Source organism: Crocuta crocuta, unplaced genomic scaffold (genome assembly GCF_008692635.1).
Source record: "Crocuta crocuta isolate KB4526 unplaced genomic scaffold, BGI_CrCroc_1.0 scaffold18, whole genome shotgun sequence".
Lineage (NCBI taxonomy): Eukaryota > Metazoa > Chordata > Mammalia > Carnivora > Hyaenidae > Crocuta > Crocuta crocuta.
In genome coordinates, this window is record NW_027532589.1 from 1,148,557 (window position 1) to 1,220,645 (window position 72,089).

A 72,089-nucleotide genomic window follows, 5' to 3' on the forward strand; every position below is an offset into this window, starting at 1 on the left:
GATGGACACCTAACCTTGAGTGTTATGACTTAATAGACCATACCATCAAGACTATGCCAAACCCTTTTCTCATAAAAGTTAAGAATATGGTTCTTAACTAACTGAGAAGTACCAATATGTCTTCCAAACAAAACAAACAACCATGAAAATATCCAATTAGTTTCATTATCAGTAAATACATAAAATATCATTACAGTGCTGCTAATATATTGGATTTTCACTCCAATATCAAAGACACTCAGTGAGTAAGTCTAAGCAAGTTGACTCTTAAGCCTAATCGATCAACAATATTAACTCAGAAACACATGGAAACATGTGCCAGGTAAGGTCGAGTAAATAAGTGAGCAAACTGATTTGTCCAGGTTCTGGGATTGACCAGAACCTGGGTGACTCTGAGTGACTTTGTTCAGGCTATAGTCTGGGAGGCTGGATAGTCCTCACTAAGCAAGGTGTCTGATTTGAATGACTCTTATTTTTCCTAATGTAGGCTCTTCCACAAAATAGCTAAGTAATTGTGGGTAATTTTCCTAAGGGCTATCTCTCTGTGATTATATTTTTATCATCTATAACGTACAGTATTTGAACTAGATATCTGTAGTTTGTTTTGAAGAAACTGGAAAGTTTACTCTCTAGTATTTAAATATAGTGCTTAGGAAAAATTCTAGAGATGGGTTTCCTTTACCTGATAGTAAATTACCATGAAAAGAGAAAGATTGCATCTACACTCACACACACACACACACACACACACGCACGCACGCACACATGTCAAAACAACTAATTGATAATTTTTAAAACCAATCAATTCAAAAAGTTTTATGTGCATGTAGCACAAAACCAAAGGTTTGATTCATATGTTCATTTCAGGCCCAGTGACCTTTGTTGTTGTAGTTTTTTAATAAAAAAAAGTCTACAAATCCACAGACAATCAAATCCAGAATTTTATTACTTTTTCAAAAGTCCTCTTCTCAATATAGCATTATTATAGACAACAGCACCACAAATAGATTGTAAAGTCCAAGAGAACAAAGGCAAAACCAAATAGACTTTTAAAACTCTGCAGCTATAACTCCATCTGGACAGCTATCACGTACAACTGTCCAAGTGGAAAAAAACAAAAAGAAGGACTAAGAACTCACAGCTCATGTAAGATAAAAAGAATTTCTTTCTCCATCATAAGATGCTGCAATTGCATTTTGCTCCCCCTCCCCACAATGTCAGAACAGTGTGATACAATATTGGCAATGTGTATGCTAGCAGAGTGGAAAAAAAACTAAATCTCACACCCGGGAACCAGATGCTGACAACTCTTTTTGGCAGATGGACTGTGATTCTCTCTCCTGTGAAATCAAACATTCCAATTAAAATCGTTCTTTGATTTTAGGGCAATAATAAAAGGAAGAAGAAGCTACATGAGGAGAAGACAGAAAAGTTAAAACAAACAAACAGAAAAAAAGAGCAAAGGGGAAAGGAGATAAAGACACATGAGAAAAATATATCAGAGATAAATGTTAGAGATGGGCAAGTAAAAAAGGAGAAATGTAGGCTGAAGTTTATTTGAACAGGAGCCATGCAGAAGCGCCAATGATATTTGACAAAAGTCAGGCTATGATGTGTGAAGTTTATTTACTCTTTGTAATAAACAAATTTCTCATTTTACTATCTGCTCTAAGCCCAGTTGGTTGGTATTATACATCACGAGTTTTTACTTTAGGACCCCAAAGCCCGTTTTATTTTATATTGGTTATTCATTCAATAAACACGATTTAAGTACTCACATGTGTCGAAGACCGTGGTAGGATTTGTAGCAGGTTGGTTTACCAGTGATAGTGCATGTTTTGGGGGAAGGGGTGTGCATGAGCATGCGCAGGCAGCTAAAGAGCATCATGAAATCAACATATCTGTCCTAATTGTCTGGGATGACTAGTCATTCTCAGTGCTGCATGTGTCTGCTTGAAACAGGTATTTGTGGATTGACGGCTATCACTCCTAACTTAAGATAATTGAGCAGCTTCCTGGATAAATGGCAAGGGTCAGGTTAGCCAGAATCTGGTTTCTTATGGGACCATATGCTGGGCTGTTGTACTTGTGAACTGGGTTATTCTGGGACCTACCTTTCTAGACATCCCTGTCCTGTATGATTTCCATTATTTAAAGGATGAGAGTTGATTGAAAGTAAAGTGAGGTGTGAAGTAAAGCAGGAGCCATCATGTTCTCAAGATGCCCACTAGTGGTGGTGTTGGTGGATTCCCTTTTCCACTCACAGCTCCCCATCCCAATTACCATCCCTGCTAATGAACAATGATAGATCTGGGGTCCAACACTAGTCACAGAGCTGCAAACTCACACCCAAAAGACCCACATCTCTCATAGACTTCATCAGCGTTTTTCATGAGTTTGGGACATGTGTTTTATCTGCAGCTCTAACTTGTTCACAAGCATAAGGGATGGTTAATGGTTTTGCTCTCCTTTTTGGCCTTTTCTTCCCCAGTGCCTCCCAAATTGTCTAAAGTCCAATTCATAATTTCAGAAGAATCATGGTAGTTGCTTCCCCGAATTAACCCTGATACAGACAGAATGTCTTCACTGCTGTGCGATCTGAGACAGAACCAAAAGCAGTCAAAGGGTCAACTACTTCCTTAGATACTGGATGGTTATGTCCATGGTTGAAGATACTAAATTTTATTTCCATTTATTTATTTATAATTAAAAGGAGAAAATACTTTTTGTCTTAGCAGTGTAATGCTATTTCTCCCCATGCCCCTGCCCCCAAGTGTGGCTGCATTATTCCTGTCCTTTGCACACTAAGGGAAAGATGTGGATGAGTACTTTGATAAACTGCTTCGGGTGGGGGTCGGTGCCTCAAAGTCATATTTGCATCATACAGCTGCTTGCTTATCTGTCTTCTAGGGAATGTCAGTTCAGTTAATTGAAAGACTTTTATTTTGCTCGGGGGACAAGCAATTTGAGGACAGAGTTAAATGATAAGACAATAGAGGGTATCGGAAATGCTGTTTTAGAAAAAAAAATGGACTAAAGAGAAAGAAAGAGCCAATACTAAAACAGAAATATAGAGGCGAACGGAGATGTCTCATAGAGTATTTTTTAAGTTGCTAGCGGTATTCCATAAAATATAAACTCTCTTATTTTCCTATGGAAGCCAATAAATATCTACATTCCTTGCTCTTTTACTTTATCAGTGTGACATTTGCAATAAGTACATTGACGGATAAATAGTTCTTGAGTGTTTATCCAAGCACTGCTCTAGCAAGTGAATGACTCAGAGAACCACACCCTCTTCATACTAACCCCAGTCATCAAGACTGAGAACAGGGACATCATTAGCAACTCACACAGTCCAAGCACAAAACCCTTATTAAGGGAAACAGGGGAAGAGATCAGTGCACACACTCCCACAAACTTCTAACAGCCCATTGAGAAGTGTGCTTGAACTCATCACAGCAAGGCATTCCATACATTGGGCTTCTGGAGAGGGAGTCAAACTCTGTGTTTCTTTACTTATTGATGGGGAACTTGGGAGGAGTCAGGGAGCATGTAGTCGACCACCTATGTGAAATTTCTTGCTGGAAAGAGGAATATCCAGGGTTTGGAAGTCAGTTCATATGGTAGGGCTGTGCCTGTGCTGTATCAGCTGTGAACCTTGCAGCTCTTTCTGCTGATCCAGCTCCAGCTTGTTTCCAAAAGTAGAGGAGAGGTAGTCATGGGGGACATTCAGCACAACAGACTTGCCTCTCCTCTACAGTTCTTTTCTAAGAAATTATTTATTTGGAAAGCTGGGATAGAGAGGTGAAGAGTGAACCACTGCTAGCATACAGCTAAATGATAAAATCACTAGACATCTTTGTTTATCCAACAAGACTCCCAAAGTAAAATGGTCAAAATCGAGCCGAGGACCCACGTGGACATATCCTATTCTACTTTTAGCATGTCAGTTGCAAATTTTCCAAGATTGGCATAAAGACGTTAACACTAGAAAGAGCTCTCAGAACAATTTCAAAGTGATTACTGAAGTTAACTTCAAAGAGACACTCTATAATGTTTCCCAACGTACAATGACCCATATAGTAAGTGATTATGAAAGTCCTCTTTGGAATTTGGCTTGGGTAATACCTAGACAAATGACTTGAGAGTACACTTAAACTAATCTTCCCTGATAATACACATTAATTTAGACAAAGAAGGAGTTGTAACAATAATCTGTTTTGCGAAGACATGCACCTCATGTAACTTTTCAAGTAAATGAAAGACTAACAGTGCTCTGAAAAGCCCTATTTCAATGGCAAATACCTAGTATTTAATTTGAAATCTATTATCTTAAGGAGAAGAATTTTAAAATTTCCCCAAATGAGATTACCAGTGTCTCATTCTCCTTTGTCTCTTTCTCAGTCACTGTCTCTCTCACAGGCACACATTCTTGTAGTTTATTAATCTTATTTATGCATTCTATATATTTAGAAGCATCTAACACATCTGATTTTTATTAGGTTCCTTATAAATACTAGTTGAAAAATAAACAGCAATTCTTTAAACCCACTTTGCCACAGGTAACTTTTGGCACCAACCTTCACAAATCAATTACCACAGTTTTCTCTTGGGAGACAACTGATCCTCCTAAGAAATAATGTGAGAAGATTCTTGCTCTATAAAAGGGTTTCTTTCTAATGTCCAAGGTTATTCTAAGAAATCACACAATCTGGGAAAATATGCAGAGAACAATAGTTCACCCTAGGCTTGAGGAGTGGAGATGGACACATTTTGTATTTGTTCTAATTGTAAGAAAGTTCCTGACTGTCTGATACTATGGAAACAGGGATGGATGCTAGGAAAGTTGCACTGTGATTATACATTATATTTCTAGATTGAAGACCTCCAGGTTTATACACACCCTCAGAGAGTACGGCTTCACTGCAGGTGTCTCAGAACTAATGTGAAGCATTAAGTCAGGAATGTCTTAGTTATCCATACTAATTGGTCTGAAAATGACAGTTTTGTAAAAATCTCAGGGTCAGAGATTTGCATTATTTACTGGTGGAACAAGCTTTCAATTCTTTAAGTAGAAGGCAAAAAATAAATATTTGCTTCATGAGTTGCTTACAGAAAAGGTGAGATAAATTCCAAAGTAAATCTATTACAAAGCCTGACTGAGAACTAATGGTCTACTTTACCCATTAGAACTTAAAACGCAGCACTCAATAATGGGAAAGACATTCTTAATCTCTTCACTGTTACTTAATTTAACACGTTGGGCAACAGGTTCATTAATCATTTCATATTAATATTCAGGTGAGAAAGGAGATGCTGAGACATGTTCTATTCCAAACAGCAATCCCATTTGGCTGGGTGTTGTCTTAGGATGATGGGGAGGAAACAGGAAGGAAGATTAACTTTCTGATACACCTATTTCTGCTTCATTACTCTGAAAGTCTTTTCTGAACCATTAGGAAAACTTAACCAGAGTAAAGCCAATCTTGACATCTGCCCAGTTCTAATAAAGAAAACCTCTTTTATTTAAAAATTTATGTTTGTTGATTCTGAACATAATTACGCTTATAAATCATGGCAAGGGAAGAGCAATCATTAATTTCATTTCGTCTGAGATTTTCATGTACCTTTGGGGCATATGGTAACTAATGAGAAAAGAAAAACAAAACAACTATGTACTGAGCTTTTATTCTGGGCTCTGAGCTTGCTTTTTTAATATTATCTAAGAAGTTAATATACATGTTAGAAATCCCCCATGTTCTAAATTCGCTATGCAAAGTCATCATAAGTGGAAAGTGTAATAGAAGAGCGGTGCTATGTCATTTGCAATATTTAGGTTGTGTGTTGAAAGATTATATGCATTGTTATTAGTAAATATGAAGCTTTATGAAATACTAATGACAGTGTGTAGAAGTCTTAAAAAGTTGATCTTATTTCTCACAAAGACCCCCAGAAATAAATATTTTTTATTTTGTATGCCTACTTAGTAGTCATGGCAGCTGAGGTTTAGAGATGTTAAGCCACTTGCCCAAGGTCACACAACTAAGTGGTGAAGTCAAGAAGCTAAATGTAAAGCCTATACTTCAGCCATATATGCAGGAAATGGAAAAAGTGGTAAATTCATCACCCAGAATGTAGGAGCCTACAGCCTAAGAAAAAGAGAAAATTTGCTGCACTAACTTTCCCTTGATCTCTGTAGTTAAAAGTGTAGACTGGACACTCCCCTAAGTGTATGTAAGGCTCATTAACTGCTAATAGTCATATTCACATATGCAGCCTTTATTCTTTACTGGCTTGTTAATATTCACTTTGAGTATCTCTCTAGGTTAGGGGAGGTTGTCGCTGGGTCCCTCCTTGACCCAACATGTAACTGTCATTTATTTCCACGAGGAATTTTGTGTTCGGTACTAATGAACAAGGTACAGAGATGAAATGCAGGACTCATTACATTTCTTTACTTTCTTCAAGATCTTTGTTTACCTCTGGCTTGAATCAAAGTGAATTGCTTTCCCAGGTGTTGTGCTACCTCAAAAGCAAGGAGATCCTTGGGCGGAACTCAGGCACATAGTTAGAAATCTGGGTTAGAGAGTCTCTTTGGCTCACGCCTGCTTCTCATTTCCAGCACAGAAGAGCATCACCTTTTGAATGATCTTATTCAAGATGACTCAAGTGTTGGGAAGTTTTTAATTACCCTTTCTGGAACCCTTTGTTCAAAAATTCTCGTTCTAGTTTTCAAAAGATAATGCAATCAGAATTGGACTTATTGGATTTTAAACATCTTCCTGAATCCCTTCCTTTTAGGAACACAAATACCAGTTATGCTTTTTGGCTTCTTTTGGCCTCTGGGCAGAAAGTGTCATCCAATTATGTTGCTACAACTTTCTTTATGTCTCTTTCCTTATAAGTTAGAATCTCATTAGATTTTATGAAAAGTTTCAGTAATATGCACTGTATTGCAATTATGAGCTTTGGCATCTGTCTTAATATTATCTTGCACAAACTTTGAGAGTATTTATTTATGGCTGTATGTCTCATTATGCACCAAGCTACAGCTTGCTAAAACTGAAACCATTTTTATGCCTGTACTATGTCATGGAAAGAAGTAAGACTGTCTTGACAGATTGCTATTTTCCCTTCTAACGAAGTCTAAGAGCATAGAAAGATGTTGCTAAAGTCATTTAAGGAAAATAAGGTCATCGTGTCACCAGGAAGGGACCTAGGATCACTTCTCTCAGGTTTCACCTGTGACCCTCAGATACCCAGACTCAGAAACTCAATCTTGTCAGGATTATATCTGGACAGTGAGTTGAATTAAGACAGCCCTAGGGAAATGGTATTTAAAACAAGAATGTCGGATGGGCATGGAGGAGGGCACTTTGTGGATGAGCACTGAGTGTTATGTGGAAACTAATTTGACAATAAACTATTTGTAAAAAAATAAATAAATAAATAAATAAATAAAACAAGAATGTCAAGGTATTAATTTTTAATTAGATATATTCCTACCAGAGGAATGTGATAGTCATATCTTCTGGTCAATATTCTCTCCTGGTAGCCCAGCACTTTAAAGCCAAATTATGGTAAAAGTTGTTTAACATTAAAACAATTTCATTGGGTGAATTCATTATGTTTTCAATGTTCAAGGGCTTCAAGAAGTTAAATCCTCAGGCATTTATTTTAAAGAGCTCCTTGCCACCCAAACTATACAAGTTGAATCTTTGATTAGAATCCCTTCTCCCAGGCACTACTTCAACAGTATGAGGAATTATCTCGGGTCCCTTACTATTCCCATGTTCTGTTATCAACCAATGTATTTTTTTCTGACAGACACTTGACTTAAAAAAGAAAAGCTTTTGATGGTCACAGGTAAATATTGCTAGCCTTGGGACCAATGTATTTTGAAAAGTTTTTGTTAAAAGAACCACTCTATCTTAAGTTGATTCTAACTTCATCTATAACGTGTTGATTTGTGGTTTAATCCTCCAAGGGTAATTTTATTTTCCCCATTGTACCACTTTCACTTTAAATTCAGTCCATGATAGAGTGCTTAAAATGGTCATTTTATCACATAGGAGTCATGAGACCAACTTCAAGAGATAAGGAATAAGCCAAAGACACATATCTAATATGGGCAGACAAACGACAGGACATTGATCGTGTTAGATTAAGCTGGGATGAGTCCCTAGGGATGCAAGGTATATCTGGAAGATGAAATGCCTAGGGGGAGAAAAAAAATCCCACACTTGGATCTGATAGGAATTCCAGGGCCATGTGATCTAAGATTCAAGATGGATATGAACTGTAAAGAATTGTCAAATGAATCTTGAGCAGTATTTTTAATCATAAGTTCAAGGGTCAGCCAGAGCTGGTTCTGAAAGTTTTCAGCTGTATGATTTTAGTTAACCTAAATAACCTGAGTCTGTTTCCTCTGCTGCAAAAGTGGGAAAATAATAATGCCTACCTCACAGAGCCAGGAAAGTTAAGGAAGAGAGTTTATGGAAAGACTGACTTCAGTGTCTGCACCATAGAAAGCATTCAGCCAGTGATATCTGCTGTTACATTTATTGAATGTATGTATTGGTTTCATTTTATTTAAGAAGGCTTATCAACTGATGGCTAAAAGCATCATTGTGCTTCAATTATGAAATAAGTGTATGCAATAAGGAATGAGTTTGGGCTTTTATTGGACTATAAGATACTCTATGTATGTTTGTATATATAATTTATATACATATATTCTATATAATATCTATACTCATATATACTAAGTATATAACCCATACTTAACTTGAAACCCAAGAATTTTCTTTCACTGATTGGCAGGACTAGCTATAACAGTGGTATGTCCCACAGGGATGGAGCAGTTGAGAGCACTGACTCTGGAACCCGCATATCTGGGTTCTAATGCTGGCCCACATGTCTGGGTTCTAATGCTGGCCTGTTTGCTAGCCACATGGATGTAGACAAGTTATGTGTCCTCCTTGGAATATGAAATAGGATAATAATTATAATTTTTCAAGAGTTGTGAGAATGAATGAATTAGCCAATATAAAATACCACAAAGTGTGCCTGGCCCATGGAGACTCATTATCACATGGTTGGTTTTAGTCAACCATGACAGTATGTAGACATCAGTGTTTCCTATAAATTGGATCTGCCATTCAACCTCACACTCTAAAGCCTCATTTCCTCTTCTACTAAAGCAGAACTGCCCATCATCTTTCTATAGTTTCCTTGGGACTCTTCCAAGTTGCTTTTCACGTAAGACCCTATGGTCATATATGAGAAGTGGTCAAGTATGAACTCAGGAAATCGTTCTCTGTGACCCAACTCTTATTCCATCTTTGCCAACGTACAAATTTATTTTTGTGTCTAAATAAAAGAAAAGAAGAAACAGAAAAAGAAAGTGTGAAAGAACAAGCAAAAAAGCATGAAATCAACAAATTTCAGGGCTGACAACTAATTAGCAATTTCTGTAGGTTCACTAGCAGGTAGTGATAGGGGTAGGTGCAGTGATAGGGGTAGTGATAGATATTTATTCAAGCAGTCAACAAACATGTACTGATCATCTTCTAGAACTTGTACTCATTGGCTGGTGAATTATAGATAAAAGCCACAGCTCTTTCCCCAGAGATGCTCCAAATCTGGTGAGGGTGACCTACTGTGTCAGTTTGTGAGAGGCTGTAACAAAGTACCATAGATTGTAAGGCTTAAACAACAGAAATTAATTTTCTCAGAATTTTAGAGAAGTCCAAGATCAAGGCGTGCACAGTGTTGGGATATTCTGAGGTCTCTCTTCTTGATTTGTAGATGGTCATCTTCTTGCTATGTTTTCCTTCTGCATGTATGTCCAAATCTCCTTTATTTATGAGGATACCAGTGATATCAAATTAAGAGCCAGCCTGATGATCTCATTTTAACATAATCATTTATATAAAGACCTTATTTCTACATACAGTTACATTCTGTGGTACTAGTGTTAGAACTTCAATATATGCATTTTTGGAGGACACAGTACGGTCCATAACACTAACTAAAATATGGGCTATTATCACATATGTGTGATAAATATAAAGATGGAATAAGTATACAATAATATGGGTGCCTGGCTCAGGTTGTGGGAAATGGGTAGTGGGAATTAGGGAAAGAGATGGTGAGGGAAGGTAGAAACTCAAGGACCTTCAGCTGGTTCTTCACATTGAGGAGTTATTTGCTGGGTTCCTGGTGGTCCCCAGATCTCCTCCTGAGCTATTGTTTCTTCCTCTTAAAGGACTTTGTTCGATAGACCTCAGAAACTGAGTGACCTGACTTCTCAGCACTTTTACCTGTTGCTTTTAGAAAGTGAGCCCTGGGTTTTTGTCTAACTGTAGAAGGGCAGTGTGGTCTTATACAGCTTCTCATAACTCATCTGAAGAAAGAGCACATATCTTTGAAGGTTTTTAACCACAAGGAAAGAGAGAGTAGAAAGTCACAGCTATCTAAGAGAAGTCAGAATGAAATTCAGTCCTGATGTGTGTAGGAATCAAAATGAATCTCCTCTCAAACATGCAGCTTCCTGGATCTTCCACTAATCCTTGGACATGGTTCTCAATAAAGAACACTGTCACCCTGAACACATGATATTTGTTCTTTCCAGTATAAATGTAGCTTAACAGTTAACTGTGTTTCAGTATCCATCTCTGTATTATTAATTTTTGACCTTGAGCAAACTTCTCAAGGTCTGTTTCCTTTTTAGTAAAATGGATAATAGTTTTGCCTCCTTCTCATTAGGTCTTTGGTGAGAAGCAAATGGCATAATGCATGAAAAACCATGAATACATACTTGATCCAGAGTAAACATTCAGTTAATTATATTTCTCATTTTACTGAAGAACACAGAAAGGTGATTCTATATAGAGATGAGAATGGTGAGTGTGTAGTTTGAAACTTTCATTCCCTATACTAATAAAATATTTCACAGGAGAAAGTAGATGGTCTATTGTTTGGGCAATAGAAGCTCTGAATAGCAGGAAGGTGGAAGGGAAACTCTCAAGTGGATGAAATATACAAAAGGCTAAGGACACATTTAAAGGTGAAGATATTCTCCCTGAGGTGATTGTTCCAGAATCTCAATAAAATATGAGGTTTTAATTGTCACAACAGAGAATGGGCTTTCATTTTTCCTAAAAATGGACTTCAGTGGCTAGGTAAAGATAGGATTTATGGGTAATGAACCATCTATATTAGCTTATGTAACTAAAACAAAATTCATTTTATCAACAGATGAATGTCGGTTTCAAATACATGTCCTCTTACTATATGACATCCATCAGGATCTTTCCATCAACATAGAGCTGTGGTGAAAATAAAACATTTAGCACATCTTAGTTAGGTTTGTTGTAGAGCTTATTGATTAAATGATTGCAAACCCTCGACAGACACAGACAGCCTTCTTACACCAAAGGTTAGCTACATCTACTCCCTTTGTCTTTTTTTCTTTCTCCTTTCTTCTCATTGTTTTTTGAGAGAGAGAAGGAGAGAGAAAGCATGCATGTGAGCAGAGGAGGAGCAGAGAGAAAGGATTTTAAGCCGGCTTCATGTGGAGGCCACATGGGGCTCAATCTCATGATCTTGAGATCATGACCTTAACCCAAGTCAAGTATTGGACACTTAACTGTCTGAGCCATCCAGGCACCCCTATTTTTTATTTTATTTTATTTTTAAAAAAGTTTAAGCAGCACCCACTGCTTTGTTTTTAATTTATTGCCTTATGGAATATGATACATTTATGGCTGTCCTAGTTACAGTTATTGGTGCTCCCTATCAGAAGGCTGACATGTACTCTCTAGCTCTTCATATTTGGACCATGTCAAATAATCACTGTGACTCACCTGGATCTTCCCCCTTTTTTGGAGAAGTTTCTGCTGTGAGCCACTTCAGGGAAAACAAATCCATAATCCTTTATATTAGACAAATAATATTGGGAAAACAAGACTTATGTCTATAACATAGTTAGAAGGAAATTCAAGGTGTAAAAATTCTAAAGTGCCTCAAATCCTTTTCCAATAAAAATGTGCTCTATACATCAGGAAAGGGAGAAATTAAAATGCATGAAAGGGCCCTAAGGATGATCTCATAAAGGAAGTAGAGTTTACTTTGAACCTAGAGAGGTAATAAAAGGTAACCCATCATATTAAACTAATAAGCTAACATTTACTGAGTTCTTATGCCTGGAACTGTAATCAGCACTTAGTTTAGAATTTTGGAAATGCCAACACCTCTGTGATATATATATTCTGTTCTTACTTACATTTTACACGTGAGGAAATTGAAGCTTAATGTTGTTAACTTGCCCACTGCCATACTGCTTATACATGGAGGAAGAGGCTTTTGACCTTGGGCACTTTGATTCCAGAACACCTATTACTAACCTTCTCTTTGTACTACTAGAGAGAAGACAGGTAGTTTCTTTGCTATTCCAATATGCTGGATCAGACAGTCCCCAAAGTCCCATACAGCAACAAAACAAAAACAGTGAGACACAGTTGGCCTGCACTGTGGGTGCTAGGTCTCATTCTTCAACGAGAATGTTGTTAAGGAGTGTGGCTCTATGATATAATTTGGAATTTTGTAGTTTGCCTTTAATTCATATTAACCTCAATGGCTCAGTGACAGGTTTGGGACTGATGTGTGCCAGGGATATAATACTCTTCTTCAATATTCATTCATTCATCAGGCATTTATTGAATTCCTTTAATGGGCAGGGCATCATAAAGAAGAAGAGATGTAATAAGACAAATAAGACATGGTTTCTATTCACAGAGACCTCAACAGCCTATTGGGAGAGCAGGAATGTAAATAAATAAATTACAGCAGAGCGTAGTGAGTGCCATAATGCAAGATGCTAAGGTTTTGTGGGGGTTTTTTTCTTCTTACTGCAGCTTATTGCAGAACTAAAACTAATATCTTTATTTTGGCTCTGACTTGGAATAAATCTTACTTTGCCTCCTGGGACATTGAAAGCTCCGTTGAGAAACTAATAAGTTCAGCCCAATTCTCAGCAGTGAGCTTGATGAGAAATAACAAATTTTGAGAAGAAGAAAAGGAGTAAGGCAGTTCAGCTTACCAGAACTTGATCCAAATATTCAGAGACAAATTCAGGCACTGGTTATCTAAATAAGCAGGTGGAGACAGTTAAGAAATTAGCATAAGTTAAATAATGAAACATTCATTTTTACACAATTGAATTACTGAAATCCTTGGCATAAACACATTTCTCTGTCATATGCTGTTTTATTGTTGCTAGTAGAAGGGAGGCATGTATAATTTAAAGAGATAGTTTAATTAGAATATCAATTACTTTCAAATATATATATATAATAAAAATAGACAAGGGCATCTTTAAAGCTATAAATTTGAGCATCATTGTATGTCTAGTGGAATATGACACTTTTAGAATGAGTTTTTAGAAGTTCCAATGTTTTTATATACTTTGAATTTTTATAGAGTGGATTGTCTTGGTCATTTTTTAGGCTTTTGTTACTATATTCAGTATTCTTGCAAACTACAGATAAAGTAAATGACTCTTCAAATATTTGACAAGGAGTTTATAAAGAAAAATATGAATGATATAAAATACAGAATATAATATAATGAAAAGGCACAGCAAATACTCTCTCTTTTATATACTCATATTTCTCAATTTCTGTAACTATCCTCGAAGATATTACACAATATTGGGAGACAGATGAATTGACAAGACACAGTGAAAGGGATATTCATTATTGGCATTGCCGGCACTGCAGGGAAATCCACAGATCAGAGTAGACAAGGAATAAAGTCCTTTGCTGTGTTCGACAGGCTTTCATTCATATTAGGTTCCACAACTTGTAGCTGAGCCTCAGTCAGCCTGCAACTTTCCAATTATGGGAGGCAAAGTAGTCAGAACATGGTCTCTGTGAACTCCAAGGTCTTTGGATTTGAACTATGGCTCTACCCTTTAATCACTTTGGGATTTTGGACAACCAGTTTTATCCTTCTTTTATAAAACGAGAAAAAGGACATATTTTTTCATGTCTCTGTTTTAAGGATTGATTAGATGACATATGTCATCACATCATTTCCCCACTACTTTTCCTGTTCCACAGGCCTGGAGCTAGCTATCCTTGGTCCCTCCCCCTTGTGAGTGTTTTCATGAGCAAGTCCAGTTAACATTGCCTTTAGAGCAAATCTTGTGTTTGTCCACTCTTCGCCATCTTCCCTGACATCCTCTCAACTAGGAATTCTCAACTTTGACATTATTAATGTTTGCAGCCAAAGTCAACTACATAATTTGCAGTGACCAGTGAGAAATGAAGCCCTTTGTTCAAAATGCAGGAAAAATGTGACATGAAGGATACTAAAATATAAAGCTTTTTTCCAGTTTCCTGCAGTCTCTTTCTTTTCTTGCCATGGTGTTATTTTTCTATTTAATGTTGTTCTAGCAAAGAAAAATTAAAAGGTTAAATTATTAACATAAATTTTACCATTCATTTTTATACTGTGCAATGCCAGGTTTAAATGTAAATTTAAGAGCCTAATTTAACTCTGATGCAGAATCATGGAAATTATACAAGTAGTCTTCCATAACTTGTACATGCATATGTATTTTATTCTTACCAGAACAACGGAAATGCTGTGTGAAACGAACTCCACTAATTTTACTTTACCTCTTGATGTGTGCATTCTAAATTCATTCTGAATAATAAGTGAAAGAATAAAAAAACGAGGGTCATCTTGTCTCTTTTTTACTGTCTTTCAATATCATTCTTTACCAGTAAGTTGTTGGCTAATACAGTACAAGTAAAAATAAAAAGGGATACATAGGTTTCTTGGTCATGTTAGTTGCTTAGGAGGAAGTCATTGCTTCTTTGTGCACTGGTGCGGTCACTTGAGGCTCTTGCACCCTACTTATACAATCATAAATGTAAAATGTTTATCTTTTACTTACTTGAGTCTTACTGAAATTCCACAGATCACCATAACTCTATTGCTTATCAGGTATGGTAAACCCTATGTGTCAGTGGGCTGCAAGTAATGCAGAACATACCTAATGCATATATTTCCTCTACCTAGAAGCATGCTTCATTGTTTCACAGGACTTCATTCATAAATCAAACATTCAAAGATGAAATTATTTAGAATTTCATTACAGCGAACAATAAAAATGGTATGGTTACCTTCTGAGTGTGAGTGGGGACCTATGAGATTGCACAGGACATAACCCTTGAAGTTGTCTCTGTTGATGCTGGATAATTCCTCTCTTGAGGGCTGTTCTGTGCTCTGCAGGATATTTACCAACATCCTTGACCTCTGCCCACTGGATGGTAGAAGCAAAACCCCCAACCCCCTTTTACAGTCATGACAACCAAAAAGTCTGCAGACATTGAAAATGTACCCTGGGGAAAATATTCCTCCCTCCCATCAAGAACTATTGCTCTAAGCCAAATCACTCTTGTCTCTTGCTTGGTCTACAGCCTCACCACCTAACCAGTGTCCCTGGCTGCCAAGATTTACATCTCACATTTCACCCACTACATACCAGAGTGCTTTTTAAAAAGACTGCCACTCCCCTGTTTAAAACACTACATGCCCACTCTTGTTAATGACCCCTCACATACAAAGGCTTACATCCATCCCACATCTATAGCAAAATTCAGACTTCTTACCCTGGCTCCAAACACTTCTTAAAATATTTTCCCTGCCTCCCTCTTTCTTTGCGTGCCTCTGTTTTCAACTTGCTCACTGCCTGCAGCCCCACCTGATTTTTTTTTAATGTTTCTCGTGACTCATTTTTTTTAAAAAATTTAAATGTTTTATTTATTTCTGGAAGAGAGAGAGACAGTGTGAGCAGGGGGAGGGTCAGAGATAGAGGGAGACACAGAATCTGAAGCAGGCTCCAGGCTCCCAGCTGTTAGCACAGAGCCCGACGCGGGGCTCTAACCCACGAACGTGAGATCATGACCTAAGCCGAAGTGGGACGCCCAATCGACTGAGCCACCCAGGCGCCTCTCTCATGACTCTCAAGAAAAAACGAGTTTATTCTTGAATAGCAGAGAAATGGCAATTTCGGACAACCAAGCTATCACGAACAGTAGGCAAGTCTGATGAGACTAAAGGGGTCAGCTTTTATTAGGTTTTAGGAGGAAATTGGGGAAGGTCATTCTGAACCAAAGTTTATTGGAGAAGAACAAGAATTTGGGGTTATGATGGTTTTTCGCTATCTGCAGACAGTGGTTAGTATGTTGTTTCTGTGCAGGGAGGGGTCTTCTTAACTTTTCTTAAAGGCAGGAGAAAAATTCCTAACTGAAAAGTGCTTTCCTTTGTCAAAATAGTTGTCTTTCTTCCTTCCAGTTATGTAGGCTACGTGAGTGAAATGTACATGCGAGCACCTCCTTCCGGGCTTCCCGACTCAGTTCTAGACGCAGTTTCCTTTATTTATTTTCCCAACTATCAACATAATATAGCCATCCAGACATTTTTTATTACATCTCTGCATTTGTGTTTTCTGCGCAAATCTTATCTCTATTATTATTATTTTTTGTTTTGCTTTATCATTTATGTCTCAGATGTCCCTCTTTATTCCCTACTACAATAAAGTTCTGTAACAATAGAGACTTTTTTTTTTGTTCATCANGAAGTACAGAAGCAATCAGAAGCAATAGGTGTTGGATGTCTGAGGGGTAAGAGAACAAAGCCTGTTACAAAGCTGAAAGGGTCCTAATACCTCTTTTTTATCTCCTCTGATTACTTATTTGTTTGACCCTTGCCACTTAGAAATTTAAACCCAGCCCAAATTCCTTTCTATTCAACAGACTGTGAGAGCAACTCACTGTGTTCTATTGATGACTTTGAAGGCTATTGTTTCACTTTTAGCTGGGGCAAACCTCAGGGGCAGATAGCTAGCTAATCTACTGTATCCCTAACACTAAATTCCATGTTGCCTTTGCTACTAGAAACTCATTTATCTGTGTCATTAGAGACATTTTTGTTGTTAGTATAGCGCACAAAGAATACTATATTTGAGTCAGGAAATATAGGGTCACGTTATTGGTTTTGCCATTTACTAACCATTATAATTTGGATTAGCTTTTTCGTTGGCTTTCCCTTTCTTTAACGTTGAATATGGGCTAAGTCTTTAAATGTCTCCAAGTTCTAAAATTCTGTAGCATTTATAAAACTTATAACTATTGTTTCAGAATAAGGAGTTTTATAAAATTATCAGGGAGATGCTATGGTAGGCAAATAAAAGGAAATATTCTCTGGTTATATATATATATGTATATTAATTTATATGTAGGCACTAATATACATTTGTATACTAAAATGTAAAATATATTTAATGAAACTATACATGTGTATATTTATTTAACAAAATCCACTAGAGCTGTTGTATAATCTTCTTTAAAATTCAAACCTTTGGGAAAATCTCAAAAATGTACCCCAAATTAAAACATTAATTGAAATATATCACACATGTCAGAGTAAAAGTAAATTAATTGACTTTAAAAAATCATCTCCTTTTTAATGTCCACAGAGTTAACAAAGGCGATTTGGACAAGAATGGTCTTGCTAAAGTAAACTATGAAATTTAGACAAATAAAACCTTTCTCCAATATGGTTCTTCAGTTTCTGAGTCTGTGGAGAAAAAGGGTGGGAGGAGTATATATACAAATGGATTCCTTCAACTCTTAATGAAGACATGATGGACTGCTTGCCCTTGGCAAAATTGTGGTTGACCATTCATCTTGGTGGCATTCTGTCAATTCTCCATCACCCCAATCTACCTTCCATTCACCCACCATCAATTTCTGCTTGAGGGAAAATATTTATCATTGTCAGAAGCCAAGCAGCCTCTTTAAGGTGCTACAAGGCCATAGCTATCATGTAAGTAGGGGCTAAAGAGAAGGAGAGAAGGAGTGGGTGGCATTAATTGGCAGGTAACTCTTCCAATAATCTCATTCTATTCTCCCCTCACCTGTGTATCTGGTTACCAGCATCCTGCTGGGACTATGGATTTGAAAACTCCTTAGTGGACCTTTGTTCAGTCCTAAGACCCTACACTTATCTGTTGCTGTCTCTTCCCTCTGCCTTCTTGAACATTGATGCAACTGACCAATACTTGTGGGTTATTGATGGGTGTAGCAGTGGCCCTAGAAAGTTGTTGCACATTCCACTGGCCAGGGTTCTCTGATATTTGTCATATAAGATTCATGACTTTAGAGTTGGACAGTATTTTAGAGTTCATTTTTACAAATTCTGCAGAAATTCTCTCTATTATATCTCCAAAGGATAAACTATCTTACAGTTTCTGCTTGAACCACATTCAATGACAGAGCACTCACTAGTTTTTTTAGGCAGTTCCTTCTGCTGTTAGACACATCTAATTGGAAGAAAGTAGCTTTTATCTTGACTCAAACTAGACTTTCCTCTGACTTTCACTTATTGATCTCAGTTCTATTCCATTTGAATGCCACATACAATATGATTACTCCCCCACCATGCCCCGTCCCCTGAGATGTCAGGTTCGTCATCATGCTCTCTAAATCAGGAGTTCAACAATCATGTCATGCCGCCTGAATGAAATTCACAATTACACTTTGGCTTATACATTGATGTCCTTACTCTGTATTTTAAAGTGTGATTGACTTCTTTTATCTAGCTATCATGTTATAGTGCCTTCTGTATGTCAATTTTAATGTTTATTTATTTTGAGAAAGAGAGAGTATGCATGTGTGTGCTCAGCTGGATGAGGGGCAGAGAGAGAGGGAGAGAGATAATCCCAAGCAAGCACTGCACTGTCAGCCCAGAGCCCAATGTTCTTCAATCTTAGGAACCATGAGATCATGATCTGCTCTGAAATCCAGTTGGACGCTTAACTGACTGAGCCACCCGGGGGCCCCTAGTCATTTTTTAAAATGTTCTAAAAATACTAATTTTCTACTCATGGTGGCCCTATGACAGAGACTCCCACAGTTCTATTATGATCCCCTTTTCAACAGTGAGAAAACTGAGGTACAGACTGGAAGTCATTAGTGGAGCTGCTGTTGAAACCCAGGCAAAATGGCTTTAGAGCCCATACTCTTCTTAGTCATGATGCTATGCTGTGCCCTTTAAAATATTAGCATTTTATAGAATAATCTAGGTTTCTGCTTTCTCTTGAAACATGAGATATTTTAGTTTTACTGAGCTCACAGTCCCATAAGGCAAGAAACTACAAGAAATGAGGACCATTTAGTTGTGGAAATGGGCTGTTCAATTTGCCTCAATTTTAAACCATTCTTTTGTTCTCCCTAGCCTACTCATTTGTGGATACTTCTTGACTGTGTCCTCTAAGTACTTATGACATTGAGTTGAATTTTAGGTTTTCTGTGTTAAATATATTTTCTTCAACCATTTTTCATAGGCTCAGAACTCAAAGCTCTTGGATGAAGAGAGAAAGTAGAAAACTTAGAATAGACAAAGACAGGTTTTGGGAAGCCCACTTATGCTTTCTTTTTGATTACATGAAGGATCTGAGGTGGAAGAAAAAAGTTGACCTGATAATAAAACAATTTGTAGTGTTCACGATATGTGAAAGAATTTGAGGACATATAGAATTGAAAATATTTGAGTCCATTTTAATAATGTCAGTGATCTGAGATCCCATGGGGAACATGGGACTGTGAATATGGTAAAGACTACTGGCTGGTCTTCCATCCCAGACAAGGGCTTTTCATGATTTAACTATGTTGAATGGATATCTGTCTTTGCCACTGAGAATGAAGGCAGACAGAGAAAAAATAGCTTTGAAAGTGGTCGATAAAGAAATGACTAAGTCAAATATAAAATCAACGAATCAGAAACATGGAGGATATACTTAATATTTACAAGATAACAGTGAACTAACTGTAGGAGAGGGAGAATCAGAAATTTTCTTATTTAAGTAGAGACAATGTTCAGAATAATACATTTTAAAACATGAAACTTAAGCCTTAAGAAGCATTAGGCTTTTGTTTGAACAATTCTGGGGGGAAAATTTGGATATTTCTATATTATGGATTTGTATGTAAAAACTGCTTTCACATATCCTTCTTTCTCTGATTCATACAATAAGCTTTTGGGTAGGTGGAATAAATACCATTGATTCCCTCATTTTGCAATGTGGGTTTGGCCTTATCCTCTTTTTAAAAATCTTCTCCTTATGACCACATTATTAAGATGTACACAAAACATTCCAAGTATCTGATTTCTAACTCATGAGATTTGTCCAGATCCAACTTCTATTTTGCTTGCTCTGAACTTCACAATTCACTGACACCTCTCATTTCTCAAATCTATTTGGTCTCAAGCCTTTGATTCATTTCTTTAAGTAGCCCACACAATTGGAAATTCTGGTTTGGAACTGTTTATACTGGGACTGGATCTCCCTGGATTCACATGGGACATTAAACTCAGGTTGTAGACCATTCCTAACATCCTTGGGCTCAGGCGTCAGCCCCAGTTTAACAAGGTAAGAGATCAGGCAGTGCAAGAGAAAACCAAACAAGTTAGATGACTGGTCCATGATCAGTATTGTGGTTGCACATGTGTAATTACAATTATTGCACTTAGGTTTGGCTACAAGTAGCAGAAAAACTGGAAATCACAGTGGCTTAAAAATATGAGAAATGTTTAGAGATTATTTGTTTCAGAATAATTAAGTGCAGGAACACCGGGATGCCTCAGTGGATTATGTGTTGGAGTCTTGGTTTTGGCTCAGGTTATGACCTCATGGTTTCATGAGTTCTGTGCTGACAGTGTGGAGCATGCTTGGGATTCTCTGTCTCCCTCTCTCTACCTCTCCCCACTCACACTGTCTGTGTCTCTCTCAAAATAAACAAACATGAAAAAAAAAAAAAAAGGAATAGTAAGCACAGGCCAGGGAGGTAGGCTCCTTCCACCTTATGGTTACATTATCCTTGTTCCCATTCTCGATGTTATTTCAGGGTCCAAGATGGCAGTGAGAGTATCAGTTGTTTCATCAGTACTCTGAATTTATAGAACAGAGCAAAAGATCAAGAAGGCCACGGCTCTCCATTTAAGAACTTTTCTGAAGCTTTGTAATCATACTGCATTTGAATTCTGATTCCTTAAACTATGTGTTCTTGGGTGAGTCATTGAGCCTCCATGAGCCTCACCTTCCTTATCTGTAAAATCAAGATATGATTACCAAGTGGAGGGAAGCTTTGTGACATTTACATAAAACTGATCAATTTAAAGTATATAGAATTTTGGGCACCTGGGTGGCTCAGTTGGTTAAGCGGCCGACTCTTGATTTTGGCTCCGGTCATGATCTCACAGTTGGTGAGTTTGAGCCTCGCATCGAGCTCTGTGCTCACAGTGCAGAGCCTGCTTTGGATCTCTGTCATCCTTTCTCTACCCTTACCCTACTCTCTCTCTCTCTCTCAAAATAAACATTAAACATTTAAAGCACATAGAATTACCTGTGCCTAATTTAGAAAATTATAATCATCAACAAAATCAGTATTATCACTGTTATGATTATTATTAGCCAATTAGTTGTGAATTTTCCTACACCCCAGACTTTTGGTATTAGAGTCTCTTATTTTGTATCTTACTTAATTTGTATTTAAGAGTAACTGTACTTTAAGTACCTGCTAGCAAATTTAACAAAATCAAGTTCATTTTTTTAAAGCCTATTTAGTGACCAGGCTGCCTCCTTTTTTCCTCCTTTGGATGTATTCACAGGTATTTTTGTCCACACTGTCTCTCTACCTCTATCTGCTCCTGTGTATTTCTAACCCAAGGTTATCATTTAAAGAGAAATGCATTATAATTCCAATTGTCTATTTGGCCATTTTTAATAATGAAAAAGCAAAAGTTCTGGAAAGAGAAGACCACTGGTTATCTAAATATCCTACCCTCCTATTCATGTTCAGATAAGGAAATAAAATGAAAATGACATTACTAAGAGACTTTAAGGACATGCAAAGGGGGAAAAATGTCCTTCATAAATTAATCAATACAGACTTCAGAATAAGAAACTTCAAAATGATTCTAAAATGGTCCAGTCAGACGTTTGCTAAGTGGAAAAAAAGTCATTCACACTGATTGATTAGCTGGATTCACCTAAGACCACTGAATTCATGTCCTTCTAGACACAATCTAAAAGATCCATCATATGCCCATGCCCTTAAAGACAATATACCTGGCCAACCTTTCCTCCATTTGTAATATATATGGCTGGTATTTCCATGAGAAAGGAACAGGATTTACTGGGAAGGTGTGTGACTCTCTTGCCTAGGATTTAGTGGCAGTTTGGCAAATAATTGCCTTGTCTGGAGTAATGAATTATTTATATCCTTCAGATTTAAAAGATGATTCAAACATTAGTTGACTTTATAGGTAAAGTATTTTGTCATTTTCTGCATTTGTCCCTCTCTGCTTCTTCTCTGACCATTAAACTGAAGTTAGAGTGTATTTATTGGCCACTTAACCACGGTTGAGGCTGGGCATGTATGCTAAATGTTTTATAAGGTGTAGTCCCTGTCCTCAAGGAATTTACTATCTAGCAGTGTAAATAGTGTTTTTGTTATTTTGCAAGTTTTCTGCTCAATAAACTGTCCACTCTTATTGCTATTATTATTATCATCTCAACAGATATCCTCATTTCCCTTTAACACGCCATTGTAGACCTACCTGACCAATTCATTTAAATTCTTAAAACCAACTTAGACATCTCTGACGAATATTAGGAGCTGAAAAGAATGAAAATAAGTGTCTTTACATTTACAATCCACCTTTTCTTTCACTAGAAAAGCAAATAGTTGCATAATTCTCAAATTATTTCAAAGTAAAAATGGGAAAGCTGCAATTGTAGTAAGGAAAAAAAAATCAAATGTGCTAAAAACCAAAATCCAATGATTCGTGAATTGGTCAGATTCCTATCTAGCAGATAGAATGGTTGTCTATTGAACTGAGAGAAAGGAGAGGATTTTTCGACAGAGGGAGGGATGAAAAAAAAGGAAATTATTAGCAAAGAATGCATTGTTTTAGGCAAGGTTGCCTTCCTCAGTAGAACAGAAGGGGTCTATCAGTGGGTCATCTCCTAATGCTGACCAGGAAACCCCAAACTGGCTGGTCAAAAGTCACAATCCTAGAGGGGGTAAAGCTGTAGTTAGGTAAGGTGTTATATCTTGGTTTGCTGTTGTGGAGTCTTAATGGAGGTGACTCTACCTTGGACTTGTGGGTTTGTTTCTTTTTAATACATGATTCCAAATATTCGAACAGCAACCTCCATGGAAGTAGGTGGGTTGGCAGTTGGGGTGGATGTCTTTGTGGTAATTGAAATATTTGACAGGTTAAAAAAAAAAAAAGAGACGGAAAATGTGGTCTAGAATTGATTTTTTTAATGTTTATTTTATTTATTTTTATAAAGTTTATTTATTTATTTATTTTGGGAGAGACAGAGACAGTGCAGGTCAAGAAGGGACAAAGAAAGAGAGGGAGGAAGAGAATCCCAAGCAGGCTCTGGGCTGCTAGTGCAGAGCCTGACACGGGGCTGAAACTCAGGAAACCATGAGATCATGACCTCAGGCAAAACCAGAGTCAGACTCTTAACTGACTGAGCCACCCAGGTGCCCTTATTTTGTTTATTTTGAGAAAGAGAGAGAGAAGTGGAGAGACAGAGAATCCCAAGCAAGTGCCTCTCTGTCAACACAGAGCCTAATGCAGAGCTCCATCTCACAGTTTGTGAGGTCATGACCTGAGTGGATTCTTAACTGACTGAGCCACCCAGGAGTCCCTAGAATTGATTTAAGAGAGTAAGTAACTCAAGAGGAGTTTTGTTTTTGTTTTTGTTTTGTTTTGCTTTATTATTTATTTATTTTGGGAGAATACTAGTTGGGGAGGGACAGAGAGATGGGAACAGAGGATCCGAAGTGGGCTTTGTGCTGACCGGCTGAAAGCAGCGATCCTGGAGTGGGGCTCAAACTCACAAACCATGAGTCTTGACCGGAGCCAAAGTCGAATGCTCAGCCAACTGAGCCACCCAGGTGCCCCTGAAAGACTTAAGTAATTTTACAGAGAAGGTTGTTCAGTGTGGTGACCACTTCCTCTCAGTAGCAGAAGGTGCTCTGTGCTGGCCACATGCTTCTCCGCCCGTGTTAAGATGCTGGGATCTTTTGAGTTAGGGAGAAGTGACCATGCTCAGTAAGTTAGAGAGTTTACTGCTAATAAAGATGAAGGTGATTGTGTATCATGGGATTGTAGGATTTTAGCAACCCCAGTATACATGACAAATACCATCATATAAAATATTTTATGACAACATATAATATAAAATATTATACTGACTCCCTGTGGAAATTTGTCCCGTCTATTTTACCTACTTTTAGGATCTTCCCTAAGTAAGTAGTGGAAACTATGAAATTTGATTCCTCCCAAATACTAAGGGGAAAATGTTGAATAAATCTGCATGGAAGACATCCACCACATAAAGTTGAAGAGCTTAGCCTACGTGTTAATCATTGCTTTGTGCTGTTTGCAAAACAACCACCGAATTTGGCCCAAGACAAAATAAAGAATATTGCCTCATTAACAAATTTGGCAGTGCTGTAGTGACAGTAATCACATTTTTATTCTATTTTCATATTCAAGACTTCAAAGAAGCTTAAAAAATATTCATTAACAAAGCAGGTCGCAGCATGCCAACGAGGAGCTGCATCAGCACTGTCATATATAATTCTGTGAGCACAATCTAGGAGGGCAGAGTTTAGTTTTAACTGCGGAAAATACACACACACCAAGAAACCTGCCAGATAAGATTAATGAAAACATTCTCTTAAAAATAAATGAGTTTCTCAACAAGAGGGAAAAATAACTCTACAATGTAATTTGTTGTTTGGATTTTAAGTGCTCTGGTCAATTGTTAATGAGCAATATTACTTAAGGAACTTTCCAAGGACTGAACTTTTGCTAAATACAATTATATTGAATATCAGGAAAGTATACAAAACATACCATGTTTTTCAACTTCTTAAAAACAATAAAATGAGTCAAGTACATTAAATCCTTTTGTAACAGTAAGCAATGAGGTGACATGAATGAGTCAAAAAATGGGCTTCAAAACCAAACTTGAGGTAAATGTCATAGAATTGTTTGACTCCAGATTGAAAAAGGATGGAATTGAGAAAATGAGAAACTCAGTTTCTCAAAGAAGATTTAAGCAAAGGACCAGACCGGAGCAGAAACATGGGCTAACAGCTCTCTGAAGGCCATTCCTTGTTTATCTTTGAGATGTTGGTGTGGCTGCAATGCCGACCCAGGTTTTAGTTAATTCACCTTACTTTCACTTCATCTCTGGTCTCCCACACCAAATATGGAGCTCGTATTATCTCTCTATTTTGTGGATGTTCATGTATTTATAGACATGAAGATCCTAGAAAATAATTTATTTTGCCTTCAAAATTAAATCCGAAACCTCAATATAGAGGAGGAGGAGTGGACCATTGTAACATTGATGGTAGGTAACATGCCTTACATATCTGGCATTTGGCTAGGGTAACACAAGCAATTGGGGTTCCTTGTCTCTAATATCTACTAGATATCTTGTCTTCAATATCAAGAAGAGACAATACCTCTTCACATGGCATTTTGATTCCAAGAAATTCATGACCTTTTGTACATATGCTCTAATTGATTGTAGTGAATCTGCTTTGAGCCATTTGGAGAGGTCCTCCATATGTCTCTCTCTTTCTCTCTCCTTCTCTCTCTCTCTCTCTTTTTCTCTGAATAGGTTCAATTAATGAGGCAAATTTAATAAGGGATAAGGAATAATTGAATGACCTAGGATACAGTCAAATGAGATTTTATAGAGATTAACAAACCAGCCCTTTGGTCATTGGGGATTATACCACAGCTTGTGCAGGGAATATTCTTTTTTCTCTGGGAAACTCAGGCATGAAAGATCTTTATACTGCATAGCACATATGTGAGAGCAAATGAATTCAGTTGATATATATAGTAACCAAGTATATTGGCTTCTAGTCAGGTGTACTTTCCTAATGTTTCAGGGTCATTCTGCTAAAATCCAAAAGTTGACCAAATAGTTCATAGTGTCCGTAAGTTACATGAGGCATGTGGCTCATTCCTTCTCCTACAAGTATGTATTTATGCATATACTTGTTTGTTTTATTTTTTCTTTTTTTGTTTTTAAATGTTTATTTGTTTTTGAGAGAGAGAGAGAGAGAAAGAAGGGAAGGAGCAGAGAGAGGGAGACATGGAATCTAAACCAGGCTCCAGGCTCTACTGTCAGCACAGAGCCCAGTGGGGGGCTTGTGCTCAGGAACCATGAGATCATGATCTGAACTGAAGTCTGAATGCTTAACAACTCAGCCACCCAAGTGCCCTTGAATGTTGGTTTTTTTAAAAAAAAATATTTACTAGCTTTTTTCAGAAACTATTTAGAGTCATTTATAAATAATGCATATAATGAAATGAAGTAAATAATAAACACCTAAAAAATCAAGATTTTTTCAAGATAAGTGAAATATAAATTATAATAAAAAGCCAAAAGCAGAAAAAAGAAGAAATTTAAAATTTATTCAAGAGTCTCCACATTGTAGCTATGGTTTACTTTCCTGATGAGTGAAGCTGAAAGAGAAGAATATGCCAATTCAGGTCTTTAAGTTCAGAAAAATGAAATAGCTATTGTTCCAGTTAACAAATTTTATCTGTGCTGTTTAGTTCTAAAATGCTAAATTTCCTTTTCATATCACTTTGAGGCGAGGAAGGTAAGTTCTCACCTCTCAAACAATAAGTGGAAAAAATGCAGATACAGAAAAATTAGATGCCAAACCTACAATCACATAATTACTTACTAAAAGCTTTGGGATTCAGATCAAGTATATTGGTTTTTGGTCAAGTGCACTTCTTAATGTCCCAGGTTCATGTCTTGCTGAGGACTAGGGAAGGGGCAACTGCACTTGTGTGGGGTTAGAGGAGCCTCGATTTGCTTTCCAAGTGTCAGGTGACCCCAACCTGGATAAAGCTACTGGAACTTATGCTTGTGTGTCTTATAGGCTTCCTTTACAGTGTCCCATATAGTACATGGACCAAAGGGGCTCAACAAGCACTTGTTGATTGATTAAATATAGTTAACTTCCTTTGCTTTCACTGTTTCTAATATAAATTATTAGGGTGAGGTACTATGAAAGAAAATTATTCTTTCCATGAGCTACTAGATTTGCATTCTCAGTGGTGACCTAGGAGTAGATATGGATAAGCATACTGTTTATTGTTTAAGCAGGCTCATTTTAGTTCATTTGACCATGATCCTGTCTCACTTTTCCTGGCCTCTTTCAGTGTATAAGTAAAACCGTTCCTTATTTACTTGGTCTATAACAGAATATTTCTGAGGACAGTAGTTTGATGAAAAATTTTAAAAAATAGATATACATTGCTAACCCAGCTATTATAAAGCAGCTAAGCATCAAATATTTCCTTAAGCTGTACCAAGGCCAGCCTGATGTCACCTGGGCTCAGGATGTAGTCTCAGATGGCCTCACTCAAATGTGTGGCATTTGGTTGGGGTAATGGGAGCTTTTAGGACCCCGTGTTTTAAACATCTAGCAGATAGTTGAGGCTTATTCATATGGAATTTGGATTCCAGAAGTCAAGAAAGTAAATATCCAAAAAGTAAAATAAAATCAAGTACTTCACAAGCCTCTATATGTTCACATAAGGTTTGCTGATGTCAAGAATTAGAAATACTGCAGTCTTTAATTTTTACTTTTTGGCAGGCCCTCTACAATGAATTCTAGCTTTATTTTTTTTTAGTTATTTTTCCTTCTAATTGCCTTGTATTGAGTTATTAAATTGGTTTGACTCTTTCACATTAAAGATATCTTAAAAATCAAATGAATTATAATATATTGAAAAGGTTCTCTCTCTCTCTCTCTCTCTCTCTGTGTATATATATATATATATATAGGCACTGTACTAGGTGATGAGAGAGGTTATAAAGGACCTCTACATAACTCACTTAGTTTATAATACATGGTGGTCTCCTTAGTGAGATTATGAGATTATTGTCAATGTTTTCAAATTTATAAACTGGGCAGATTTTGTAAAAGAGAAACTTTACTGCTGCTAGCTCTTCTCTTAGAACTTGAAGACCTTTGTTTCTTTCATTTAGCAATATGCATTTAAGTTTTCCCCATGGTTTTAAATGGCTTGATACTTTATTTCCTTCTAGGGTTGAGCAATATTCCATTGTTTGGATGTACCGCAGTTTATATATACATTCACCTACTGAAGAGCATCTTGGTTCCTTCTAAGTTTTGGCAGTTGTGAATAAAGTAGCTGTACACATCCTGTGCATGTTTTTATGTGGACCTAAGTTTTCAGCTCTTTTGGGTAAATATCAAGGACCATGATTACTGGATTGTACAGTAAGGTGAGGTTTAGTTTTATAAGAAACTGTCAACTGTCTTCCAAACGAATTGTACTATTTTGCATTCTCACCAACAATGTATGAGAGTCCCTGTTGCTTACCAGTATGTGATGTCATTAGTGTTCTGGAGTTTGGCCATTCTAATATGTTTCATTGTTGTTGTTATGTACATTTCCTGACGATATATGATGTGGAGCATCATTTCATATGCTTATTTGCCATCTCTATAACTTCTTTTTTATTTTTAAACTTTTTAACATTTTATTTATTTTTGAGAGTCAGAGACAGAGCATGAATGGCAGAAGGGCAGAGAGGGAGACACAGAATTCGAAGCAGGCTCCAGGCTCTGAGCTAACAGCACAAAGCCTGATGTGGGGCTTGAACCCACGATCCATGAGATCGTGACCTGAGCCACTGTTGGACGCTTTACTGACTGAGCCACCCAGGTGCTCCATATTTTTGTCTTGTTTTGTTTTGTCTTTAATTTTTTAAAGACATTATTATAGGGGCACCTGTGTGGCTTAGTCGGTTAAGCGCCCGACTTTTGCTTAGGTCATGATCTCGCGGTTCGTGGGTTCGAGCCCCGCGTCGGGCTCTGTGCTGACTGCCAGCTCAGAGCCTGGAGCCTATTTCGGAGTCTGTGTCTCCCTCTCTCTCTGACCCTCCCCTGCTCACGCTGTCTCTCTCTCTCTCTCTCCTAGAAATAAAAAAAAATATATATATATAAGAAAGAAAAAGAATTCTTTCAAAAAAAAAAGACATTATTATTTATTTTTGAGAGACAGAGACAGTGTGCAAACAGGGAAGGGTCTATATTTTTGATGAGGCATCTCATAAAGTCTTTGGCCCATTCCTTGATCAGGTTGTTAGTTTTGTTATGTGGAGTTTTAAGAGTTCTTTGCATGTTTTGAATAACAGTCCTTTATCTGATGTGTCTTTTACAAATATTGTCTCCCTGCCTGTGGCTTGTCTTCTCATTCTTTTGACACTTGTCTTTCACAGAGGAGATGTTTTCAATTTTAATGAAGTTTAGCTTATCAGTTATTTCTTTCATGGGTCATATCTTTTCAGTTATTTCTAAAGAGGTATCACCATTCCAAAAGTCATCCAAGTTTTCTCCTATGCAACCATCTAGGAGTTTGATATCTGTGTGTTTACATTTAGGTCTCTGACCCATTTTTAGTTAACTTTAATGAAAGATGAAGGGTCTAGATTTATAATTTTGCATGTGGATGTCCAGTTGTTCCAGCACCATTTACTAAGAAGACCATTTTGCTCCTTTGCTCTTTTGTAAAAGATCAGTTGATTTTATTTATGTTGCTCTATTTTTGAGTTCTCTCTTCTGTTCCACTGGGCTGTTTGTTCTTTAACCAATCCCTCACTGCCTTGATTACTATAGCTATAGAAAGTCTTGAAGTCAGATAGCATCGGTCCTCAAAACTGTACTTCCCCTTCAATCTACCTTCAATTTTAACTCTATTTCACATCTTATGAGTAAAAAACAATTCATCCTATGTGTACTTTTTTTCAAAATAACACAAGCAGCAATATATTTCTGAAGATCTATTTGATACTTTATCATATAAAACTTTGAATCTCAGGTTGCCGTTTAACATCACATTTATTATTAATAGAATGACATGATATAGAAAACTCCATAGAATACCTACAAGACATTAACCTTCTCATGGAATCTGTATAGCAGTTTCTATTATAAAAAGCATCATGATCTACAGGTTGAAATAACTTTGGCAGTGATTTTAAAAGTATCTACTGAAGATGTAGGTCTAGATATATCTCTTACATCTCTTAGAGTCTGATTCCTTACATTTTCAAATATTATTTAATTTACATAAATTTTCAAACTGTCTGTGTGTATATATTGTCTACACAAATATAAAATATAAAATACTTAAATAAGCATTTAAATGTAAAAATATAAAATATTTAAATAAATATTTAAATGTAAAAGTATAAAATATTTAAATAAATATTTAAATAGAAAAATAGAAACTACAAAATATAAAATTCTTCCCCAGGAATCCTTGTGACTACTTTCCCCCCTTTTGGTGTGTAATGTATATTCTTCCTTCATGCACCCAGATGCCTTGCCCTGGGTGTACTGACAAGCAATATATATATGATTATGCAGTTGTACATATTACTGAGCTGTGATAGTGAATGCTTTCTCATTAACTGTCCTCCTCCCCTCATGACATTTTCCATTTCTGGGCATTCCCAGGTTTGACTCATTTTCTCTCATGTTCTCTCCACTAGTGTGGGTTCTTTTATTTTACTTTAATTGCTATAATAGTTGATAATCCATAGTAAGCTATAGTCTCTCTCTCTGCCTTAAACCTTTCTTTATTGTTTCCACTCAATTCCCAAATATCTTTCCATACATAGACACCTCCCCCCGCCTCCCCCAGGCTTTCCATTACTTTGCTAGAACACTCAAGTATGTTCTCTTTGAACTTTGAGTCTTCTCAGTAATGACTGGTGCCCGTGAACACGTTGGGTATTGAGATTTCTGGTTAAAAGGGACTTATTTTGTGATCACAAATAAATCATTTAGTTCAAAGTGGTTGGGTTAGTGACTCAGTGAAGACTGAAATTTAGGTTGCTCAAGATGAACTCAAGGGGAGGCAATATAAACCTAACTATATGTAAAAAATGTTTCTTTGGGATTATGTCCTCTTAGAACATATTCACTTTCACCAGAATACCATTTGGATACAAATATGAATTTATTTCTATTTTTAAAGTTTTACAACTATCCAGTTAACTTAAAGATCCTTAAGAGCAAGGTTAATGTTTTATACTGAGACGTCCCCCAAAGTCTCAAAGTTTCTTTCCTCTTCTGTCTTTCAGCACTTGTACCATAATCTTTAGCAGGTTGCTCACCTCCTTTAAAGTGGGGATCTTTCTGTGTAAAATGGTGATAATTATGTGTACATCAGAGAATTTTCTGGAGAACCATAGAATCAAGACAGAAGGCTACCATAAATGTTATTGTCTTTACCATTTTACCATTTGGAGAAAAAAATATTGTATGGCATATTAAAAAGCATACGTGTTTATGTCGGTGAAAGCTTGGGTTTGAGTATTAGCTCATGGGACATACTTTTGGTCTGATTGTAACATGTGTTACTTATACCACATGGCCAGGCATCTCATCTAGAAAATGAGTACCATAATATTTGTCTCTGTAGCATATGATATCAATAGCAATGCTCAGAGCAGAGTGGTATCCTTTGACTCTCCTTTTGAGCAAAGTTTTGCAACACAGAGTAGAACCTACCAAATGTGTTGATTGATTAATTACTAGATTTTTTAATGCATCGTTAAAAAACACTAACTAGGTCATTGGACTGTAGCAGATAAAAGAAAAAGGAGATAGATTTAATGGTGATGTTGACACAAAGCGACATGTCAAAAATGTTCATGTATCTGTGTAATAATCAGGATGCAACAAAGTTTTACTTTGAAAACTAAGTTTCATACTATATTTAACAGAAAATAAAAGATCAAAGAAGTTCTAGTTAACTCAAAGGACTTAAAGTTGAATTTGTAGATAGAACTTGAAGTTCATTTTGAGAGTGATTGAAGTTATGTAAGGTTCTCAAGATGGAACTCAAAAAACAATTTCCCTGCTTAAAAATGCTTTTTAAAAAAAATATTAAAGCATTTTCTTTTGTAATAATGTACTGAAAAGAAGAGTTTTCTCTGTGGGGTAAAACTCACACAGGAATCCCCTGTTTCTCTTCCCAATTTCTTCTTATAATTGGAGTGTCATCATGAGATATGATAACTTTATCCAGAATCTCTTCATTTACCTATAGACTGTACATTCAGTTCTATCTTAGGAAGATCTATCTTGAGAAAATCTAATATTCTTTGTTAAGGGCTATGGTGTTTGTTATGACAACCCTAATACAGTAATGTATCTCTGTTCATATTGTCTCCAGCACTGAATTTAGAAAAGTATCCCAGATTATTTCTTAATCTGCTCAATCTGAACTGTGATCATCATGTCTGGATTTATGTGACTCTAGGTGAACTTTAAACATTTTACACAAAGTTTGCACATATTTCTAATAATAAATCTATAACTTGAACCAAGAACGACATCACCTTATCATATTTACTCATGATACTATAACCTTTGGGCTTGAATGTACAAGTTTTAAAACATTTCAATATCCCATTATATGCACTTAAATTTTTTAGGGAATTTTATAGGGTTATTCCTTTTGTCTTCCTGCATAGCTTTGGGTGGGGGAAAGCCCAAAGAAAATCATTATCTCAGAAAAAAACATCTCTTTCAACTTGTCTTTATCATCTAACTCCAAAATGTCCATATTAAAACCAATGAATAAAGTCATCATATTGTTGCTGTCAGACATCAAGAAATTTGACAGATGGTTGTCACAATTGTTCCAGTTTTTTTCTTAATGTTTGGAAGTCTAAAGTAGGAATGGCTAATATTTTAATTGAAACATTTGGCAAAAAGAAATACGCACTGTATATATACATCTTTATTATATCTGTTCAGATGTCATTAAAATCAGCATTCATTTGCAAAAGTCAAGTTTCTCATGCCAGTCCTAAGAAGACTGTGGTTACAAGTCCACCAATGCTTGCCTGGCTGACATTGCTTCCTTCAGGTATGGATATGTACATGGATGCACCATGTCTTCCCCCCCAAGGGATTTCACAGTCTGATGGAGAGACAAACACAGTTTAATGTCATTTAATGCAATTTGTGCTAAAAGAAGCACCTGTATATTGTAGTGCTGATCTAAAAGCTAAAGAAGTGAGCTCAGATTGACTGATGTGTTAGCAGGTGGTAGGATGAATTTTATGCAGGAGCACATTTTCTAAATGATTTTGTGTGCTACAGGGCAAAGAGAAAACATGCTGCCGATGAAATAGAAGACAGTTGGAAAAAAGCAGTTTGATCATGAAAGATGCAAGAAACAATGCTGAGGAGAAAATGCAGATAGGAAACAAAGTATAAAGTCCTCTCCCATCCCCCCAGTGAAGAAAGCAGGAGCCATGGAGATATGAGAGTTCGGAAATAGAACATATACAAAGAAAGAAACATTTGAATTTGATCCACAGTCCTCAATAGCCCCAAGGCAACTTCTCAAAATTGTATAAAAATAAACTACAATTAAAGTAATTTAAATTATCACCCAGTTGTTGTAGCCAACATTCAGATACATTCAGTATCATTCATTCCTGAAGCATTTATTGAGTGCCTCCTATGTTTCAATAATTCAATGATAAATTAAATCAAGTTTGAAGCCAAGTGAAGCATTGACAATGCATATCAACTTAGAAATCACAATATCTTGATTTCTCCCATTTATTGAGTATATTCCATGTATAGAACTCTGTAGCAGGGTACACCATGTGCTAATGCTATCACCCTGCTCAGAAAAATCACCATCTATATCTGGTACTTACTTTCAGTTGCCAGTAGCTCTGGAACATCACATCCTGATGAAAGATGCTCTTGTGTAAAATCAAAACTAACTTTTTAAACACACAGAGGGAAAAATAAGTCCTAGAGAAGTTCCAAGGCGTAAAGGAATGCGCATCCCAACCACATCCATGGACAGAGTATCTGCTGAAAGTGGTTTGAAGCCAAGTATCCAAGTAACTGTGTAACTTGCCTTTGCAAGACAAGTGAGCACGGAAAGAAATAAATGTCACAAGAAGGAGATACACCAAGGAGAAGCTAAAGGAGAAGTTCAAGAAAAAAATAAGAGGCACTATAGGGTCACAGAATAAGCCTTGCCACAAATTACATGACAAATGCTACTTACCACATATACTTAATGTGCAATTAGAAACCTAATACATGCTCTCTTTACCTCTCAGGACTATTATGAGTTTGATGTGGCACACAGGTGTTAAAGTGCCTTAAAAATGTTAAACACCGGATAAATGGAAAGGTTTATTATTAAAAATTAAGCTTAACTGCATCAAGAAATGCCACAAGTAGATACACGTGCAGAAGGCTTGTCTTCAAGTATGTGGCTACGGGGAATGAACCAAGGATGAAATATCAGCCTTAATTGTGCCCACACATAAAGCCATTGCCACCAGCAGTGCTTTTATCAAAAGGGAGCATCATCAGTCATTAGCAAACAATTTCAAATCACTGCAAGAAAATCATGTGACCTTGCTGAAGAGTCATTTTGCAACATCTTTAAATGTATTTTTTCCTGGTGGATGATTAAATAGCCTGTTAATCTCCTTGTGCTATGAGTGATTGAAGGACAGTGAGTCAAAAGTACAATTTAGAGAAGAAGAGGAAATCTGCACTTATCTTTCAATATCATATGATATGTTAAATGATGATTTACACCCCAGTCCTTCTTGGCAGGATGTACTCTTCCAGAGGATGACTGTCTGTAGAAATAACATGTACTTTTTTCTTTTTTTCTGGAACCAGTATCTGCTCTCCATGAGGCAGAAACCTTAATCTCATTTAGAATGAGAGCCCCTCTACCATCCCTCAGGGCTGACAACTAATAACCCCACCAAAATGGTCAGAGATGGTTAAAAGACTCTCCCCACAGCTAATGTCTTAAAAACTTTATACTCATTTAACAAATATTCATTAGACACTAACTCTTTGCTGTGTACTATAGACCACACAACACACAAGGGTAAATCTCGAGAAATGTATAGATGGGTAAAAAAGATAATTCATGTATATTAATGTATTAAGAGAATAGTTTGTATTAACCATCTGCTCTTGTTACCCTTTCCAATCTTCCTTGAATCCTGAAGTTCCATCCTGACTCTCTACCTCCAATGTGGCCAAATAGACTTGACATACCAATTCACTTGGATGAAATTTTCACAGGAGAGCAAGGGAAAGACAAAGTGAAACTCTTGGTTCCTATGTTCAAATAAATGATCCATTAAATTATTAGACACACACAGAAAATTAAAAAGAAAAGGAAAAAAAATCTATGATTCAATTTGTTCTCTCTCAACCAAAAACTAGTGAAAGGATTCACAGGCTGAGTGAGAAAATGAGGCCATGGATCACACAAACTGAAATGGAGTCAATAAGGACAGTCCTTGAGGTACCTGGGTGGCTCAGTTCGTTGAGCAGCCGACTTCGGCTCAGGTCATGATCTTCAGTTCGTGGGTTCGAGCTCCGCCTCAGGCTCTGTGCTGACAGCTAGCTCAGAGCCTGGAGCCTGTTACAGATTCTGTGTCTCCCTCTCTTTCTGACCCTCCCCTGCTCATGCTTTCTCCCTCTCTCTCTCTCAGAAATAGATAAAAACATTAAAAATTTAAAGAAAAATAGGAACAGTCCTCTGAGCTCTGCTCCATGGACACAGTAAGTAACTAACTCCAGGGAGCCAGCAGAGCTGTTTACCTCCTTAAAAATCACATGTCTTTATGCGGATAAACCCTGTACAATGCCTGTGATAGAATCAAATGAGTTGTTCTTTTTCTTGCCATTTGATGAAGACAGCCAGAGAACTGCAGCATGTAGCTTTTTAATCACTCATATTGCTCAAACCCTCACTCTACCTCCAACATGTTATTTCCAAAACCTAGGACAGAAGATAAAGTCATAGACTCTAAGAAAAATGGCAATGACAAGAAAGAAAAAAAAAATCCCCATAACCGAGGAGCATGAGATTTAGCAGAACTATCTCAAGATCTTCCACTGAGCTGAGGCAGTGGTAAAACTAATGCCCATTAGACATGAATGTTTTCCTAGGTTTATTCCACAGAACACCAATACACTGTAAGAGAAACTGTCCTTATTATTGAATATTATTAATTTAATAGTTAAACTTTCAAACACTTTATATTCTAAATGCCTCCTTGACTGTCTCAGAGCTTCAAGAAATAAATAATAGGGAAAAATGACAATTTACCAAATGTAAATGTCCTAGAATTCTTCTTCAAAATATACCAGTCTGACATTGTACTAATGATGTGTCATATAATGCAGTTTACAAAACATGTATTCATGATTAAATATTTTGCACAGGCACTATGATTTAAATATGAATCTAAAATAATAAACTATAAAGCAATGCGAGCCTTAACAGATATAGATCAAATGTAATGGAGGTTGAAAGGAGATAATTCTCATTCTAGTCAAGGCAGATGGGGAAGATTTCAGGGAAATGGCATTTAGGCTTGAACTTGAAATCACCAGGAAGCTTTTAGACATTTGGGTGTGTTGGGGGGCAGGGAGAAGTCATGCTACGACAAAGGGAAGGAGCATAGGGCAGCCATGAAAAAGGTAACCGGAGAAAGGAAGAATAAGTAGTTTATCTTGACTATGGAATGGGAAACTCAGACAAATTAAGAGTTATCAGTGTGGAAGAGGCTAGTTGGGACCAAATATGGAGATTCATGATTTCTACAAGAAGCAACTTGATCTTGGCTCCACAGATATAATACCAACCCATTACAGGTGATAAGCAAGTTAGTAACCCTTTAAAACTTGAACTTCCTTTATCAAATCAACAAATTAAAGATGAAAATATTGTCATATAGCTTTTATGAGTGATATAGTCAACCTGTAATTAAAATTGCCTTTTTGGGGGGCGCCTGGGTGGCTCAGTCGGTTAAGCGTCTCACTTCGCTCAGGTCATGATTTCGCGGTTCATGGCTTCAAGCCCTGCGTCGGTCTATGTGTCAACAGCTCACTCAGAGCCTGGAGCCTGCTTCAGATTCTGTATCTCCCTCTCTCTCTGACCATCCCTTGCTCACGCTTGTCTCTCTCTCTCAGAAATAAAAAAAAAAATTTAAGTAATAAAATTGCCCTTTTTGTCTCCTCTATACAACCTTGTGAGGGTTAAGTCTGGTCCTGTTCTCTGACCAGATACTAACTTAGCTCCCAGTCACCTAAGAATCTTTGCTAGCCCCTTCTATTTCCCATGTATAGTTCCATTTTCCTCACTTCCTTCTGCTATTCTTTCCACACCTCACCTTTTGTCAATTATTCTGCACACTTAACAGTCCCATGAAGTTAATACTTTAATAATAGCTAATGTTTATATAAGGCTGTTTCAAATTTTTTGCACATATATATTTTATTTTTATAGTACTTCCATGATGTACACATTATTCTTTCCATTGTGCAGGTGAAGAAGGTAAAAAATCGAAGTACTGTAGACAACAATCTGAGGGTTAATAAAGGGAGGTGGGTGGGGGATGGGCTAGATGGGTGATGGGCATTAAGGAAGGCATTTGTTGTGATGAGCACTAGGAGTGAAATGCAAGGGATGGATCACTAAATTCTATTCCTGAAATCAGTTTTACCTTACATGTTAACTAATTAGAATTTAAATGAAAACTTGAAACATAAAAAAAAAGTGCTCTGTACACTGTGGTCCAGGGGATTTCAACCCGGCTACAAGATTCCAAAGCTGTATACACTTTTAATTCTTTGGAAGCAATTTATTTCTAGGTCTCCAGAGACAGTGTTGCTTAACCCTTAAGTAACTATAATGAAAAGAAGAGCAACAGAAAACTTTAAAGAAAGTTGAAGATGTGAATTTAGCCATAGGAAATCCATAGGCCACTGAGTGTTGGCCCACTGCCACCAACCAAAGGACCACTATGCTTAATAACTTTATTAATCAATGTCCATTGAAAAATATTAAATATTCCCTTTTTTGTCTAAAGGATATTTATGAAATACTGTGCATCAAAGCATCAGAATAGTAATTGTAATTAAGTAGTTACTTTCCAGAGTGACACTTAGCACAGGTAATTCTCCTTAAGAATTAACAGATTTTCAAAAATACCTGGCTTTGTATGGTTAACAAAAGTGACTTAATAAGAAATGATTCAAGCCCAAAACCTAAGCATGATTTACCAGAATAAACTTAATAATAAATATGAGATTACATATCAAATTGTTTTTAATAGCTTAAAATCGGCCATTATAAAAAGATATAAAAAGACAAAATAAATGAAAAATTAATATATGTAGAAGATGAGAAAGTACATAATTTATGGCAAAAAGAGATTAAATATAGAAAAGGAGTAGAGTGCTACCAATTGAGTTGTTCTTTATTGCACTTACTAGAAATATGATAGTTATGCAAGTTACTTAAAATCTACTTCACTTGCCTAATCTACGAAAAAAAAATAATGCTTCCTACTTCCTACATGGGTGTTAAGAAGCTGAAACTAGTAAATAATTGTAAAGGATGGAGGAACTGCTTAGTATGTGGTAAGAGCCACATACATATTAAATTTTTAAAAAAATATATTTATTCATTTTTGAGAGACAGAAAGAGAACATGATTGGAGGTGGGCAGAGAGAGGGAGACACAGAATCCCAGAATCTGAGGCAGGTTCCAGGCTCTGAGCTGTCAGCACAGAGCCCGAATGGGGCTCAAACCTCGAACTGGGAGATCGTGACTGGAGCCAAAGTCGCACACTTAACTGACTGAGCTACCCAGGTGCCCCACATATGTGTTATCTATTATTACTAAAGGACCTGAAAATGAGAGCTATGAGTAATTAACATATCACTTAAAAATTTAAAAATGGAGTGTGGATGCTTAGGTACCAAATGAATTATGCAAATGTGGTTGGCAGTAGTCCTAAGAATAGAGGCATTATGATAATGGATAGAAACATCATATCTCTCTCTCTTCTCTATAGGCATGTAGTAGGACTTCATGTCTCAGCCTTAATGAAGTGAGGTGAGGTGAGGCTACTGCAGTGTCTGAAGTGAGGAGCTCTCGACAAAGAAATATGAACAGAGATATGTAAGTCATTTCCAAATGTAGAAGTTCAAACACTTCCATAGGACACTAGATGTTCTTTCCCTTCCTGGACAGATGTCATAGGGTCCAGGGGAGGACCACTGGCCTTAGAGAGCTAGGAACTAGAGGAAGCCTGGGTCCCCCAATGACTGTGGAGTGTGCACAGCCCCTATCCCTCAACCTGGCATCCAAATGTTAGATTGGAACATTAAAAAATGAACATTTGTTTGTTGTTGGGTTTTTAAAAAAATTTTTTTTCATTTATTGGGTGAGAGAGGGAGAGAATGAGAATCCTAAACAGACTCCTTACCACAGAGCCCAACCCAGGGCTCAAACTCAGGAACTGAGTGATCATCACCTGAGCCAGAATCAAGAGTCAGATGCTTAACTGACTGAGCCACCCAGGTACCCCCCAAAATGAGCATTTATTTGTTTTAAACCACTTAGATGCTGGGGTTGTTAGTCAAAGGAGTTAACCTACTGTAACTAACACAGAAAAGAAAAAGTATTCAAACAGCAATTAGGAGTCTTGTGTCCAAACTGTACTTCTATTGCTATGTACCTTTGGGCAATTTAGACAATCTCTTTGATTGTCCTTTTATTTGCTATAAAATTCCCATCATAAAAGTTTCAAGAATTAAAGAGTGTATTTACAGAGCTTGGAATTGAGCAGAAAACCTATAAATGGTAGTTAAATCTAAATTTAACAATCTCAGGGGTGCCTGGGTGGCTCAGTCAGTTGAGCATCCAAAACTTGATTTCAGCTGAGGTCATGATCTCAGGGTCATGAAATCAAGCCCTATGTCAAGCTCCATGCTGAGTGTTGAGCCTGCTTGGGATTCTCTCTCTCTTCCTCTGCCCCTCTTGGCCACTCACATATGTTCTCTTGCTCTTTCTCTCTCTCTCCCTAAAATAAAATACATACATAAATAAAAATAAATAAATAATGATACGTTTAACACCATCAGTACTTATACACCACTGAAACATCTATACTACATAGAACAATTGGTTAAATTAGGGTTTTCACAATAATACAGCTATGTAGTTGCCAGTAGGTTTTACTTTTCAGCAGGGTGTGTTGATTTTGCATGGAGGCAGCTGTCAAACTTCTTCGTTCAGATACGTGGTATGGACAGTACTGAAGAAAAGAACAGGGTTTTATTTTCTTCCTCATGCCTTTGTACCAATTTACCCAAACTCTTTCCTAATAGAGTGGCCTGTATTTAATATGCACAACAAGTTCAGGTCATTAATTCTCTAAGTCATTCCTAAATCAATCCTCTAGATGTGGACTAGAATCTTAATGCAGTTGTGGTAGTTGGGAATCTCATCTAATTTATTACATGGAGAGAAGTACGACACAGGAAAAATGCATATTAACTACTTAGATGAATACTTGTTTTTTTTCCTCCAGGAATTCACTTTCTTTTCAAAACAGTCATGAACAGATAGCTACCCAAGAAAGGCTATTAATAGTAGCTTGATCAATATAGAAATTCTCTATATAAATAGACTTTTAATGCGTGCATACATTTCACAGCTAATTATTCTCTTTTCTAGTGTCAGCTAGATGGTGGTTAAAAGCGAGTTTCATTTTTTTTTCTTTTGAACTTTTTATTGGAAAATAAAATATATGACCAGAAAAAAATGCATTAAACATTGATGTAAAGCTTAACAGCTTGCTATTAAATAAGCTATTGTACAACTACTGCATAGAACAAGAAATACAATGGAGCCAGCACCTTAGAAGCCCTCTATGTGACCCTCTCCAATTAAAATTCCTCCCTCTTTCCTAGATGAACCATGCTCTTGACTTTCATGATAATGAATTCCTTGCTTTCATTATACTTTTACCACTGACCTATACATTTTTAAACACCATAGTTTAATTTTTATAGATTTTTGAAGCTTATATAAATGGAATCATCAGTATTATTCTTTTCTGATTTTCTTCCTTAACACCAAAATACATTTGTAAGATTCACCCATGATAATTCACATAGTTGTAGTTCATGTATTTTCATTGCTGACAATATCACAAATTTTATGTCTGTTTTACTATCGATGAACCTTCGAGTTGTTTCAGTTTGGGGCTATTATGATTGCGTTGCCATTAGTATTTTGTACATGGCCCCTAGTGGTCATGTGAACACCTTCTATTGTATGTATACCTAGAAGTATACAATACAACTTCTGTTTGCTCAGAAGTTTCTAATTTACATTCCCACCAACAGATTATGAGGGCCTAATGGCTGCCCTTCCTTGTCACCACATGCCATTAACAGTCTTTTCAATTTGGCAGTCTAGAGGGTGTGTTGTGTTATCTTACTGTGGTTTAAATTTTCACTTGCCTCATTACTAATGAAATCGATTACATTTTCACATATTTATTAACAATTTCAAGTTCCTCATCCATGAAGCACCTATTCAAATTTCTGCTATTTTCACCCAGATAGTTTGTCTTTCTCCTGTACATTTAAAAAAAAATGTTTTTATTTATTTCTGAGAGAGAGAGACAACGTGAGGAGGGGAGGGTCTGAGAGAGAGGGAGACACAGAATCTGAAGCAGGCTCCAGGTTCAGAGCTGTCAGCACAGAGCCTGATGCGGGGCTCAAATCCACGAGCCATGAGATCATGACCTGAGCCAAAGCCGGATGTTCAACAGACTGAGCCACCCAGGTGGCCCTCTCCTGTACATTTTTATGAGTCCTGTCTATTCTGGATGCACACTTCGATTCATTGGTACATTGCAAATATTTTTTTCTCATTCTGAGTCTTATCTTTTTATTCTTCTCAAGTTTCATTAGGTCAACAGAAGTCCCTAATTTTAAATGTAAGATTTATCAACTTGTCTTTCAGGGCCTTTTTTTTTTTTTTTTTTTTGAAATTTGTTTAAGATGTCTATTTCAAACTTGAAGGTAAAATGTATTCTCTCATAGAATCTTCTACAGGGTTTGCAGCAAAATGTCTTTCAAGTTTAGGGACATAATACATTTGATTTATTTATGTGATATGATATAGATGTCAAATTCAATTTTGCAAATGGATATCCCCTTGTTCCCAAACCATTTATTGCAAAGAACTGTCTTACTACCTTTGTTCTGCAATGACTTTGTCAGGAATCAACTGCCAATAGATGAAATGATGTACTTCTGGACTCTATAACTGTTCCATTTTCTCTTTGCAATTCATAAATGTTGATATTTTCTTGGTGATTATTGCTTTAAAATAAGTCTTGATATCAAGTTGAGAAACTCCCATGTTCTTTTTAAAAGTCTTAGCTATTATTGGCCCATTATTTTTATGTACTTTTAGAATCAGCTTGTTAAATTCTCCTCAATTCCCAAATTAAAAAAGCATCCTTGCATTTTAAATTGGACTGTGTTGAATCTCAGCATAAATTTGTGGAGAATTGTGACCTTTATAATATTAAACAATCTCCTCAATGAATATATGTTATAGACTGAAACGTCACCTCAAAATTCCTATGTTGACGTCTTGACCTCTAATGTGACCGTATTTGGAGACAGAAATTTTAGAAGGTAATTCAGGTTAAATAAGGTCATAAGTGTGAGGACCTAATCCCATAGGATTGGGAGCGTTTGAGAAGAAAAGAGAGAGATCTCTGTCTCCACGGGCATGCTATATGGAAAACTATATGAGAACACAATGAGAATGTGGCCATCTATAGGCAAATAAAAGAGCTTCAGAATGAAATCTACCTTATTGGTACTTTGATCTTGGACTTCCCAGCCTCCAGAACTGTGAGAAATACATTTCTGGGTTTTAAGCCGTGAAGTTTCTTTGTTATGGCAGCCTAAGCTAATGTAGATTTTTGTACCAGAAGTGGGATGCTGTTATAACAAATAAATAAAAATGTGACAGTGGCTTTGCAATTGAGGTATAGAGACTGGTGAAGATTTGAGGTACATACTAGAAATATAAATATTGAGTGCAATTCTGGTGACAGCTCAGAAAGTAAAGAGCTAGAGAGAAAGCTTCTATCTTAGATAACATATAAATAATAATGAACAGGGACACCTGGGTGGCTCAAGTGGTTAAGTGACTGACACTTGGTTTCGGCTCCGGTCATGATCTCACAGTTCTTGAGATCAAATGCCATCCTAGGCACTCACATCCTAGGGCTTTGAGCTGACAGCATGGAGCTTGCTTGGGGTTCTCTCTCTCTCTCTCTCTCTCTCTCTCTCTCTCTCTCTCTCCTCTCTGTCTCTCCCTCCTCAAATCTGTCCCCCCCCTCAAATAAAAAAAACAAAAAAAAATCATGAATAGAACATAGGTTTAAATATGAATATTAAAAGTCATTCTGATGAAGGCTGAAATGGAAGTGAGAGACATATTTTTGAAAATTGGAGGAAAAGTGATCCTTGTTAATAAGGTAGCACAGGATTTGGATAAATTGTGTTTGCAGAAGGCAGAACATCTAAGCAATGGGACTCGATATTTAGCTGACCAGATTCCTAAGTCTAGTGCTGAAGGAGAAGTATGGATTCTTCTGACTGCTTACAGTGAAATGTGAGAAGAAAGGGATGAAGAAGTAGTTAAGCAGAAGGGAATAAAACCTAAAAATTTGGAAAATTCTCAGCCTGTCTATATTGCAGAAAGTGAGAAGGAATGTTTTGAAAAGAACAGTACTGGTATGACTAGACTATAACTCAGGAAAGAGCTTATGGGGTTCTTATAAGAGATTTGAAGGAGATGGAGAAGGAAGGAAATGAAGAAAGGCTGTCAAACTCTGTATATCTGACAGGACTAAGTAATAGAGCTATTTGGCTCTGAAATGTGCTCTTCTTCAATAAGAGGGAAATATGACCCAAAAGGTGATTCAGATATCACCAAAGCCACTACTGCAATTTCAGCAGGTCAGATGGCCAGCTCCTGGAGTCTTGAAGGTAGGATCACCCATTATAACCAGGTGGTTCTAGTACTAGATTATTCGACATTTTTATCTTATTACATATGATGTATATAGTGAAACCTTATTTTCTGTTCATTGCTAGGTCCAGAAAAATCTTGTCAAAATATCTTATTAATTATAGCAATTTATCTGAGATTGTTTCATATTTTATGCCCAAATAATTTGTCATAATAGTAAATTGTTTCATTTTGCTTTAATTTATTTTTATGGCTTTACAGTTGTGACAAAAGCCTCCAGTAAAATTTTTGGGAAAAAATGGTGATAGAGGATGACCTTGTGTGTGTGTGTGTGTGTGTGTGTGTGTGTGTTGTTTTATGGTAGCCCTCAACATTTCATCTAATAGTACAATGTTTGCTTTAAGTTTTGTCTTGTTTTACAAAAATATATTATGAAATCCCTTTCTATGTTTTAAGAAGTTTTATTGAGATATAATTAACCTATCATATAATTCACACATTTAAAATATAAAATTTGGTGTCATGTATATTAATATATATTAATACAGTTGAGGAACCTTTGAAATAATGTCATTTTAGGACATTTTCAGCATCTCCGAAAGAAACTCCATTCCCATTAGCAGTTACTTCTCTTCCTACCCTAGGCAGACTCTGGTCTACTTTTGATCTCTATAGATTTGCCTATTCTGGACATTTATTTTTATTTTTATTTTTTTAGTGTTTATTTATTTTTGAGAGAGAAAGAGAGACAGAGTGTGAGCGGGGGAGGGGCAGAGACAGAGGGAGATACAGTATCCAAAGTAGTCAGCACAGAGCCCTGCAGCTATGCAGGGCTCCAACTCGCAAACTGTGATCATAATTTGAGCCCATGTCAGACACTTAACCAACTGAGTCACTCAGCTGCCCCTGGACATTTCTTTTAAATGGAATCATACAATAATCTCTTTTTTGTGATTAGCTACTTTCACCTAACATGATATTTTCAGTGTTCATCAATTTTGTAGCATATATCACTACTTCATTCTGTTTTATATTGCTGAATTATATTTCATTTTATTATAGACCAGATTTATGGATCACTTTCACCAATGATGGACATTTTGGCTGATTCTACTCAGGCTATTTTGACTTATATTGCTATGAATATTTCTGTATAGGTTATTTGTAAAGTTACAGGTTTTCATTTATCTTGTTGTATAACAAAGGAGCAGAATTTTGGGGTCATATAATAACTATATATTTTTAAAGCACTACCAAACTGTTTTCTGAAGTGCTTGGACCATTTTGCCTTCCTATATCTCATACCCTCACAACACTTGATATTCTCTATCTTTTCAGCATAAACATCTTAGAGACTGTGAAATGGTATGTCAGCATGATTTTCATATGTTTTGCCTAATGACTAATGAATTCGAACACCTTTTCATGCATTTACTAAGCATTTATGTCTCATTGTTGGAGAAATGTCTATGAAGATACTTTGTAATATCACATATTCACTTCTTTCTTTGGTTAAATTTATCCCAGAGTATTTTATTCTTTTGATGCTGTTTTAACTAGAACTTTTTCATTTTGAATTATATATTTTAGTGTATATATATAAGATATATATATACATACACACACATATATTTAATGTTTGTTTATTTTGAGAGAGACAGCAGGGAAAGGGCAGAGAGAGAAGGAGAGAGAGACACCCAATCAAGCTCTGTGCTGTCAGCAGAGAGCCTGATGCAGGGCTAGATTTCACAGACCATGAGATCATGACCTGAGCTGAAGTCAAGACTTGGATACTTAACCAAATAAGTCTCCCAGCCTCCCCTAATTTTTATATATTTATCTCGTATCCTCTAACCTTGTCAAACTATTTTATTAGTTCTAGTTGTTTTTAGTGGATTTAGTAGATATTTCTAAGATTCTGTTACCTGCAATACAGAGCTTACTTCTTTGTTTTCTACTTGAATGCCTCTCCTTTTTTTTTTTTTTTTTTTTTTTTTTTTCTTTTTTTTTTTTTTCTTTCTNTCTCTAGTACAATGTTGATAAGAGCAGTGAACGTAGACATCCTTGTCTTGTTCTTCATATTATTTGAAAATGATTTAACCTTTCACCATTTAAAGTATAATATATTAGCTGTCTCTTACGTTGACTGACTTCTCTTCTATACCTAGTTTATTGAGTATGTTTGTCATAAAAAGGTGTTGAATCTTGTCAAATTCATTTTCTTTTTTTCCTGTTGAGATAATCATTTGGTTTTTGTTCTTTACTTTATTAATATGGTATATTACATTAATTGATATTTTGGCTGGGATCCAAAATATCCCTGGGATAAATCTCACTTGTTCATGGGATGCAATTATATATATTCATAAGAGATATTTATCTGCAGTTTTCCTTTGGTGTTTGTCTCATTTGATATCAAGGACTCATAGGAGTATGGAAGCATTCCTTCCTCTCACATATTTTAGGAGAATTTGTGAAAAATTGGTATTATTTCTTCACATTTTTGCAGAATTCACTAGAAAAGCTATTTGAGGCTGGACTTCTATTTGTGGAAAATTTTAAGATTTCTGATTCGTTTCCCTTGTTTTCAGTCTAGTAAGAGATTTTATTTCTTCTTGAGTCAATCTTGGTAGTTTACTTTTCTATCAATTTTAACCACTTCATCTAAATTATCTAATTATTACATATTACTATTCATGGTGGTTCCTTATAATTATCTTTTAAAAATTTCCATACACCCATAGTTATTTTACTAATTTGTATTTTCTCAGTTATTTTTTCTTGGTCATTCTAGATACTTGTCAATTTTGTTAGTCTTTTCAAAGAACCAATTTTTAGTTTTCTTAGCTTTCTCTATTTTTTTAAATTCTCTTTCATTAATTTCTTCTCTAATTTTCATTATTCCCTTCTTTATCCTTATTTGGGCTGTTAATTTCTCTCTTTTTTTTTTTAATGTGTTATTTCAGAAAATAAGGGAATTTGGGATTTTTCTTCTTTTAAAAATATTTATTTGTTTATTTTGAGAGAAATTGAGAGAGCACAAGCATGGTAGATAGGGGCAGAGAAAGAGAGAGAGACAGAGAGAGAGGGAGAGGGAGAATCCCTCTCTGTCAGTGCAGTGTCTAACTTGGGGTTTGAACCCATAAACCTGGAGATCATGACTTGAGATGAAACCAAGAGCTGGATGCTTAACTGAGCCACTAGGCACCCCTCTTCTTCTTAACATAGCATTCACAGGTATAAATTTCTCTCTAGGCACTGCTTTAGATGCTTTCGCTAAGTTTTGGTATGTTATGTTTTCATTTTCTTTCGCCTGAAAATATTTTCTATTTTCCCTTCTTTGATCCATTGGTTATGTAGAAGTGTACCTTTTAATTTGCACCAATTTCTGAATGTCTCAAATTTCCTCACTGATTTCAAATTTATTTCATTTGTGCTTTGTAACACATATTACTTCAATTCTTTTAGATATTTTGAGGCTTGATATATGGGCCAGCATATAGTTTATTCTAAAGAATGTTGTATGTGTGCTTGAGAAGAATGTATGGTTTCAGTTTATTGGATAGAGTGTTCTAGACATATTTGTTCAATCTAATTGTTTTATACTGTGGTTTAAATCTTCTGTCTCCTTGCTGATTTTCTATTTAGTTGTTTTACCCATTATTGGAAATGGGCCATTAAAGTCTCCAGTTACTATTTTTGAATTTTCCATTTCTCCCTCATATTTTGTCAGTTTTTGCTGTATGTATTTTTAGGTTCTGTTATTAGATGCCTGTATATTTGCAATGGTTACATCTTCCTGATGAACTAACCCTTTGTCATTATAAAATATTCTTCTTTACCCCTCATTGTATTTTTTGTTTTCAAGGCAGTTTTTTTCCAAAATTAATATAGGCACTCCAGCCTTCTTATGGTTCGTATTTGCATGTATACGTTTTTCCATGTTTTTACTCCATCTAGTGGAATTGTTGAATCAAAAGTTTATCTCCTATACATAACATATTATTGTATTTTGATATTTTTAATCCAGTCTAAAAATCTGTCACTTTGGATTATTAGACCAATCAACACTTGTTGTTATTGATGATATTATTAAATTTATGTTTGCTCTATTTCTTTTATTTTTCTATATGTCTGTCTTTTTTCTTCTACTGTTTCTCCTTTATTATTTACTTTTACATTCAATAAATATTTTCTAGTGTGACATTTTAATGTTTTTAATGACTTTACATTATATTTTTCAGTTACTTTCTTACTCTGAGTCATTTATTATACATTTTAACTTAAATATATTTTAGATTTATACAATCTTAATTCCAGTGAGATATATTAATTTTAATCTTATAAAACTCTGTTCCCTCCTTTCTCTTTATGCTACTATTCCATGTTTTATTATCTGTGATGTTTCTATTACATTTTTTTCCTTTGGTAAATAAACATATTAGTAATTTTCTTTCTTTTTTTCAAACCAGGAATGGATATGATTTTATACAATGCTTCTTCTACATCTATGAAGTTATCATATACATTTATCCTTTATTTAATGTCATGAATTATGTTGCTTAGTATTCCTTTGCCCAATCAAACTCGAATTTCTAGAATAAATCTCTATTGATCATGATATATAACTCTTTTTACATATTGTTGAAATTAGCCAAGTAATATTTTGCTCAAGCTTTTGTATTCATATTTGTAAGTGAATTGGTTGAATAATTCTTATCATAGTTTAATACTTAATTTATGTTAACACCAAACTGGGATTTATTCTTTTATTTCTTACAGTTTCTTAAACTGAAAATTTGTAAGAGTAGTGTTATTTCTTTCTTAAATATTTGAAAGAATTTTCTAGTGCTGCTATCTTGGTCTGAAGTTCTCTTTGAAAAAAAGATTTTTAAACAGTGTATTTGGTGGTTGTTAATTGCTTGCAACTCTTCTTTTGTCCATTGAGTGAGTTACAGGTTTTTAGGAATGAATTCATTTCACCTAGATTTTCAAATTCGCATTTCAAAAATTTCAAGTTTCTTATTATAAAGCTTTTTTCTCATAATAAAATTGTAACCAAGTAGATTGGGTATGAATCTGGTTTCAGCCACCTAACAGCAATGAGAACTTGGAAAATTGCATTTATCTCTCTGACCCTCAGTTTTCTAACCACTAATATGTGAATAATTAATAATACTACATTTCTGATAGAAGGTTGTCCATCTGAAAGATCCCTAATGTTACAGATTATCTAAAACTCTAGATAGAATGTATAATTAATTCTTGAGCTGGAAAGTAAATTTAAAAAAATCCTCACACATACTCAAACATCAGGATACAGAGCTAGCTTTGGTTTTGAGGCATCTTTGAATAACTAATGGTTTGGATACTGGGCATAAAAAGCCTGAGACTAAGTAGAACGAAAACTTAGATCAGACCCTGCAAAAAACCAGGTTCCCCAAAAAGCAATACTATTGATAAAATCCTAGGACATGTATATTTCTCAGTCTAGATTTTGAGAACAGCAAGAAAGAGAAGTTTTTCCTTAAAAATTGTTTTTTAAAAATTTATTTTTGAGGGAGAGAGAGAGAGAGAGTGTAAGCTGAGGAGGGTCAGAGAGAGAAGGAGACACAGAATCTGAAGTAGTCTCCAGGCTCTGAGCTGTCAGCACAGAGTCCAATGCTGGAACCCATGAATCCTGAGATATGACCTAAGCAAAAGTCAGATGCTTAATTGAGCCACCCAGGTGCTCCAAGAGAAGTTTGTTTTTTGTTTTTTGTTTTTTGTTTTTCTGAGAGGGCTTAACTATAATTCAGCAGTCGTTAGATTGGAGGTATAATCCTTTTTTTTTGTGAGTCTTGGGGCGGGGGGACTGATCTTAATTTATATTATTAAATTATGTCGTAACTTGTATTAAATTTGTTTTGAATTGCCTATGCCTCAGACATTTTGCAGGAGCAAACACAAATCCTTTTTGCAGAGAACGATTTTCAAGTCAGATCTAAATGAATTTGCACAGAGAAAGTTCTAAAGGATATAAATTTCCACACACACACACACACACACACACACACACACACACACACACCAGGAAACACTTAAGGAAATAAGCCACCATTAACAAGAGTCAGCAGATGCAACAAAATACAGAATCAGAACCACAGACTACAGAAACTGCATCTACTGGAACTTAAAAGAATTAACCAGTACTAAATATAAATAAAATACAAGTATAAGCATAAATAATATAAATATAAATATCTTAAAAAATTGAGATACTGTGTGAGGTTGCCAGAATGATGCTACAATTTTGGTTAGCCATAGAGACTTAATTTTACCTTCTCCCATGTATGCATTGATGTGTGTGTGTGTGTGTGTATCTGTGCATGTGTACATATATAATACACATGCATACATATGTATTTTAAAAATTCTATTTTATGACTATGCTGCTAAAAGACAAATGTATTAATATTTTATATAACAAAATTTTCTTAACCCTAAAACCCCTTTGTTCCCCTTTCTGATTTTAAAATGAAGCATTTTGGTAGGTACAAAACGTATTATGAGCCCTAGGCATTGTGCCTACTTTGTCTAATGGCTAATCTGGCCCTGGAGGAAGAAACAAGAATCTATCAACAGCCAGATTTGGAAAAGAACCAAAGAGAACTTCTAGATTTTAAAATATTTAATTATGAAAATTTGAATCTTAATATAGTAGCAAGCCAGACACAACTAAAGAAACAATTGCTGTGGTAAACTAAGATATAGATTTTAGGAATACCTAAATTTCAGCAGAGAAAGAAAAAAAAACAAGGAAATTTGAACAGGAAATTAAAAGACACAGAGAAAAGAGTAAGAATATCTAAATACATCTAAACAAAATTCTAAAAGGAAAGACTGAAGAGACTAGGGCTAGACATGACTGGCAATTTTCTAGAATGAATTCAAGGAATATATCCCTGGGGTGCCTGGGTGGCTCAGTTGGTTAAACATCCAACTTTGGCTCAGGTCATGATCTCATGAACCCACGTCGTGCTTGTGCTGACAGCTCAGAGCCTAGAGCCTGTTCAGGATTCTGTGTCTCCCTCTCTCTGTCCCTCCCGCACTGGTACTCTGTTTCTGTCCCTCAAAAATTAATAAACTTTAAAAAAGAAGACATATATTCCTGTACTGAGGAATATCAGTTAATCCCTATGATGTACTAGTAAACCTCAATTAAGACAATCTTTTCAAAACAAATGGTAAGCTGAATTTCTTAAAATTAAAAAAAAAACACAATTAATTAAAAACTGAAAGCAAAGGTCATTCTCAGCATTTTCAGGGACCCTAAACTGAAACATAAATAGCCAGAACTAGTAACTACAATTTGATAATCTAACTATTGGTCAGATAAATGAAAAATTCACCATATTTAAAGATTCAATATGATACATTTGTTGGATAATTATCTACAGATAATAACCAGGAGTTGGACATTACCTAAGAAAGTATTGATGACTTATTTTAGAGAGAGAGCAAGACTTGTTAACGATGATTTATTTATATCAAAACAGATGATTTATTTTGCCAGTTTTTTTCTGAAACCTTTCTTTCTGTTGAAATTTCAGTGTTTAGTATGGGCCCGAGTCATGTTATTTCTCTTGGCAGAGGTACTTTCAATATATTTTCATTTGTTGCCTATTTTGGATAGTAAAAAGCTCTATTTTGCTTATGGCATCTCTTCAGAATTACCAAAAGCCTCTGAGTAAACTGTATGCCCTTTATTCTGGAATTAATATTTTGTTGTTATTCTTAGTAGAGAACATCTGTTTTGCATTTCCACATTCTTTATCCCTTTGTCAATTACTGAGGCTCCAAAGAGGCATATTTTCTTGACTTGACTTGAAAATTCATAATTTCTTTAAAAGTAGAAGACATTCATAGAATCTCCTGCCTTTTAGTATGCTCTTAGCTATTTGTAGAATTTTAAATCTGGAAGAAACCTCAGAAATAATTTGCTTTAGGCTTCTCATTTTACATCTGGTATAACTGAGTTATGAAGCCATTTGTTCTAGTTCCCCTAGTATTTTCAGGGCATATCCAAACTTGAAGCACATTTTCTCATTTCCAACCTAATATTTTTACTACATTCTGATTTAAAAATTTTTTAAACATTTATTCATTTTTGAGAGTGAGAGAGACAGAGCATGAATGGGGGAGGGGAAGAGAGAGTGGGAGACACAGAATTTGAAGCAGGCTCCAGGCTCTGAGCCTGCAGGACAGAGCCCAACCCAGGGCTCGAACTCATGGACCATTAGATCATCACTTGAGCTGAAGTTGGACGCTTAACTGACTGAGCCACCCAGACATACCTACTACATTCTGATTTTTTTTAACTGATCAATTTGTAGGCATTAGTCACTTGTTTTATGTCTAGAATTGCATGCTGTATGACATGATCAGGTACAAAAGAGAAGATAGGTGTACATATAAGTACAGATATAGGTATAGATATAGATACCCTTTGATCTGGACCCCTCCCCCCCAAATTTTTGTGCCTAGGAAATCTTTAAAAATAAACTCTAAAAGTGTGTCCTTTAAGATATAATGGTTCATGTTCAAATAAATCTAATGCTATTTGGAAGATAGGACACAAAATTTAATAAGTTTATTCAACTTTATGTTGTTCTTTGTTTGAGGAAATCTAAAGCATCATTTCCTTTGCTTTCATCCTTCTTTCCATGAAGAGAAGTTGGTCTTTGAGGAAGTATATGGATTTTTCTTGTGTTTTAACATTCCGCAGTGGCTACTATCGAAACTGTAGATAAGAAATGTGCATTTCTTTGCATGCCTCATTCAGGAAACATTAAATTGATATAAAATAAAGAAGTTACCTAACGTGTTCTCTTTATTCAAATACCTAGTATGAGTCTAAGCATAAATATGTCAAGTAAAAGTTTGAAATCAATAGACTTCCCTTTGTCCCCCATTTATAGAAAAACCTCACTTTTGAATTAAAATTTTCTGATATTTTTATGTTCTCTACTTCACTTGAATTCATCTTTTTAAATATCATCTCATCTGGGATGTCCTTTTAGTGTCAAGGTGACGAGTAATAACCAACCAAGAGGGTCTACAGTCTGTTTTTGAATGATTTTCTGTATATAGCCCCAATTTATCTATTTTTTCATCATACTATTCTTCAGTAGAAATTTATGTAACACCCAGGTCTCTGCCAGGCATGGTACTTAACTCTAAGAATAAAACATAAGAAAAGACAATGAAAATCTCTGATCTTCTGGATCGTAGCGGGGGAAATAAACCCTACGCAGATAACACATAGGACAATTGAACCATCATTGTGCAGGTTTTAGAGTGGGTATTTTGATGGAGAATAGGAGGATGGTGAGCAGCTACATTAGATAGAATGTTCAGGAAAAGCCTTTCTGGAGCACTGCCATGGCAGAATGTGCAAGCACAATCCCAGCAGAGACAATGGCAATGCCAACAGCCCAGTGTAGGAGCGAGCTTAGGAGTCAGGGAACTGAGGGAAATCTAGATCACACTGGCCTTTATGGGCCATCGCAGGTAAGTTGGATTTATTCTAATACAGTGAGAAACCTCTGAAGTGCTTAAGCAGTTGAGTGACAATGAGATTCATGTTGATATAAATCAAGCTTGTGGAGAATGGATGGGAGGGGGCCCTGTGAAAACAAGATAAGGACTTAGGACAGATGATGATGGCTTCACTAGGTGTGATGATACAGGGAAGTAGCACATGCATGGTTAGGGCTGCCTGGGTAAATTTTACTGAAACTTGAAAAAAAAAGTTACTGAAAGTTGAGAATTGGCCTTAAAAGAACGAGCTGTGGAAATTGAATTATAACTGATTAAGTAGTGCTAAACACCTAGAAAGATTTATCTCCTCAGAGATATGCGTTTACCTTGTAAGAGGGGAGGGCTGAGGCTTGGGACCATGGTCATAACCATATTATGATAGGAAAAGATAGGTTAAAATTGGCAGAGAGGGAAAGGAGAGGACCTGAGGTCCCTAGGTGGGGTAAACACATATTTGGAACAAAGCTAGGAAAGTCTGACCACAGCAAACCACCTCAGACTTAAGGTTCCTCTTAAGAATGTAACAAACACCATCTACTCACCCTTAGGTTTCCCTCAGAAATTTGACAAAACACCTGACTAAAAATAAGTAGTAGACCACAGAATGTATGAACCACAAGAAATGGTATGGACCTAGACCACCCTTCGTACAATGGAAATGAGCCAACCAGGAATGGACAACCCGGCACCTAGAGTTATCCAATAAGTGTAGAGTCCACAAAGGAATGAGGGGAAAGGGAGGAGGGGGACAACCAGAACCTTATAAAACAAGGACCCTTGCCTAAAGTCCTCAGGCATTCGCTTTCGAATGCTCCCTCTCTGTAAAGAGCTTTCCTACTATTCTTCCATTCTGTTCTTATACTCTAATAAACTTTTGTCTGCTGCTCATTTTTGTCCACCTCTTTATTCTTCAAAGTGGCAAGAAAACAAACCCCAGATTTTGAGGTAAAAAACAAATCCTGTAACACTATGATACAAAGTTGAATACACTTGTCTTATCTTTCCCTTATAGACATTTATTTCCATCCCTAAGGGTAAGAACCAAGGATCTTTCCCGTGTTGAATTTGTGTATTCTAGGGAGCAAAAGATTTCTCTCCATCACCCAAAAATGGAATTAGGGCAGTTTTCCCCTGCTTATATAACTATCCAGCATTGTATATCCAGGATTCCTTATTTACCATAGAGACCCTATAGTGTAGGATGACATTCAGTTGTACAGGAACTGGAGCAAAGGGAATACAGTGCAGTTATTTAAATTAATAAGCAATAACTAATTTGCCTACATAACAGGAAACCTCATGTTTACATTCAGGATAATATTAATTAAAATAGATATTCAAAACCTTAATACTAGTTTAGTGGAGATAAAAATAGGTGGACTTAATATATGCTTTTGAAGAAGACTTTCTGATAAATTAAATGAAAGTTGAGGAAGAAAAGGGAGGAGTCAAGGATGAGTCCAAGTTTATTTAAATAACTGAATGAAGAGTGGCATTATTTATTGAGATGAGGAAATATTAAGTAGGACCAGGTTATGGATGGAACAATAAAATTCTCTTTGGTCCAACTTAAGTGGAAGATACCTATGAAACATGAAAATAAGTTGTCAAATTATGTAGTTAGGTGTGCATATTTATGGCTAGGAAAAAATCACATATGTTGTAGTTTTAATAAAATTTGAGATCACACAGTTACTCTTTTATCTCACAAAGTCCTCATTTATTCAGGAGCATGGTATGCTTCCTAAAGACAAACAGTTTAGTGACTACTCACTCGCTTAATGGGACCAGAGAGATGTGAAAGAATGAACTGAATTCCACAGAACAAGCCCACAAACTAGTGATGCTAGATTGTAAAAGAGTTAGCATCCTAATCAACTCTATACTCTGTAATTCTGTGGTTCTCATTAATTTTATGAATTTCTCATTACTGAATCCATGTTGATAACTTGAGTTACAACTGTATCTATAATCTTCCTGTAAGCTTAAACCCAATCCGTTAGAATTTCCTCTTAAAAAGAGATAATATAGCCAAATCTTATAAAAATCACATTATGGTTAGCTCTTGTTTTAAAACAAACCACCCCCAAACTCACTGGTTTTAAATAATTCTTGTAATCTGCTACAGTTCTGCTGGTTGACTGGCATAGCTCAGTAGTTCTCATTTGGTTTCTTGTGTACTTTCAGTCAAATTACATTTAGGCTAGAGTCATCTGAAGACATCTTTTATCACATTTTTAGTGCCTGAGATGGTGTGATACTGGGATATATAATAAGCAACATATATTTGGTGTTTGTCCCTATTTTTGGCACAGTGTTCCTAAAACCCTTGACATTTCCTAAGTAAGGAAAGCAATCAAGGTGTCATTTGTTATATTAATGATTTGACTTTTGGAAAGCACTTATGATGAGGGCTAGTTGCCTGGAGAACCAACCTTGTGATTAGAGGGTTGGAATTTCCAGCCTCATCCTTTGACTTCCCCCAAAAGAGAAGAGGGGCTGAAGGCTATATCAGTCACCAATGATTTAATCACTTAGACTTACATAACACAGCTTCCATAGAAACCCAAAATGACTCAGTCTAGAGAGTTCCTGAGTTGGTGAACACTTTGAGATATGAGGAAAGTGCAAGTCTCAGAGAGCTTAGAAGCTCCCTATCCTTTCCCTGTACCTTGCCCTTTGGGTTTCTTCCATCAAGCTGTTCCTGAGTTGTATGTTTCTTTTTTAATATATATAATAAACCAGTCATTTGGTAAGAATGTTTTTTTGAGTTCAATGAATCACTCTAGCAAAATAATCAGACCCAAGGAGGATATCCCTAGATCCTCTGGTCTGTATCCAGTCAGTCTGAAATACTGATGACAACCTGAGCTTTTAATTCGCATCTGAAGTTGGGAAGAGGGCAGTTTGGGAGGACTGAGCCCTTAACCTGTGAGATCTGATGCTCTCTCCAGGTAGAGAATGTTCAAATTGAGTTGAGTTGTCAGACACCCAGTTGGTGTCAGAGGATTGTTTAGATGTGTGTGTGGAGGGGGTAAACCCCCATGAAATGGAATTGGTGATCAGAATCTTAGATGAAGAGATAGATTCTAGCTGGGCATCTCTCTACAAGGCCTTTTCATACAGCTGGCCTGGGCTTTCTAACAGCATGGAGATCTCAGAGGAGGGACTTTCTTCGTGGCACCTAGTTTTTCTCTAAGCACAAGGTCCACAAGACCTAAGAGAAAGCTGCAGTGTTTCTTCTTTTCTACGTACACAGTATTGGCTTTACAGTATTTGATTGGTCGGAGCAGTCATAGAATAGCCTAGATTCAAGGACTGGAGGAATAGACTACATGGCATAATAGGGTCAGTAGTACCTATTTTGGAAACAATCTATCACATCTCTCTTAGCATGATGGAAAAGAATATCGTTTTCCAAACATCAGCTCCCATTTGGGATGCTAACCAGATATAATAACTAGTGGGCTGGTAATTAGAGCAGAGAGATTCTAACATAATTTTATAAGGCTTGTGCTCTCATTCATAGTCTTTGAAAGTACTAAGATGCTGGCATATCTGATGACATCCTACTTTGGCCATACTTTTTCCCATGTTCATGTATGCTATCACTTATAGTTGCAAGAAATGCAAACTCTATCAATCTTATTATTCTTTACTTCTGATTTGTTTCCTCATATCTCTACTTTATTTTTAGTAATTTCACAGAATTTGGAAGCTCTCCAGATAGCTGTAGAATAGTGATTTTCACACTGTGGTGAACATTAACCCATGATGACCCAGAAACACTCCATTGATGTATTTGCACCAAGAGTTTTAAGGAAACTTATTTCCATGTTCTCAACCTTTAGATCTTTGCTAGAATTGATCGACTTGTGAATGAAGTAATACTCACAATATTCTTTCTCCCAATTTACTAAAATAAACAAGCCAATAAAACTCTTCACCTCTTCACACCAAATCTTACTGCGCTATTGTAAAATTGTCCCTGGGTTGTAAAATCCGCCAGGGCATCAAACAAAGGAGAAACTAAAATATTGGCTAAGGAAAATATAGTTTAATATTTAATTTAGGCAACATAAATCCATAGGTTTTCTTGTCTTTTCCTGCTTTGTTATAGATTTATTTGGGGGAAGGATGAAATTTGCTATTAGAAAAACATTTTGACCTATTTGGGGATGCATGTAATTTATAGAGCTAAAGCTATAGATTAGTGAAGCTGATGCTTTGGAATGTAGTTGGAATTCATTGAGGACTGAGGATTGCCACATTTTTCAAAGAACATTGTATATAAATCATTTGGGTAAAACTTCTACATAACGTATTTCAGATATTTTGCATTTAATTTAATACATAGCTAAAATCTATCTTATCAAATCATATCATGAAATGTTTATTCTAGTTATAGTAATTCATATTATTTTATAATAGTTTCTAGCTATCATAAATAAGGTATATTAATCTAAACTCATATTAAAGTATTTAAATATCAACTTAATATAATTAGGGAAGACATAGTTTATCAAAATTATTTTAGTCATTATGTGAGCAAAATGAATAGACTATCTTTGCTCTATTGTCTATATTTATCAGGCTTTGTTGAATAGTTGCTATTAGTTTGACTTAACTTCTGACCATAGGTCACATTACTACAAGGATAACATACATCTACCACAGCTGTATCTCAGATGCCAACTACAATGCCTCACATTTAGTACACATTTAATAAATGCATTGTATGAACATATGAATGAATATATTAATGATCAAAGGGAAATATATAGAGGATGCAATGGAGGTCTCTTCTTATTTAAATTTGTATTGATTATTATTTAAGCCACATATTGCAGTCCTTTTTGAGGTTTCATTCATTTATCCTGATGTTTTTATCCATTTTCAAAATAAAAAGCCGTAATTGATCAGTGTATATGTTATGTGTTATTTAATTTACTATTTGATATTTACATAACAGATTTATTGGGGTATAATTTACATAGCATTAAGTTAACCCACATAATTTTCAATGTACAATGCAGTGGTTTTTACTGTATTCACAGAATTATATGATTATTATATCATTATATCATCATGATATCATATTATATCATTATAATTAATTTTGTATGTTTCAGCACCCTAAAAACAAATCCCATGCCCAATATGACCACTTCTCCTCTCCTCGTAGGTTACCACTGATCTCTGTTTGTTTTTATGCATTTGTCTATTCTGGACACTTTATATAATGGATATTTGGTGTAAATCGTGCAATATGCAGTAGGTTTTTCTTTTTTGTGTGTGTGTGTGATTGGCTTCTCTCATCTAGAATAAAATTTACAAATGTTATATTATGGGGCATCTGGCTGGCTCAGTCTGTTAAACATCCGACTTCAGCTCAGGTCATGATCTCGGGATTCGTGAGTTTGAGCCCCGCATCAGGCTCTGTGCTGACAGCTTAGAGCCTGGAGCCTGGTTCAGATTCTGTGTTTCCCTCTCTCTCTGCCCCTCCACACTCATGTTTTGTCTCCCTCTGTCTCAAAAATAAATAAACACCAAAAAACAAAAAGATTTGTTTAAAATAAATGTTATACCATGTGTCAGGACTTCACCTTTTGAAAATTGCTGAACAACATTGCATCACATGGATAGACCACATTTTGTTCCTCCATTCTCAGTTAATGGGCATTTGGGTTGTTTCCCATTTTCTGGCTGTTATGACTAAGTTTCTCTGAGTATTTATGCACAAGTTGTATATGGATATGTGTTTTCATTGCTCTTAGGTATATACTTAGGAGCAGAAGTTCCAGGTCATATGGTAACTCTATGTTTAACACTGAGATACTATAAACTGTCTTCCAAGGTGGCTGCACCATTGTGCAGTCCCACCAGCAATGTTTGAGGGCTCCATTTTCTCTATGTCCTCAACAACAGTTGTTATTATCTTCCTTTTTGATTAGAGCATCCTAGTGCATTTGGTGTTTATTTACATTTCTCTAACAACTAGTTATGCTCAGTATCTTTTCCTAGATTTATTGGCTTTATTGGGCACATTCTTTGCAGAAATGAATGTCTAGTCAAGCCCTATGCTTATGTTTAAAATTAGGTTATTTAGGATTTTTATAATTAAGTTGTAAGACTTCCTTTTATATCCTAGAGTCAAGTAATTTAACAGATCCATGATTTACAAATATATTCTCCCATTCTTTTTTTTTATGCAATTTTTTTTTTAATATTTTTTATTTATTTCTAGGGGGGAGAGAGAGAGAGCGTGAGCAGAGGAGGGTCAGAGAGAGAGGGAGTCACAGACTGAAACAGGCTCCAGGCTCTGAGCTGGCAGTCAGCACAGAGCCCGATGCGGGGCTCGAACCCACGAACCGCGAGATCACGACCCAAGCGAAAGTCGGATGCTTAACCGACTAAGCCACCCAGGCACCCCTATTCTCCCATTCTTTGATTTGTTTTTCACTTTCTTGGTGGTTTAGTTGTAGTACAATGTTTAAGTGGCTACAGTCCAAATATCTAGTTTGTCTATTATCACTGAGATTTTGGTGTTATATCTCAGGACACTATTTGATTTTTAATTAGCCTTGTTGAAAATCAATATCAATCAGTGTCATCCTAACTCACTTGCTTTGTGTGACTCCCCTCATTTACAGTGCAAATCCCATGGACTTCCCAAGACCTTTAACTGGAACTGTCATGTGCTTTGTTCAAAACAAGTCCCAAGTTTAATAAGGCTAGGCTTATTAAGTGGAAATCTTTTCTCTACTGTTCAGCTGAGATGTACAGGCACTTTGCAAAAATGATTGTTGTTTAAAAAAAGAGAGAGAGAAAGAACAAGAGGGGGGAAAAGTAAGGGCAAACAAGAGAGAAAAAAATGGGGAAGATGAAAGATGAGAGTCTCATCAAACAAAGAATAGCTATTTTAAGATAAAACCCAGGGACATCAGAGAGCATAGTATATTTGGGAAAAGGGAACAAGACAGGTTCAGTGGAGGACACACCAGCTGTTGAGGATGGAGGTTCTCCCTCATTATCCTTGAGATGGAATTTTCAACTGGCCAGATATTTGCATTCCAATCCCTTGGGGAAACCAGACAAAATACAAATACAAATACTACTACTAATACTACTACTAATAAAAGAAAATGCAACAGATGTGAAATTAATCATAATCTTTTGATTTTGAAGAGTTGTTCTCACACTTAAAAAATTTTTTTTATGTTTTTTATTTATTTCTGAGAGAGAGAGAGACTGCATTAGCAAGGGAGGGTCAGAGAGAGAGGGAGATACAGAATCTGAAGCAGGCTCCAGGCTCTGAGCTAGCTGTCAGCACAGAGCCCGACGTGGAGGTCAAACTCACGAACTGTGAGATCATGACCTGAGCTGAAATTGGATGCTAAACTGACTGAGCCACCCAGGCGCCCCTTTTCTCACACTTTAATGTATGTACGTAGCTTACTAAAAATGCAAGGTTCTGGGACACCTGGGTAGTTCAGTTGGTTAAGTGCCTGGCTATTGATTTCAGTTTGGGTCATGATCCCATGGTCCTTGGGATCAAGCTCCACATCAGATTTCTCTCTGACAGCACAGAGCCTACTTGAGAGTCTCTCTCTCCCTCTATCTTTCTCTTTCTCTTTCTCTTTCTCTCTCTCTCTCTCTCTCTCTTTCTCTCTCTCTCTCCCCTATGCCCACTTGCACTCTTTTTCTCAAAATAAATAAATCAACAACAAAAAGATGCTGGTTCTGATTCAGCAGGTATGGGGTAAGGGCTTGAAATTCTTCATTTTCAATGAGCTGATGCTGCTGTCCTGGGACCACACTATGACTATTAGAGCCACAAAGGGGAGACAAGAAGGAGTTCATTCACTCCTACAGAAGGGGGAAAAATCTCACTTTTCAGTCAGGCTCTGTTTATCGACATGATCTTTTCTGCATGTTTTCAGATTTAAAGGTCAGGTCTGGTTTCTTCCAATGGCTCCTTGGGAATTGCTCACCTTGCAGTTCCTGTATGGGGTTTGATTACCTAATTGGATCAAAAAGCTATAAGATAGCTTGGAGGACAATCCTTCCAATAGCATCCAACATTCAAGGGTTCACATCTTCACAGGCAAGCTTGAAAAGGTAACTTCAGTTAGTATCTCTGGTCCACTCACGAAATGAGATCCCACAAACTCTCCTCCCAGAGCCCTGTGGTCACATGTGCATGTGTGTGTAGTAGGGAGGTAGATTTCAGACCCTACCACAAAAGTTCCCCCAAGGGAAAAGGCTGTCCTCAAAAGTGCCTCTAAAGCATCCCCAGGCCAGTCTAAGGACTGTAAAATCAGAGAAATTTGTCCCTGATAACTACTCAGGCAGACATACAGTCTGACAAACTATCCCAAATATCTAACATTTTTAAACATACTGTTGATATCCCGAGGGACAGAGATTAACAATTTTCTACTCTCAAAGGTGTACAGTTTGATGAGGAGACTTCAATTAAATAGACACTTGCAACATGGTATAATAGAGTTGAGCACAGGTGGAGAAATGTCTACTTCAGCTCCTGGAAGCAGAAAGCTCAGGAATAATTTCTCAGAAGATGTGATGCTTGAAGTTGTTATCCCTTCCTTTCTCTCTCCCTCCCATGTGCCTTTATATATCCCAAGAACTCTCCTGTCATGAAGTGGGGATCTGCTGAAACTCCTTGACCTGGTATTTTTGATGGCAACATATCCTGTGATACTTTGTCCTTTTCATCACTGAAAACTATTTTTTAATGCTTATTTATTTATTTTTTGGAGAGAGAGAGTGCATTCATGAGCAACGGAGGGGCAGAGAAAGGGAGACAAAGAACCCAAGCAGGTTCCTCACTGTCAGCACAGAGCCTGGTGTGGGGCTCAATCCCACGAACAATGAGATCATGACCTGAGCTGAAATCTAGAGTCGGACACTTAACTGACTGAGCCAGCCAGGCACACTCCTCTGTAAACTATTATTAAAATCAAAGAATGAATTGATAATAATATAATTTCACCTATTAGGAAGGGAGACTATTTGGAGGTTGAGGCATTAATCTAAATTCCTTAAAACACCACCACTGGATGACTGTGGCCTTTTAAGCCTGGGAAGACCAGAAAAGCCCTTCCCTGGAGCAAATTGTCTCCTTCAGGACTAAGCTTATTTACCTGGCCTGGCCCTGGATTCTGGAATTAGAGACAAGCATTAGGGAAATGGTAACTGCTTGCTCCCCTATCTCACTACAAAAGAGCAATTTGTACAAGTGGCTGGTACTTTCCTCCTCTGGGAGAGAATGGTAAACCATGTATCTCCTGCATGGACCACCTGGCAGGTGACTTAATATGGAATTATGTCTCTGGGGGAGACAGGTGAGCCCTTGATCACTAAGGACAGGTCTGAGTGGAATGTAGATGCAAAGATCAGTGGTACTTTAAAGTGGCACCAAGTCATGGAATTATTTTCTTCTTCAGATTGAGGAAGACAAATTTCTAAGTAGCACCCCACACTAAAGTGTGAATCCATGAATGGACACTCCAACTTATGCTGAAATAGCATCCCTGGAGACTAAATTTGCCTCTCATTTGGGATTGGCAACTGGGTAGCAGGAAAGGCAACATGGTTGGAGTTGAAGGGACATGGGCCATGGTCAGATAGGCTGAGGGTAGACATCTTCTGCAGCCTTTTTTTTTTTTTAATTTACTTATTTATTTTGAGAGAGAGAGTACGTTCAAGTGGGGGATGTGCAGAGAGAAAGAGACAGAGAGAGAGAGAATCTCAAGCAGGTTCCTTGCTGTCAGTGCAGAACCCAAGTTGGGGCTCAAACTCACGAACAGTGAGATTGTGACCTGAGCTAAAGTTAAGAGTGAGATGCTTAACTGACTGAGCCACCCAGGCGCCCCCCTTCTTTTTTAAAGTATACTCTGCACCCAACATGGTGTTCGAACTCATGACCCTGAGATCAAGAGTCACATGGTTTATTGACTGAGCCACCCAGTCAGTAAACCTTTTTTATTTATTTTTTTATTTCTTTAAAGGTTTTTACTTATTTTTGAGAGACAGAGCACAAGCAGGGGAGAGACAGAAAGAGAGGGGGACAGAGGATCTGAAGCAGGCTCTGTACTGTCATCAGTGCGCCCAATATGAGGCACAAACTCTGAACCATGACATCATGACCTGATCCAAGTTGGTTCCTCAACTGACTGAGCCACCCAGGTGCCCTGCCTTATTTATTTATTTTTTAATGTTTATTTACTTATTTTGAGAGAGAGAGAGAGCACGTGCATAAATGGGGGAGGAGCAGAGAGAGAATCCTAAGCAGGCTCCATGTTGTCAGTGCAGAGCACAATAGGGAGCTTGATCTCACAAACTGTGAGATCATGGTCTGAACTGAGATCAAGAATCGGAAGTTTAACCAACTGAGCCACCCAGACGCCCCTCTGCTGCTGCCTGTTATTAACTGCATGTCCTTGGATAATAACTCAAGCAAGCTGCATATCAGTGTTCTCTCTGAAAAAAAAAAAAAAAAAGTAGTATCTGTATTGGTTAAGGTTACTCAAAGAAACCTGGAATCCCAGTTAAATTTGAAACTCATATAAGCAACAAAGAATTTTTTAGCATAAGTATATCCCAAATATTGCATGTGGACATAAAATCCACTTGTTGTCTGTCGGAAAGTTAAATTTCACTGATTGTGCTGTATTTTTATTTGTTAAATCTGCCAAACTTATAACCAGTCAGGGTAGGCTAGTTTATGCTACAGTACATTTAATATTTAACTCTAAAATCTCCATGAAAAATTTCACTAAAGTCCATTTGTGTTTCTGTAAGACCGCTCCCTAGATCAGCAGCTTCAATATGACCTAGAAACTTTAGAAATGACAAATCTTGGACCCAGCCAGACCTACTGAATCTGAAACTCTAGAGCTGGGGACTCACAGTTTGTGTTTCAATAAGCCCTTCAGGTGACTGATTAAGATTTGAGAAACACTGCACAATTTTCAGAATATCCAAGGCTAAGCCTATGCGTGTCCTGTAGATCAACAATTCCATTACTAATTTTATACCAGGAAAAAAAAAATGCATTTCCTGCTATGATATATGTATGGAGTTTTCATAGTCACTTCATATATAATAGCCGAAAGCAGAAACAACTCAAATACCCATCAACAGGAGAATGGATCAAGTGTGTTATTTACAGCATAGAACGCTACACAGTAATAAAAAAAGAAAATTGGTTATATGGTAAACAATCTGGGTGAATCTCACATACATCATTGTGAGTGAAAAAGGAAGATACAAATGAAAATGTTTTATATATTTTTATTTATATGATGTCCCTATGTAAGGTAAATCTGATCTATGGTCAGTGCTAGATTTCTATGGTGCTAGAAATCAGAATGGTGGTTAGTGGGGCTTCACTGGGTTGTTGTATTGATGGGGAAGGAACATGAAGGAAACTTCTGAGGTCCTGGCAGTGTTCTACATCTTGATCTCATCATGGTTATGTAAATGTATTAGTATGTACACATTTATAGGCAGTATGGGATATTATACTTTATGTTACACCTCAAAAGGAGAAAATAAAATATAATTAACATAACAAATCTTAGTGACTAAAACAACAAAATTCATACTTAAGTCATACTACAGGGTTTTAAAACTGCCATGCGCCTGGGGCAACTGAGTGGCTTAGTTCGTTAAGTGTCCAACTCTTCTTTTTAATTTTTTTAACTTTTTAAACTTTTATTTATTATTGAGAGACAGAAAGACACAGAACATGAGCAGGGGAGGGGCAGTGAGAGAGGGAGACACAGAATCTGAAGCAGGCTCTGATCTGTCAGCATAGAGCCTGATGTGGGACTCAAACTCACAAACCGTGAGATCATGACCTGAGCCGAACTGGGACACCCAACCGACTGAGTCACCCAGGCGCCCCTGTTTCCAACTCTTGATCTCAGCTCAAGTCATAATCTCATCTTTCATGAATTCAAGCCCCACAACAGGGCTCTGTCCTGACAGTGCAGAGCCTGCTTGGGAAACTCTCTCTCCCTCTTTCTTTGCCCCTCCTCAGCTATCACTCATGCTCTCTGTTAAAAGAAATGAATAAACATTAAATAAATAAATAAATAAATAAATAAATAAATAAATAAATAAATAAAACAGCCACTTACCTAACTTGGTCCAGTCTGTCACATAGCCACACCTAACTGTGAACGGGCAGTGAAGTATATCCTCCCTGGAGGGACAGAGAGAGTGAGCAGAATGACTCTACATACCTACATCTTGGAGTTCTGTGTAATAGACATATTTCCATGTATTCATTCTCTTATTCATTTATCCAGAAAGCATTTACTGATTACCTGTTATGAACAAGGCACGTTTTTAGGCATGTGAGGGGGTAAGGCAGAATAGTCTTGCTCTGATGGAGCATATATTCTCGTTAGAAGAAAAAAGACATTACAATTAATACATTAATATTGTGATTGATGCAATGACATTTTGGCCACTGTCGATGCAAGATAAACAAGCTGTTCTAAAAGAAATTGTAAAGAAAAAGTAAAAGACTTTTATTGGAGCCCAAGTTAGGACAGCTGCCTCGGGTATACAATCTTCACAAAGAGAAGAGCTCTGGAGAAGGAACATTTGGTGCATGGTTATTTATGTTTGTTGTTTGTTTGTTTTCATAGATAAAGCACTACAAATCAGGACAAAAGACACTCCATAATGTTGCAGGCTTTATCTCCTGCTTTTAGAATGTCCAAGGTGGTGTGATTCTTATCTTATGGGAACCAGTCAGGTTTTTCTTCTGCTTATCTTCATGTTTTGAAGTCTCCTTTTTCTTTATTTTTTTTAATGATGCAGATATACAACGTGTGCTCAGGGCAGAAATAGAGCTCATGTTTTGAGGTTTTGCTGAGTCATTTTGACCTTGGTAAATGTTAAAAATAGCTTCCCAGAGAGCTCAGGAGCAGGGCCCACAAACATGAAAAGTTGAAAATGTCCTTGATTTTATCATCACTTATCCTCATCATTTACTTTAAGACTTAGTATCTCCCTTATAATCAGGCAGCACAAGCTGAGGCTTGTATGACACGTTCTGGACCATCCTACCCTAGCCTTGAACTTCAGCAGCTCCATGAGTCATCAGGAGCTCCATGACTGGGGCAAAGGGTCCAACTGTCCAAGCCAGTGCTAGGATTCTAAACTGCATAGCTGCTGAATGCAGGATTCAGAATAATCAGGCAGGCGCAAGAAAGTCTAACAGGGCTTAACATTCACTGCCAGAACAGCATACAAGTCAACCAAGTATTCTAAAGAATTGACTGAGGTTGCAAAAGTAGAAGGTAAAGAAGTGTAAGTGTGAAGCCAGAGAAACAATAATGGCAATGACAACAATGTACCGAAGGGTCAAGACTACAAGAGAGAAAGTAGTCAGAAGAAGATCAGATACCTGGAATAGGGATTTTCAAACTTGATTCTGCACCAGAATTGCTTGGAGGGCTGTTTAGCCAGGTTGTTGGGTCATATACCCAAAGTGTCTGATTGAGTAGACCCAGAGAGCTAAGACTTTCCATTTTTACTAATTCTCGGGGCAGGCTGATTCTGTTTGTCCCCGGATACACTTTGAGAACTGAAGAACTAGGAAAAGATAACATACAATCCAACTGCTCTCCCTTCCCTCCAACTTTGAACAAGCTGTTTTTATTCTCAAACAAGAGACTGAGAAGTTCTGCCTACTACTGCTATTGTTTTTCCAAACTTCACTATTAAGATGTAGGGATACCGTGGCATTGAAACCTCTTATCCTGGTCTGAGGTCTTCCTGGAGTCGACAACAAACACAGCAAGTTAGCTACTATTTTCTTTTTCATTCTACAGAAGTGTCTTTTAAAAGTTGTATTTGGGGGCGCCTGTGTGGCTTAGTCGGTTAAGCGTCAGACTTTCGCTTAGGTCACGATCTCGCGGTCCATGGATTCGAGCCCCGCGTCGGGCTCTGTGCTGACTGCCAGCTCGGAGCCTGGAGCCTGTTTCAGTCTGTGACTCCCTCTCTCTCTGACCCTCCCCTGCTCATGCTGTCTCTCTCTCTCTCTCTCTCTCCTAGAAATAAATTTAAAAAAAAAACATTTAAAAAAATAAATACAAGTTGTATTTGTTGGGTTTATACTACAAAGGGCAACCTGCTCTCCAGGACTGCGAGCTGGAGCTGGATCAAGTTATGGAAAATGACATACACAGGTGATCTTGGAGGGCCTCCTGCAGCAGACGCCAGGACCCCTATTGGTTGGTGGTCGAAGGAAGGTTAGTGAAATTATGGGGCTAGAGGAAGGGGTAATAATAGTGTGGCAGTCATTTCATATTGCAAACATTTATTCTCTGAGCTCTTATAAAATAATATTTTAATATATTTTTCCATTAGTCCTAAAGAATTAATAAATTATCACATTACTATTATAATCAGGTTCATTCCTGTGAAGACATTTTTTGAGCCATTAATGAGTGCCGATTTTGGAGGTTCACTAATGAATGAGGTAAATCTACCACAGGTACTTAAGTTACAGGGATTAAAAAAAAATTTTTTTAATGTTTTACTTATTTCTGAGAGAGAAAGAGGCAGCATGAGCAGGGGAGGGTCAGAGAGAGAGGGAGATACAGAATCCAAAGCAAGCTCCAGGCTCTGAGCTGGCTGTCAGCACAGAGCCCGTCGTGGGGCTCGAGCCCATGAACCACGAGATCATGACCTGAGCTGAAGTCCCACACTTAACCAACTGAGCCACCCAGGCGGCCCACAGGGATTTTTTTTTTGAACCACAGTCTTTTAATCATGTCACCTATCCCCTCATCTTCCTACTCGTCTGCCTCTCAATTTAGTCCCTCTACATTTGGTTATGATCCATTGGTCTAATGGTTCTCTCTCCCTACTATCCTGATCAATATGCCGCTTTGGTTGCTCTTCATACATTCTTTCCTCCTGTTGAAAAGAAAGATTCCCTCATTGCTTTTAAGACTGACGACCCCTTATTCATCTGTACAGATCCATATCAACCGCCTTTTTTTACTGAAACCTCTTACTTGACGGTGGCCCAGAGTCCACACATGCACTCTCTCGATCTCTTAAGGTCTTAGCGTATCCATGAGACACTTAAATGTATGCATTATTGAATTTGTTTTGAGCCGTGTTATGTGTAAGTGGCAACTTCACCCTGAAATTTCAGTTCATCAGAATTACGGCTAAGACTTGCTATTCCTTCTTAGAATTCTCTTTCCACAGTAGTGCCATTTAAAGTTGACAATTCTTCATAGGCACTGTGATTGCAATCTGGTGCCTGGCTTGAAAGAAAAGACATATTTAGCCATTCCCAAAGAAACTTTGGTGGCCTGAAGTAATCACCTGAGTTATTTAAGTGTGTGTGTGTGTGTGTGTGCGTGCGCGCGCGTGCGCACATGCACGTGCATGTTTGTTTAAGTCCAGACAGTAGACCAACTATCACACAATTTCCAAATAAAATAAAACCTTTCATTGTGAGTAACTTGTTCTGTGAGTGTTCTGCGAGAAAAGCAAACCTTTCTAATAAATTTTAACTTGATAAACAAGCAAGATCTTGCAATAGGAGTGTACATGGCACTGAAAGTCATGTGATCACAACTGAGCCACTGGTACTTCTTCTCCTTCTCCTCCTTCTCATTCTTCTCTCTCTCTCTCTCTCTTTCCCCGGAAATGTGAGTGTCTCCCATGCTCAGATGCTTGGTCTCTGGCCACAGTGTTTGGCAGAAATCAGTGATTTTTCAGAACATTGGAAGGTGCCCACAACTGGCACTAGTGTATTTTTTTGCCATTTCAAAGCACCTGTGGACAGCCGTTTGCTTTACAATACAAGAGTAAGTTTAGGAATGCTTTGTTTCATTCTCGGTCATTGGATAGGTTCCTTGTTGAAGTTGCAGGAAAAGAAAGATTCCATTGGGGCAATAGATAGCAGTGATTCCATTAGCGATAGTGAAAGTTGTCCTACACAATAACCCTCCTCTTGTCTCCCTCACACCAGTCACAAAGGTTTTCAAAAGTTAAGTACAGATTAGTTTATTTTCTTTAGTATTTTCTTTATTCATTTGTGGAATGAATCATCTGAGTCTCCATTATTTCTGCTGGGGAAATTCACTTTGATATACAAGTGCTTTGGATTACATGCATGTTTCTGGAACAAATTATGCTCACAAACCAAGGTTTTACTGTAATGTGATCTGGGAATCCATATTTTAAATAAGAGCCTTCAGTGACTCTTAAGAAGAAACAAGTTTGGGAACCTCTGGGCTGCATATTAGAAACATCTAGAGTTTATAAAAGACATCAATATCCCAGAATAATTCACTCAGGCTCTCTGAGAGAGAAGTTCCTCTGGAGTAAGTATCTTCTAAAAACTCCCTGAGTATTCCTATTGAGCAGCCAGAATTCATAACTATTTCACAGTCTAAGACTGTAAGAAAAAACAGGAATTTGGCTAAAAAATCCAGGTATGTGAGTTTCTTCCACCTGGGATGTGATGAGAGGGTCTTTATATTAAAATAGCATTAATTCTGGGGCACCTGGGTGGCTCAGTTGGTTGAGCGTCTGACTTCAGCTCAGGTCATGATCCCACAGCTTATGAGTTCAGGCCCCACGTAGGGTTCTGTGTTGACAGCTCAGAGCATGGAGCCTGCTTCAGATTGTGTTTCCCTTTCTTGGTGCCGTCCCCACTCCCTGGACCTCACACTCTGTCTCTCTTTCTTTCTCCCCAAAATAAGTAAACATTAAAAAAAATTTTAAAGAGAACATTTATTCCAATTCAATCTGATAATATAAGTAATAAATATTCATTTAAAAAAGTGGAAAATACTTAGGTATAGAAAAATAAAGTCACACAGCATGTCAAGAATCAACACTGTGATCTATCTCATCCTAGTTTGTTTCCTCTCATATTTTACAGATGAATGAAAGCTAGAGATATCTTGTTCTATGGGCTCTATTTGTCAAAAAAAATAGTATCATATTTACGTGCTATTTTAAGTATTTTTTCTGTTAATATATATATTTTACATTTTTCTAAAATTTAATTATAGCAGTACCTGGGTAGCTCAGTCAGTTAAGCGTTGGACTTCGGCTCAGGTCATGATTTCATGGTTGATGAGTTTGAGCCGCATGTCAGACTCTATGCTGATAGCTCAGATTATGGAACCTCCTTCAGATTCTGTGTCTCCCTCTCCCTCTGCCCCTCCCCTGCTCACTATCTCTCTTTCTCTCTCTCTTTCTCTCTCTGTCTCATTCACTCTCTCTCAAAAATAAACATAAATGTAATTATAAAGAATGCTCTTAATGGGTATAATAAATTGTTTAACTGAAATTTTGTATTTCCATGTTTTCCCATTATCTATACATTATTTAAAATGACACCATGTGTATTTTACACATACAGCTTTGTGCTCACCACTGATCACTTTTTAGTATTATGACAGACCTACCTCTCTCATATAACCTCTTCCTTGTTACATAATAAAATGTGATTATTTCTCAAGTAATTAGAAGTGGCTTGTTGAGTTAAAAGGTGATCCTATGATTCTGAATTTCTCTTCAGAAAAATGATAACAGCTTATGAAAAATGCATGGAATTACTGTATCCATTAACACTATTATTGATAAACATATTTAAGTGCTGATTCTTTAGGCAAAATTTGTGCCTAGTTGTTCAATTTGCATGATTAAGAATAGTGACTTTGAATATTTTTCCTAGTAATTTGTGTAATTATTCCTTATGAGAACTGCCTTTATCCCCCAACCCTTCTATTAGGAAGGGAGAGTAATCTTTCTAACTCATTAATTTGTATGAGATCCTGATGTTGGTAAGATTATCATCCTCTTTTTTCTCTTATCATGCTTTTTCCCTCTGATGCTTCTCATTTTTTTAAAAAAAAATGTTTATGTACTTATTTTGAGAGTGAGACAGAAAGAGAGAGAGTTTGTGGGGGAGGGGAAGATAGAGAGGCAGAGAGAGAATCGCAAGCAGCCTCCACAATGTCAGCATAGAGCCTGACTCAGGACTTGATCCTATGAACCCAAAAATCATGACCTAAACTGAGATCAAGAGTTGATTGTTTACACAACTGAACTACCAGGCATCCCTCCTCTTACGCTTTTTAAAAAAATTCTTCTATGGGGGTGCCTGGCTGGTTCAGTCAGAAAAACATGTGTCTCTTGATCTCAGCATCATGAGTTCAAGCCCTACATTGGATGTAAAGATTACTTAAAAATAAACTCATAAATAAACAAACAAATAAACCTTTTATGATTTAAAAAACACTTTATTTAGTAAAAGCTATCAATCACTTTATTTGAGACTCCTGATTTTGATA